We start from the raw sequence: 60,948 nt of genomic DNA on the forward strand, positions 1-60,948 counted from the left end.
TATTATTGTGTATCCGACGGTTGAGGGTAACAACTTTGAGATTAAGCCTGCACTACTTAACTTGGTGTAGCAAAATCAGTTTTTCGGATCGCTTGTTGAGGATCCAAACCTACACATCTCTGTTTTTATAAAAATCAGCGGAACTATAAAAGAGAACCTAGAAGCCGTAAGACTTCATATTTTTCCCTTTTCCTTAAGGGATAGACCTAGCGCTTGGTTCCATTCCCTTGATGTTGGTTCCATCACTTCATGGGATCAAATGAGGCAAGCAATCATTGCCCGATTCTATAACATCCCACTCGTCGAAAAATGGGATATCACCAGTCAAACGTGTCAGAGGACCAAGGTTCATGGGAAGCGGGTCTGGCGAGGAATATTTATCAAACAAGAATAGTCAAGTATGTGTTTAAGTATCAGTGTCAGGCTAAATGCGATTAAGCTGCAAGGGCTATTTAAGGCCACAAGGGCCATTTTTCCTACATTTTCACTTCTCTTTCTCTCTCTAGGTTTTGAGAGAAAGAATTTCTCTCCTCCTTCTCTCTAGGACAGCCCCCATCCTCCCCTCTTGAAGCCATCAAAGCTTTCCAATACAAGAAATTGGTGATCAAGCACGGATCATAGAAGCTTCAAGGACAAGAAACAACAAAGAGAATGGATTGAAGCTTGGATTCATAAGCTAGGGTTTAATCTTTGGGAAGCTTGAATCTTGAGGAATCACAAGAAACATGTTAAGGTGAGTTCTTAGATAGATTAACTTTCCTTTGGGTTGTGTAATTCTTGTGAGAATTTAGGAAAGTATGATTTTAGTACCCCAAAGCCATTCTTGATGATTATATGTTAAAATTTCCATGAAATATATTTATTAATGTTTATACAAGTTGCTGGATGTGTCTGATGCATTGCAGGATCAGATTGGATGGTGTTTAGGTTAAAAATGAAAAATCTGCACTTCAAACCCAAAGAAACTTGCTATTAGCGAAATATTTCCCTAATAGCGAAATTCTTCAAAACTTGCCCAGATGAAAGTCGCTGATAGCGAAACTTCTAGCCCAAGCCAACTTTCTTTTGGCTTGTTGGCTCATCTAAGGGCTTGTAGTGTAGTCCGAGGCTTTTTCTTGCGATGTTTTCCAACCTTATAACCCCTAAACAACATCTAATCAATGCACATAACATCAAACGATTCATGAAATGAAAATCATGGCAATCTTATATGGAAAGAATGGCACAAGAGAGTTTAGGCCGATTTAATCGGGTAGTGATGAACTAAGAAAGGGAATGAATGTAGAGCCTCGACATAGCTTGTCGAGAACTAGAATGCTACGCATGATTCCTATGTATGTTAAGACGCGAAGTGATTTAGTGTATTCTCTTCGCATAGGAATTAGAACGACCACGCACACATGTTAAGCCGTGAATTGATTAATTAATCTCTTCACATATGTAAGAATGAATAAGTATGAACATGAATGAACAAGTATAGAGTTTACCTCTAGTCGGATCGATTAAGGATCCGAGGTAAAAGAGAAAGCATGTATAGGTTTAACCTTTCATGAATGTTTAAGACCAAGACTTTAAGCAAGACGTAGGTGTCGTGTCTCTTGTGATCCACGTTAGGTTGGATCTCGGGGGTTTCCGCTAGGTGAAACGGGATAAGCTCCGCAACGGGGGCCCGCATGTAACGCCCGTTTTAATTATTTAATTATTTTAATGAGTTTTAGAATATATTTATATGATTGGCGTGATTTATATGAGCTTTGTGTGATTTATGTGAATTATGTGATTTTAGAGATTGAATGAGATGTTCTGACTTATTTTATTATTTAATAAAATAAGATTTGAAAATAAAATAAATGTTAAGTTGTGGGGCTATTTTGTGAATTTAGAAAGTTTAGTGGTAGAAAGAAGAAATAAGATAAACTAGATGAGGGGTTGTAAATAGGAAAAGTTAGGTTGGAAAGACATAACGCGTACGATCAGTTTTTGGTGAAAAGGGAGAAAAGTCAAGAGAAGAGGAGAAGACCTTAAAGGCTGCGATTTCTGCATATTAAGGTAAGGGTGAGACTAACTTTCAATATTATTAAGTCTATGATTCTGATGATTAGGTTTAACATGATGTAGGTTGGGATTTGTGAGAATTAAGAATTTGGGTTTTGCGAGAGATTTAATGATTAAACGATGAAAAGTTGTTATATTGATGTAGGAATTGTGTACAGACCTTAGATAATCCATAGGATGATAATTAGAAGCTGTTTTGAGGTTAGAACCATGTGATTAGGTGAAAAATTAAGGAAAACAGATTTTTGCCCGAGCCTGACATTCATTGCTCGCCGCAGCGAGCAGCATAGCTCGCCTTGCGAGTGATGAAGTTCATCGCTCGCCTCGCGAGTATTATCGCTCGCCACAGCGAGCAACCCAGAACACTCGCCACCGCGAGCACAGTAGCTCGCCTCACGAGCAAGCCATTTTGAGAGTCTAGATAGCATGTTTTTCTCGCCGCAGCGAGCAGATCAACTCGCCTCGCGAGCAACTTGCGCATGCTGCCTTGAATTATTTTCTTGCGATCCTTTTGCACGTTTAGCTTTTGAGATGAACCTGGAGTAGAAAATGAAGGATGTCTAGAATATTAGAAGCTGTCCAGAAAAGCCTAAATTAAGATGACTAAGATTATTAATGATGTGACATTGTTATATATGCACTATGTGATTATTTATGATGATTAAGTTGATGTGGATTATTCATTAATGATGATATGAATTATAAGAATTGTTAAATGCTGCATATGTTGCTGTTTGATGTTGTTGACCATTAATGTCATAAAGTTGTGAGTGTCGGTCTAAGTTGTAAAGTTATAAGAAGTTGTCCAAGTTATTGGAATCATAAGAGATGTTCATGATGATGTCTAAGTTGTAGGAAGTTGAGTCCATTGCATACTCATTAAAGTTGGGGGCTTGATGCCCTGGAGCCTTTGCTCAATTAAGTTAGGGGCTTGATGCCCTGAAGCCTTTTTACGCTCAAATATGTTGGGGGCTTAATGCCCTGAATTGGTACCACATGCATTTGCATATCAAGATGATTTAAGATGATAAGAGTTGCATTTGTCGAGTTAAGTTGCATTGTCGAGTCGAGTTGTTAAGATTATAAGTTGATCATTAAGTTGATGTTGATGTTTGATTATGAATGTTGTTTATGATGATGACTTGATGCTATATGATTATTATTATGATATGTTGATGATGTTTATGTTGTTAAATGTAATTTGATGAATTATATGCTTAATATTGTTGTTTGTAAAATCTCACCCCTTCTGCTTGAAAATGTTGCTCTTCGTATGGGTAACTTTCAGGTAACCAAGATTAGTTGCGGTCGTGAGTGGACTCCTCACAAGTGTGTGTCTTAGGTGCTTTGATACGTAACGGGATGGGAATTTGTTATTGCTTTCTGTTCCTTACGTATTGCTTATGAATTTTCATGAATAATTGATGAACCTAGAATTTTATGAGATTTTAATAATGATACCTGCGTGCCAAGACTATTTAAGTTGTTGAACTACATCCGCTGCGAGTTTGAATATTTATGTCGAATATTTTTGAAGGATAAATTATTATTTATTCCATTTATGATTTTTAAGAAGTGTAGCATTCCGTTTAAGTTGTTAAACTTTGATTTTTATTAAGAAATTTTTATGTTGGGAAAACGGGGTGTTACAATTGGTATCAGAGCAGGTCGGTCCATCCGGCCAAGTAGTTGAGTCGAGCAGTGTCATTTAACAGTTGAAATACCATTATTATGTTGTTCTGATTGTTGTGTGTAATGCAGAGAACTAAGATGGCTGGGAGAAATGATACTACTATTGCAGCTGCGTTGGAAGCTGTGGGGCAACAGCCTAATGCGGGTGCTAATGCTGAAGTTAGGATATTGGAGACTTTTCTGAGAAATCATCCCCCTACTTTCAAAGGAAGGAGTGAACCTGATGGAGCTCAGACGTGGCTCAAAGAGGTTGAGAGAGCCTTTCGTGTTATGAAATGTACGGAAGAGCAGAAGGTACGTATCGGTACGCACATGCTGGCTGAGGAAGCTGATGACTGGTGGGTGAGTCTTCTACCTACTTAAGATAGAGTTCCTGAACCGATACTTTCCGAAAGATGTTCGCGGGAAGAAAGAGATTGAGTTCCTTGAGTTGAAGCAAGGTAACATGACTGTGACTGAGTATGCTGCAAAGTTTGTGGAGTTGGCAAAGTTTTATCCACATTACATTACTGAGACTACTGAGTTCTCCAAATGTATCAAGTTTGAGATTGGTTTACGTGCTGACATCAAGCAGGCCATTGGTTACCAAAAGATTCGTAACTTTTCTGAGTTAGTGAGTAGCTGCAGAATCTATGAGGAAGACACGAAAGCTCATTACAAGATTGTGAACGAGAAGAGAGGTAAAGGTCATCAGAGTCATCTGAAGCCTTACAGTGCTCCTGCTGATAAAGGAAAGCAAAGAGTTAATGATGAGAGGAAGCCGAGAAGGAATGATGTTGTTGCTGAGATTGTTTGTTTCACCTGTGGCGAGAAAGGCCACAAGAGTAATGCTTGTACTAGAGATGAGAAACGATGTTTCTGTTGTGGCAAGAAAGGACATTCGCTTACACAGTGTGAGCATGAGGATATTGTGTGCTTTAATTGCAATAAAGAAGGTCATATTGGGTCTCAATGGAAGAAACCGAAGAAGACTAAGACTACTGGGAAAGTTTTTGCTTTGACTGATACTCAGACAGAGAATGAGGATCGCTTGATCAGAGGTACTTGTTATATTGATAATACTCATTTAGTTGCTATTATTGATACTGGTGCTACGCATTGTTTTATTGCTATTGATTGTGCTTCTAAGTTGGGTCGTACTATATCTGATATGAATGGAGAGATGGTTGTCGAAACTCCAGCTAAGGGTTCGGTGACTACTTCTCTTGTTTGTTTCAGATGTCCTTTGTCTATGTTTGGTCGAGACTTTGAAATTGATTTAGTTTGTTTACCTTTGAGTGGAATGGATGTAATCCTTGGTATGAACTGGTTAGAGTACAACCATGTTCACATTAATTGTTTTAATAAGTCGGTGTATTTCTCTTCTGCTAAAGAAGAAAGTGGAGCAGAGTTCTTGTCTACTAAGCATCTGAAGAAGTTAGAACATGATGAAATTTTAATGTTTTCATTGATGGCGTCTTTGTCCATTGAGAATCAAGCAATGATTGATAAGCTATAAGTGGTATGCGATTTTCCTGAAGTTTTTCCCGATGAAATTCCTGATGTGCCTCCAGAGAGAGAAGTTGAATTTACGATTGATCTTGTTCCGGGAACGAAGCCTGTGTCTATGACACCTTACCATATGTCAGCCTCTGAGTTAGCTGAGTTGAAGAAACAGTTGGAGGATTTGCTTGTTAAAAAGTTTATTAGACCAAGTGTTTCACCTTGGGGGGAGCCGGTGTTGCTAGTAAAGAAGAAAGACGGTAGTATGAGGTTGTGCATTGATTACCGACAATTGAATAAAGTAACTATAAATAATAGGTATCCACTTCCACGAATTGACGAGTTGATGGATCAGTTAGTGTGTGCACATGTGTCTAGCAAGATTGACTTGAGATCGGGTTATCACCAGATTAAAGTGAAAGATGAAGATATGCAGAAGACGGCTTTTAGAACGCGTTATGGACATTATGAATATAAGGTGATGCCCTTCGGAGTTACAAATGCACCTGGTGTATTTATGGAGTATATGAATCGCATCTTTCATGCATTTTTGGATCGTTTCGTGGTTGTGTTCATCGACGACATTTTGATTTACTCCAAGTCTGAAGAAGAACATGCTGATCATTTGAAGATTGTTTTGCAAATGCTAAAAGAGAAGAAGTTATATGCTAAATTGTCAAAGTGTGAATTTTGGTTGAAAGAGGTAAGTTTTCTTGGCCATGTTATTTCTGTTAGTGGTATTGCAGTTGATCCGTCTAAAGTCGAAGCAGTATCACAATGGGAAACTCCTACATCCGTTACAGAGATTAGAAGCTTTTTGGGATTAGCTGGTTACTACAGGAGATTTATAGAAGGATTTTCTAAGTTAGCACTTCCGTTAATGCAATTGACTTGTAAAGGTAAAGCTTTTGTGTGGGATGTTCAGTGTGAGAACATTTTTAATGAATTGAAGAAGCATTTGACGACGGCTCCAATCTTGATTTTGCCAAAGTTCGATGAACCTTTTGTTGTATATTGTGATGCGTCCAAGTTAGGCCTAGGTGGTGTGCTTATGCAAGATGGTAAAGTGGTTGCTTATGCATCAAGACAGTTGAGAATTCATGAACGAAATTATCCTACTCATGATCTGGAATTAGCTGCAGTTGTATTTGTGCTTAAGATATGGAGACATTACTTGTATGGTTCGAGATTTGAAGTGTTCAATGATCACAAGAGCTTGAAATATTTTTTTGATCAGAAGGAATTGAATATGAGACAGCGAAGGTGGCTTGAATTGTTAAAAGATTATGACTTTGGTTTGAATTATCATCCGAGTAAAGCTAATGTTGTTGCAGATGCCTTAAGTAGAAAAACTTTACATATGTCTGCTATGATGGCTAAAGAGTTTGAGTTGCTGGAACAGTTTAGAGACCAGAGTTTGGTTTGTGAATTGTCACCTTAGAGTGTGAAACTAGGAATGCTGAAGATTGATAGTGATTTCTTGAAAAGCAGTAAAGAAGCGCAAAAAGTGGATGTTAAATTTGTGGACTTGTTGGTTGCTAGTAATCAGACTGAAGATGGTGACTTTAAGGTTGATGATCAAGGGGTGTTGAGATTTCGAGGTAGGATTTGTATTCCTGACAATGATGAGATAAAGAAGGTGATTCTTGAAGAGAGTCATAGAAGTAACTTGAGTATTCATCCGGGAGCTACGAAGATGTATCATGACTTGAAGAAGTTGTTTTGGTGGACTAGATTGAAACGTGACGTGTCACAGTTTGTGTATTCTTGTTTGGTTTGTCAGAAGTCGAAAGTTGAGCATCGGAAACCTGTGGGGTTGATGACACCTTTAGATGTACCAGAGTGGAAATGGGATAATATATCCATGGATTTTGTGACGAGTTTGCCTAATACTCCTAAAGGGAATGACGTTATTTGGGTGATTGTTAATAGATTGACGAAGTCGGCTCATTTCATTCCGATTAATATTCGTTTTACTGTAGCTTTGTTGACAGAGATTTATATTCAAGATATAGTGAAGCTGCACGGTGTTCCTTCGAGCATTGTGTCAGATAGAGATCAAAGATTTACTTCTAGATTTTGGAAGAGTTTGCAAGAGGCTTTAGGCTCTAAGTTGAGGTTGAGTTCGGCGTATCATCCGCAAACAGATAGTCAGTCGGAAAGGACGATTCAGTAGCTTGAGGACTTGTTGAAAGTTTGTGTACTTGAGCAAGGTGGAGCTTGGGATAGTCATCTACCGTTGATAGAGATAACCTTATGGTTGAGACCTTACCAGTGAGAATCGAAGGTCGTGAAGTGAAGAAGTTGAAAGGCAAGGAGATACCTCTTGTGAAAGTCGTTTGGGACGGAGCTACTGGTGAAAGCATGACGTGGGAACTAGAGAGTAAGATGATGGAGTCTTATCCAGAGTTGTTTGCTTGAGGTAAATTTTCGAGGATGAAAATTCTATAAGTTGGGGAGAGTTGTAACGCCCGTTTTAATTATTTAATTATTTTAGTGAGTTTTAGAATATATTTATATGATTGGCGTGATTTATATGAGCTATGTGTGATTTATGTGAATTATGTGATTTTAGAGATTGAATGAGATGTTGTGACTTATTTTATTATTTAATAAAATAAGATTTGAAAATAAAATAAAATAAATGTTAAGTTGTGGGGTTATTTTGTGAATTTAGAAAGTTTGGTGGTAGAAAGAAGAAATAAGATAAACTAGATGAGGGGTTATAAATAGGAAAAGTTAGGTTGGAAAGACATAACGCGTACGATCAGTTTTTGGTGAAAAGGGAGAAAAGTCAAGAGAAGAGGAGAAGACCTTAGGGGCTGTGATTTCTGCATATTAAGGTAAGGGTGAGACTAACTTTCAATATTATTAAGTCTATGATTCTGATGATTAGGTTTAACATGATGTAGGTTGAGTTTTGTGAGAATTAAGAATTTGGGTTTTGAGAGAGATTTAATGATTAAACGATGAAAAGTTGTTAGATTGATGTAGGAATTGTGTACAGACCTTAGATAATTCATAGGATGATAATTGGAAGCTGGTTTGAGGTTAGAACCATGTGATTAGGTGAAAAATTGAGGAAAACAGATTTCTGCCCGAGCCTGACATTCATCGCTCGCCGCAGCGAGCAGCATAGCTCGCCTTGCGAGTTATGAAGTTCATCGCTCACCTCGCGAGTAATATCGATCGCCACATCGAGCAACCCAGAACACTCGCCACCGCCAGTACAGAAGCTCGCCTCGCGTGTAAGCCATTTTGAGAGTCCGGATAGCATGTTTTGCTCGCCGCAGCGAGCAGATCCACTCGCCTCGCGAGCAACTTGCGCATGCTGCCTTGAATTATTTTCTTGCGATCCTTTCGCACGTTTAACTTTTGAGATGAACCTGGAGTAGAAAATGAAGGATGTCTAGAATATTAGGAGCTATCCAGAAAAGCCTAAATTAAGATGACTAAGATTATTAATGATGTGACATTGTTATATATGCACTATGTGATTATTTATGATGATTAAGTTGATGTGGATTATTCCTTAATGATGATATGACTTATAAGAATTGTTAAATGCTGCATATGTTGCTGTTTGATGTTGTTGACCATTAATGTCATAAAGTTGTGAGTGTCGGTCTAAGTTGTAAAGTTATAAGAAGTTGTCCAAGTTATTGGAATCATAAGAGATGTTCATGATGATGTCTAAGTAGTAGGAAGTTGAGTCCATTGCATACTCATTAAAGTTGGGGGCTTGATGCCCTGGAGCCTTTGCTCAATTAAGTCTGGGGCTTGATGCCCTGGAGCCTTTTTACGCTCAAATATGTTGGGGGCATGATGCCCTGAATTGGTACCACATGCATTTGCATATCAAGATGATTTAATATGATAAGAGTTGCATTTGTCGAGTTAAGTTGCATTGTCGAGTCGGGTTGTAAAGATTATAAGTTGATCATGAAGTTGATGTTGATGTTTGATTATGAATGTTGTTTATGATGATGACTTGATGCTATATGATTATTTTTATGATATGTTGATGATATTTATGTTGTTAAATGTAATTTGATGAATTATATGCTTAATATTGTTGTTTGTGAAATGTCACCCTTTCTGCTTGAAAATGTTGCTCTTCGTATGGGTAACTTGCAGGTAACCAAGATTAGTTGCGGTCGTGAGTGGACTCCTCACAAGTGTGTGTCTTAAGTGTGTGTCTTTTGGGTAGGAAATGTAAGTTGTTATGAGGTTGTAAACTGTCCAGGAAGTCAAAATTATGATGATTTCAGATAAGTATTAATGTGATAATATTATATACGCATTATGTGGAATTATTACGATGTCTAAGTCATGAAGTTATAAGATGTCCATGAGGTTTCTAAGATGTAAGATGTTGAGTCCATGCATACTCATCTAAAGATGAGGGCTCATGCCCTAGGAGCTTTTGCTCAACAGAGACGAGGGCTCATGCCCTAGGAGCTTTTGCTCAATAGCGACGAGAGCTCATGCCCTTGGAGTATATTTATGCTCATAAGCGACGAGGGCTTATGCACTAGAATTGTACCACATGCATTTGCATTGTCAAGATGATTTAAGATGTTAAGAGTTGCATAGTCGAGTTTAAATGCATTGTCGAGTCAAGTTGTTAAGTTGTGATTTTATAACAAGGTATCTAGTGATGAAATATGATTATGGTGATATGTGATGATGATTATGACTGTCGTATGATGAATAGTGATTCTAATCAATGAAGTTAAGGTGTTTGATATATTGCTAAGATGAATTGATGATAACTATGTATTTGAATATAATTGTGGAATTACATGAAGTTTTTTTTTTAAATGTAATTGATGAGTTATATGCTTAATATTATTGTTTGAGAAATCTCACCCCTTCTGCTTGAAAATGTTGCTCTTCGTATGGGTAACTTGCAGGTAATCAAGATTAGGCGTGGTTGTGCGTGGACTCCTCACAAGTGTGTCTTTTGGTGCTCTGATATGTAACGGGATGGGAGTCTTGGCATTGTTTTCTATTCCTTACGTATTTTTTATGAAATGTGACATTCTGTTTACGAAGAACTACTCTGATTTTATTACAAAAATTTTACGTTTGGAAAATGGGGTGTTACAATTGGTATCAGAGCAGGTCGGTCCATCTGGCCAAGTAGTTGAGTCGAGCAGTGTCGTTTAACAATTGGAATACCATTATTATGTTGTTCTGATTGTTGTGTGTGATGCAAAGAACTAAGATGGCTGGAAGAAATGATGCTGCTATTGCTGCTGCGTTGGAAGCTGTGGCTCAAGCTGTGGGACAACAACCTAATGTGGGTGCTAATGCTGAAGTGAGGTGTTAGAGACTTTATTGAGGAATCATCCCCCTACTTTCAAGGGAAGGTATGACCCTGATGGAGCTCAGACGTGGCTCAAGGAGATTGAGAGAGTCTTTCGTGTTATGCAATGTACAAAGGATCAGAAGGTGCGCTTTGGTACGCACATGCTGGCTGAGGAAGTTGATGACTGGTGGGTGAGTCTTCTACCTGTTTTAGAGCAAGATGGTGCGGTTGTTACTTGGGCTGTGTTTATGAGAGAGTTCCTAGACAGGTACTTTCCAGAGGATGTTCGCGGGAAGAAAGAGATCGAGTTCCATGAGCTGAAACAAGGAAACATGTCTGTGACAGAGTATGCTGCAAATTTTGTGGAGTTAGCTAAAACTTATCCACACTATACTGCTGAGACTGCTGAGTTTTCGAAGTGTATCAAATTTAAGAACGGTCTGCATGCTGATATTAAGAGAGCAATTAGCTACCAGAGGATCCGTAACTTTTCTGAGCTTGTGAGCAGTCGCAGGATTTATGATGAGGATACTAAGGCTCATTACAAGATTGACTTGAGATCGGGTTATCACTAGATTAAAGTGAAAGATGAAGATATGCAGAAGACGGCTTTTAGAACGCGATATGGACATTATGAATATAAGGTGATGCCTTTCGGTGTTAGTAACGCGCCTGGTGTGTTTGTGGAGTATATGAATCGCATCTTTCATGCATTTTTGGATCGCTTCGTGGTTGTGTTCATCGATGATATTTTGATTTACTCCAAGTCTGAAGAAGAACATGTTGAGCATTTGAAGATTGTCTTGCAAGTGCTAAAAGAGAAGAAGTTATATGCTAAGTTGTCAAAGTGTGAATTCCGGTTGAAAGAGGTAAGTTTTATTGGCCATGTTATTTCTGGTAGTGGTATTGCAGTTGATCCGTCTAAAGTTGAAGCGGTATCACAATGGGAGACTCCTAAGTCGGTTACAGAGATTAGAAGCTTTTTGGGGTTAGCTGGTTATTGCAGGAGATTTATAGAAGGATTTTCTAAGTTGGCACTTCCGTTAACGCAGTTGACTTGTAAAGGTAAAGCCTTTGTGTGGGATGTTCAATGTGAGAATAGTTTTAATGAATTGAAGAAGCGTTTGACGACGGCTCCAATCTTGATTTTTCCGAAGTCCGATGAACCTTTTGTAGTGTACTGTGATGCGTCCGAGTTGGGCTTAGGTGATGTGCTTATGCAAGATGGTAAAGTGGTTGCTTATGCATCAAGACAATTGAGAATTCATGAACGAAATTATCCTACTCATGATCTGGAATTAGCTGCAGTTGTATTTGTGCTTAAGATTTGGAGACATTATATGTATGGTTCAAGATTTGAGGTGTTTAGTGATCACAAGAGCTTGAAGTATTTGTTTGATCAGAAGGAATTGAATATGAGACAGCGAATGTGGCTCGAATTATTGAAAGATTATGATTTTGGATTGAATTATCATCCAGGTAAATCTAATGTTGTAGCAGATGCCTTAAGTAGGAAGACTTTGCATATGTCTGCTATGATGGTTAAGGAGTTCGAATTGCTTGAACAGTTTAGAGATTTGAGTTTAGTCTGTGAATTGTCACCTCAGAGTGTAAAGCTGGGAATGCTGAAGATTGATAGTGATTTCTTGAAAAGTATTAAATAGGTGCAGAAAGCTGATGTTAAGTTTGTAGACTTGTTGGTTGCTAGTAATCAGACCGAAGATAGTGACTTTAAGGTCGACGATCAAGGTGTGTTGAGATTTCGAGATAGAATTTGTATTCCAGACATTGACGAGATGAAGAAGATGATTCTCGAAGAGAGTCATAGGAGCAGCTTAAGTATTCATCAGGGAGCTACAAAGATGTATCATGATTTGAAGAAGTTATTTTGGTGGTCTGGATTGAAACGTGACGTGGCACAATTTGTGTATTCTTGTTTGATCTGTCAGAAGTCGAAGGTGGAGCATCAGAAACCTGCTGGATTGATGACACCTTTAGATGTCCCAGAGTGGAAATGGGATAGTATATCCATGGATTTTGTGACGAGGTTGCCGAATACTCCTAAAGTGAATGACGCTATTTGGGTGATTGTTGATAGATTGATGAAGTCGGCACACTTTATTCCGGTTAATATTAGTTTCCCTGTAGCTCAGTTGGCGGAGATTTATATTCGAGACATTGTGAAACTACATGGTGTTCCTTCAAGCATTGTGTCAAATAGAGATCCAAGGTTTACTTTTAGATTTTGGAAGAGTTTGCAAGAGGCTTTAGGTTCTAAGTTGAGGTTGAGTTCAGCTTATCATCCTCAGACAGATGGTCAGTCGAAAAGAACGATTCAGTCGTTGGAAGACTTGTTGAGAGTTTGTATACTTGAGCAAGGAGGAACTTGGGATAGTCATCTTCCGTTGATAGAGTTCACGTACAATAACAGTTATCATTCTAGTATTGGAATGGCACCTTTCGAGGCTTTGTATGGTCGAAGATGCAAAACTCCATTGTGTTGATTTGAGTCAGCTGAGAATGTGGTTTTAGGACCAGGGATTGTTCAACAGACTACTGAGAAGGTGAAGATGATTCAAGAAAAGATGAAAGCGTCGCAGAGTTGATAAAAGAGTTATCATGATAAGCGTAGGAAGGACCTCGAGTTTCAAGAGGGAGATCATGTATTCCTAAGATTTACTCCCATGACCGGTGTGGGTCGTGCATTGAAGTCTAAGAAGTTGACTCCGAGGTTTATTGGTCCGTATCAGATATCAGAAAAAGTTGGAACGGTGGCTTACCGAGTGGGTTTACCACCGCATCTTTCGAATTTGCATGATATGTTTCATGTGTCGCAACTTCGAAAGTATGTTTCAGATCCATCTCATGTGATCCAAAGTAATGACGTGCAACTTAGAGATAACCTTACTGTTGAGACCTTACCAGTGAGGATTGAAGGTCGTGAAGCGAAGAAGTTGAGAGGCAAGGAGATATCCCTTGTTAAAGTCGTTTGGGACGGAGCTAGAGCTGTCAAAACGGGCGGCCCGACCCATTTAGGCCCCGCCCGATCGGGCAACGGGCTTTTTAGGGCCGGGCTAAAAAGCCCGGTTTAAATATGGACTGAAATAATTGAGCTTGAGCCCGGCCCTATACGGGATCTTGGGCTAACGGGCCAGCCCGGCCCGCACGTATCTATTATTATTTTTTTCAATTTTTAAGGTTTTTAAATTGACTTCTTTTTCTTCTTTTTTTTAATTGGAGGAAAAGTGACTACTTTGATACCCAAAATGATAATTTATAATTCAACAAGCTTAGCTTAAAGTTTATAACTTAACTAGCTTAGCTTAACTTAAAACCTATGCTGCCTGCAAACCGCAAAACAGTAAGGAAAACAGAAGAAGGCAAAGCACATATCCCAGCCAAAACAAATTCTGTACTAGACCAAATTCTGTCCTAATAAAATAATATATTTATCAAATGGAACAGTTCAGCCAATCACAAGATTCCACGACATTCTTTCCCCAAATTCCACAAAATATTGTTCAAACTTCTCATTTGTCTCATAAATAACCTTAAGAGTTTGGCTCTCTGTTGTTTTAGTCTAGTACATAATTTAGATAACCTTAGCAAGTAAAAAAAAAACTGAACTAGTAGTACAATCACCCAAATTCTGCTTACTTTTCATAGACCATATACTATAACACACAAAGACAAAAAAAAAACTTGAATTTTTTGGCGGGCAGGCGGGCTGCCCGTAGCCCGTACGGGCCAGCCCTAACTGGCCACGGGCTTTTTCGAGCCGGGCTAAAAAGCCTTGAAAAAATTCGGACTGCAATTATTCGGCCCAGGCCCTACATTTTATTCGGGCTTTCGGGCCGGCCCGTACGTCCCGACCCATTTTGACAGCTCTAGATGGAGCGACTGGTGAAAGCTTGACGTGGGAGCTTGAGAGTAAGATGCTGGAGTCTTATCCAGAGTTGTTTGCTTGAGGTATATTTTCGAGGACGAAAATTATATAAGTTGGGGAGAGTTGTAACGCCCATTTTAATTATTTAATTATTTTAATGAGTTTTAGAATATAATTATATGATTGACGTGATTTATATGAGTTTAGAGATGTTATGAGATGTTGTGAATTATTTTATTGTTAAATAAAATAAGATTTGAAAACAAAATAATTATTGAGATGTGGGGCTATTTTATAAATTTAGAGAGTTTAGTGATTTAAGAGGAAATAGGAAAGAATAGTAGAGGAGTTATAAATAAGGAAGTCTAGGTTAGAAAATGTTTTTACGTTAAAACGACTTTTGGAGAAAAGGAGAACAAGAGAAGAGAAGAACCTAAGAGAAAGGCAGCATCGATTTTTGCTAAGGTAAGGGTGGGACTATCTTTCACTAATATTAAGTCTGTGAATCATTAGATTGCATCTAACATGTTTTAGGATGAGTTTGTGAGATTACGAGAATTAGGGTTGGAGTGAGAATTGATGATTAGATGATGGAAAACCGTTGAATTGATGTAAGAATCATGTACAGACCTTAGATAATCCATAAGATGATTATTGGAAGTAGTTTTGAGGTTAAAACCATGAGATTAGGGGAATTTTTGAGAAAAACAGAATTCTACCCGAGCTGACATTCATCGCTCGCTACAGCGAGCATCATAGCTCGCCTCGCGAGCTAAGAACAACATCGCTCGCCTCGCGAGCAAGATCGCTCGCCACCGCGAGCAAGTCCATGTACTCGCCACTGCGAGCAAGATAGCTCGCCTCGTGAGCAGCCGTTTTGAGAGTCCAGTGAGCATGTTTCTCTCGCCGCGGCGAGCAACCCCACTCGCCGCAGCGAGCAACTAGTGCATCCTTCCTAAGGTTATTTTCTTGCGATCTTTCGCACGTGTAGTCTTGAGATGTCTTTTGGGTAGGAAATGTAAGTTGTTAAGAGGTTGTAAACTATCCAGGAAGTCTAAATTAAGATGATTTCAGATACTGTTATATTATGTGAAATTATTATATAGGCATTATGTGGAATTATTACGATGTCTAAGATGTTGTTAATTATCATTTGATACTGTTATATTATGATGCTGATATGATATGAGTTAATATGTGCTACATATGTTGCTGTCGATCTTATTTAAGACGTAAATGTCGGTCTAAGTCATGAAGTTATAAGATGTCCATGAGGTTTCTAAGATGTTGAGTCCATGCATACTCATTTAAAGACGAGGGCTCATGCCCTAGGAGCTTTTGCTCAACAGCGACGAGTGCTCATGCCCTAGGAGTATATTTATGCTTATAAGCGACGAGGGCTTATGCCCTAGAATGGTACCACATGCATTTGCACTGTCAAGATGATTTAAGATGTTAAGAGTTGCATAGTCGAGTTTAAATGCAATGTTGAGTCAAGTTGTTAAGTTGTGATGTTATAACAAGGTATCTAGTGATGAAATATGATTATGGTGATATGTGATGATGATTATGACTGTCGTATGATGAATAGTCATTCTAATTAATGAAGTTAAGGTGTTTGATATATTGCTAAGATGAGTTGATGATAACTATGTATTTGAATATAATTGTTGAATTACATGAAGTTTTTTTTTTTTTAAATGTAATTGATGAGTTATATGCTTAATATTATTGTTTGAGAAATCTCACCCCTTCTGCTTGAAAATGTTGCTCTTCGTATGGGTAACTTGCAGGTAATCAGGATTAGGCGTGGTCGTGGGTGGACTCCTCACAAGTGTGTCTTTAGGTGCTCTGATCCGTAACGGGATGGGAGTCTTGACATTGTTTTCTATTCCTTACGTATTGTTTTATGAGATTTATAATGAAGTTGTCGAATTGAACTAGTTATTATGTTTTAGACTATTTATGAGATTTTATGATGAGGCCTTGGTGCCAAAGACTATTTTTAGACATGGATGAATTCCGCTGCGAAATATTAAGCAATTTGTTGATTGAATTTTGAATGATGAATATTTATTTAATCCATTTATGATTTTTATGAAATGTGACATTCCGTTTACGATGAACTACTCTGATTTTATTACAAAATTTTTACGTTTGGAAAATGGGGTGTTACAGGTATGACGAAGAATATTTAACAAATGACAATAGTCAAGTATGTGTTTAAGTATCAGTGTCAGGCTAAACGCGATTAAGCCGCAAGGGCTATTTAAGGCCACAAGGACCATTTTTCCTTCATTTTCACTTCTCTTTCTCTCTCTAGGTTTTGAGAGAAAGAATTTCTCTCCTCCTTCTCTCTAGGACCGCCCCCATCCTCCCCTCTTGAAGCCATCAAAGCTTTCCAATACAAGAAATTGGTGATCAAGCATGGATCATATAAGCTTCAAGGACAAGAAACAACAAAGAGAATGGATTGAAACTTGGATTCATAAGCTAGGGTTTGATCTTTGGGAAGCTTGAAGCTTGAGGAATCACAAGAAACATGTTAAGGTGAGTTCTTAGATAGATTAACCTTCCTTTGGGTTGTGTAATTCTTCTGAGAATTTATGAAATTATGTTAAGTTTAGAAAAGTATGATTTTAGTACCCCAAAGCCATTCTTGATGATTATATGTTAAAATTGCCATGAAATATGTTTTTTAATGTTTATACAAGTTGTTGGATGTGTGTGATGCATTGCAGGATCAGATTGGATGGTGTTTAGGTTAAAAATGCAAAATCTGCACTTCAGACCCAAAGAAACTCGCTATTAGCAAAATATTTCGCTAATAGCGAAATTCTTCAGAACTTGCCCAGATGAAAGTCGCTGATAGTGAAACTTTTAGCCCAAGCCAACTTTCTTTTGGCTTGTTGGCTCATCTAGGGGCCTGTAGTGCAGTCCAAGGCTTTTTCTTGCGATGTTTTCCAACCTTATAACCCCTAAACAACATCTAATCAATGCATATAACATCAAATGATTCATGAAATGAAAATCATGGCAATCTTAGCTTATATGGCAAGAAAGGCACAAGAGAGTTTAAACCGATTTACTTGGGTAGTGAAGAACTAAGAAATGGAATGAATGTAGAGCCTCGACATAGCTTGTCGAGAACTAGAATGCTACACATGAGTCCTATGTATGTCAAGACGCGAAGTGATTTAGTGTATTCTCTTCGCATAGGAATTAGAACGACCATGCACGCATGTTAAGCCGTGAATTGATTAATTAATCTCTTTACATATGTAAGAATGAATAAGTATGAACATGAATGAATAGTTTACCTCTAGTTGGATCGATTAAGGATCTGAGGTAAAAGAGAAAGCATATATAGGTTTATCCTTTCATGAATGTTTAAGACCAAGACTTTAAGCAAAACGTAGGTGTCGTGTCTCTTGTGATCGACATTAGGTTGGATCTCTAGGGGTTTCCGCTAGGTGAAACGGGATAAGCTCCACAAGGGGGCCCGCACATCACTGAGGGAGTCTGATGCACCTTAGATAGGTTTTCATCAGTTAGATAAGGGATTGTGTTCGAGATTACTCCACCTCGGGGCTCTTCGTAAAATGAACTCAGATAATGTTAATCAACGCTAACCTCTAACTTAATGAATGAACATGATTATGATATGACGTTAGACACATATAAGTTTATGAAATAGAGCAAGTTATGAATGATATGCCGATGACGATATTAGGTTTTCTCGATCGTCCGGTTTAGTATCGTGTCATGAATATGTTATGTTTAGGCCTCGATGCGTTAGCGTATCTTGGCATAGCGGACTTAGGTTCCCTTTAACCGCCATGACACGTATGATGTAAGCAAGACCTATGACAAGTTAAAATGAACCTATGACGGATCTAGTATGCACGACCGTCTAGGTAAGCATGACCACACACGTATAATCAACCGTCAGGTTGTATTGTAGACATGTGGTGACCGTAGGTTTTCCCCGAGGTTACCTATAGCCTAGGATTAGGTAGAACTCACTGAGACATTATGTCTCATCCCAATCCTTATCTGTTTCAGATAACCAGGATGGTTTTCCAAGCTCGTAGTCGGATGGATAGTTCAACAAGTGGTCGTTCGTACCCGCTGTAAGATGATATGGATTTCAAGGATGTATTTAGTATGTTTTAGACAAGTTATGTTATACTCTTGTTGTACGAACGCTTACGGTTCTATAAGATATTTATTCAAAGTTTTATTGTTGTAAATTTTAATCTATCCAGTACTAAAGATAACGAACATGCTAAACTTTCTAGATACGTTTAGTATGGGCGTTATAGATTCTTTCCCCCTTCTAAAACTGCTAAACTAAGGGACCAAATCCCATGGTTCAATCAAAATGATGGGGAGTCTCTTTATGATGCGTGCGAACGTTTCAAGGAAATGATTAGACTTTGTCCCCACCATGGTTTAGAGAAGTGGCTCATAGTCCACACTTTTTATAATGGCTTATCATATACCACTAAGATGACTATTGATGCAGCTGCAGGTGGAGCTTTATTGAACAAGACCATTACGGAGGCATACGCTTTAATTGAGGACATGCCTCAGAATCACTAGAAATGGACCGATGAGAGAGCTATCACCAATTCTTCACCCTATAAAAAAGAAGCATGTATGTACGAAGTTTCTAACTATGATCATCTTGCTGCTAAGGTTGATGCACTAACACAAAAACTTGAAAAACTAAATGTTAGTGCTATCACAACTGCTCCTGCATCTTCTTCTTGTGAAATTTGAGGTATAACTGGTCATATTGGTGCTGCTTGCCCACTAGGTAGTGCTATTTTTGGTGTTGAGCAAATGAATTATGCTCAATACAACCAAGGAATAAGGCAAAACCAAAACTTTTATAAAAACCCTCAAAATTCCTATGGACAAGTAGCACCACCTGGCTATGCAAACAACCAGAGAGTCGCTCAGAAATCGAATTTGGAAATTTTAATGGAAAACTATTTCACAAATCAATCTAAACAGCTTCAAGAGCTCAAAAACCAAACCAAATTTCTGAATGATTCTCTTTCCAAACTCAATACCAAAGTAGATTATATTGCTACCCACACTGAAATGCCTGAGACCCAAATCTCCCAAGTGGCCCAACAAGTGGCCACCTCTTCTCAAACACCGGGTGTCTTTCCTGGTCAAACCGAAGCCAACCCCAAAGCCCATGTTAATGCTATTTCTTTTGGGGGTAGTAAGTTAGGAGAAACTATTGCTAAAGTTAAAAACATTGAGGCAGAAAGTGTTAAGCTTTTAAGTGAGAAAACTTTGATAGAAAGTGAGAAACCGCTTGATAAGACCAAAGCTCCTTCCCCGTTAAAACTTGTTAAGCTTAACTTGGAGGCTCAATTTAATAAATTTGTTAGCATACTTAAGAAGATTTGCATTAAAATTCCCTTTGCGGAAGCTTTGTCTCGGATGCCTCTATATGCTAAAATTTTAAAGGAAATTTTTTCAAAGAAAAAGACTATAGAGCATCATGAGACAATAGCTTTGACTAGGGAAAGTAGTGCAATCATTCAAAAGACTCCTCCAAAGCTTAGAGATCCAGGTAGTTTTGCCATACCTTGTATGATTGGGAGTGAGACCATTGATAAAGCCTTGTGCGACTTAGGAGCTAGTGTTAGTTTGTTGCCTTTGTCCCTCTTTAAGAGGATGGGGATAGGAGAGTTGAAACTTACCAAGTTGGTCTTGAAGTTAGCTGATCGTTCTACTATAAAACTGGTCGGATTTGTTGAGGACATACATGTTAAGATAGAAGGGATATACATCCCGGCTGATTTTGTATTAGTTGTCATTGAAGAGGACGATGACGTCCCTATAATTCTAGGAAGACCTTTCCTCGCTACTGCGGGAGCTATTGTTGATGTTAAAAATGGTAGGATTATTTTTCAAGTGAGTGATAAAATGGTAGGATTTGAGTTGGAAAATGTTATGAAAGGTCCCGCTCTTTATTCTTGTTGCATGATTAAATATCATGATGTGAAAGAACGCTTCATAGCGTCATCTACACAATATGATCTCTTTGGTCCTTTCTAAGGACACTTTCTATCGGTCAAGCAAATGACTCTAAAATATCGCTTCGTTGAAAGTTGAAAATTTTTTAAGCCCCCATGTCCAGAAAGATGGCACGGCCCGTGCTCCCAGTTGGCACGACCGTGCCTGATTTGACAAAGCCAGACCACCCAAAATCCAGAAGGTTGGCACGCCCCGTGCCCCCAGCTAGCACGGTCGTGCCCGATCCCTATGTAAGTATACCCAACAAATTTTTCTTCTTCTTCCCTCATTCTCCAACACAAACATCTCTCTTCCTTCAAACATCTCTCTAAAACCTCCATAACCAACAACCTTCAAACCTTCATATCCCCCTAAAATCTCCACCAAATCACAAAATTTCTTCACCCAATCAATTCTAAACATCATCCCAATCATAAACCTTCAATCAAAAACAACTTCCATCCACCCCAACCTAAAATCACCCAAATTCGTAACCCCATTTAACCTAACCTAAAAACCACAAATTCATCACCAATATCCATAACTGAACTCTTAAACCTCACTTAAACCTTCACCCCATAACTAAACCAACCTTTTCCACCAAAAATCTTCCCAAACCCTAACCTTCACCAAAAACCGCACAAAGTCAAAACAAGGTCAAGGTACATGGCTTCAAAGAGAAGTGGAAAGGAAGTAGCTAGCTCTTCGGGAGAACATCTACCAAAGAAACAAGCACCGGCAAAGAATCATGGAATAAAATTCGAGGACAACAAGCAAAAAGATATGTATAAAGTTCTAACCTCTAAACCTTTACATGCTTGTAGATACCCTGATTCTCATAGTTTGAATGTGTTAGGCATTAGAGATAATGTGCATAAGTTTTTACGAAACCTAGGATGGATTGATATGCTGAGACCTATGAGAGGTTATGAAAACTTTATCTATGAGTTTTTAAGTTCAATTGTTTTTACAAAGGATAGGTTGAATTTTGATAATCATAATGATAGAGTTTCTTTTCGGCTTATGAATGTTGATTATGAGATGTCTCTTAAGAACTTTTTTGATGAAATGGGCTTCGCAAATGCAGGGTACATCCATGACTCTTAGGATCAAGATCTAAAGCCGGCTGACTATCAACCCACTAATTTTTGGGAACGTATCACCGGTCTAAGGCAATTTAATACCCGTGCCAACAAAGCTAGTAACATTCACAACCCTGTGCTTAGGTACCTTCAGAGGGTTATGACTTGCACCATTTCGGGTAGAACTGAGTTGGGAAACACAAGGACAGATGAGCTTTTCATGTTGTGGGCTATGTTTAATAACCAACTTATGAACACTTGTTTCTACTTGCTTGATTATCTTGCCTATGTAGGTAATAGGTCTGACGTTATGGGAGAGATAGTAGTAGGTGGTATTATCACGTACATAGCTAGGTAATTTGGAGTGGGTGAAGACGAGGGGATAAATCCAATTGAGGGCAACAATAGGCTTAACATAGAGACCCTTATCTCCATGAACTTCATAAAACATCGCCCACCCATGCAATATGCACTCAAGCTCAATGTACCTATTTTATTTCTACTTCCTAACCCATCTCGGACTAATACCGAGGTGGAGGATAATTTGATGTATGTTGATGATGACTAGTACATGAAGAGCATAATCTAGGTGAGGAAGAAGGTGCTAACTTGCACCATGATGAGGAACAACACCATGACCATGATGCCGGAGGGCTCAATGATAATGAAAGATGGGCATGGATGCAAACTGAGGTTGAGAGGATAAGGACCGAGCAACAAAGGCAAGGTGTTGAAATATCCGGGCTAAGAGATGATGTCCTAAGGAGCAACCGCATGACCGAAGAGAACAATGAAATGCTTCGAAGGATGATGCAACACCTTCACCTCCATGGTCCTCCTTATGGACCTCAATGAATTGTGAGCTTTCCTCTTCCTCTCTTCCCTTATCTCTTCTCTCTTTCTCCTACTCTTTTCTCTCCTTCTTCTTTTTCTTCTTCTCTTCTCTTTTATTTTTCTTGTTTTGAATCATTGAGGACAATGCTTCTCCTAAGTGTGGGGGGAGCCTAATAAAGTGTCTTGAGTCGTAGTGTTTCTAAATTCCCTTGAACTTTATTCTTTTGTTTTGTTTTAATTGCGAAAGGCATGATTAAGTAGGTTGTTTTTATTGAAAATTATGACATAAATTTTTTGTTTGACTCCTCTAAATAGGTTAATTCTTGTACATGAAAATGAATTCTTGTGTTTTAAGTATTCTTGATATACCCACATCTTGTTTTATTGTGAATAAATTCTCCAATGAGAAAAGCACAAGTTGCATGCCTTGAGCAAGTGTATGAATATGTATTTTAAGGAACACGTTCTAATTTTAGTGGTACATTGACCCTTAAAAGTCTTCAGAGAAAATGTAGTATAAATTTGTGTGGGGAATAAAAAGATAAATCAAAATGGGGAGGAAGCAAATATATTTATAAAGGAGACATCACTGGATCATGGAGGAAAGGATACCCCCTCACTGACTTCCTACGTGAAGGTGATGTTTCTCCAATAACTAAGTAACTTCCAAAAATCCTTCTAAAAGAGGAACCAAAATGCATAATTAGGCGACATCATTAACAGATGGAGGAAAGGATACCCCCCACTGACTTCCTACGCGAAGATCGTGTCTTTTAACTTATAAATCTTGCAGCACTACTTAGGGTGATCATTGAATCTAGGAGGATATGATACCCCCTCGCTGACTTCCTATGAGAATATGGTATGCCTGAAGCAATCTGCAGCCCCCAAGGAATTTAAATTGTCAAATAAATCTAGCTAATTCCCATCTCTCTTATATGAAATGAAGAAAGGACTTTTCTCGGTTGGTTTAGTGCTAAGTTTAGAATTTGTTCCTCATAATATCTATCTTATACAGGAGCAAGAAAATGGTTGAATTACACACACACACACACTCACTTTAGACTTGATTGTTGGGTTGAATAAAGATTACAAGAAATGCTTGAGTTTGTGATTAGTGTACGTTTGAATAAAAGCCTTTAAGGAGACATAAGTTTTTAATTGAATTGTCATATGTTAATCTGTTGTTGCTGCTATGTCTATGCCTTTTGCTTGAGGACAAGCAAAGATTCAAGTGTGGGTGAGTTTGATGAGTCAATAATTAGTTATTTTTATATATTATTTAGTTTCATTTTATTTAGATTTAAGTTTATTTTATTTAAGTATTATTTCCTTTTTGAGCTATTTTACTTCAATTGCATATTATTATATTTCAGGAACGAATGTTTGATAGATTGAGTCTTGGAGCAAAAGAAAGAGGATTAGGAGCTAATTCGGGTGAAAAATACGAAGATTAAAGACAAAAATATGATCCCCCAAAGTCAGAAGCTTGGCACGGCCGTGCCACCTCCCAGACCATCTTTTGCTGCTTTTGCTTCATGAATTAGCTGCCTGTTTTGAACAAAAAGCCCGTGGTTTCTTGTCGAACATTCTAGTGAATAGTTTCTTAGGTTTTAAGTCGACAATAAGACTATAAATAGAGTAGCTAGCTATCATTAACATTCATCTTTTGTTCTTGGAATTCAATAAGTGACAATTGTCTTTCTTAATAAAAGTTCTTTTCTTTTCCTTTACTTTCTTGTTATTTTAATTTTATGCTTTTCTTCTTCTTCTCCATGTCTACGATGAACATGAGTGAGTAGACTCTTCTTGTCTTAGTATTGTTGGATAAGTCTAATGACGTAATCCTAATCAAACCAAACCATAAACCCCAATTTTATATAAGTCTACTTTCTAATCTAATTTCACCGTTTTTATAATGAATTAACAATTATAGAACTAAGAAGCGAACGCGGAGGGTTTTGTAATTTTTAATCCATCATCTCAAATACCAATTTGTAATGCGAACGCGGAGCTTTGATATTGGAACAAGTGAAATTAGACAAGGGTTGTGAAACATAAAAATAGTCTTGCAAACCTTGAGACACATAAAGTTTCGTTCTTCAAGGACTCTAATAACAATCAACCATGAGAATAGGCTTGATTGTTAAAGGAACACACTCACTGACTTCGAGAGAAGCTTTGATACACTAAAGAGAAACTTGTCTTTAGAAAGTAGAATAAATATAAAGTTAGGAGTTTAGGGTTTGTTTGTGAAGGATTCATTATTATGATGAACCAATAATCCCAAGGCTCTTTTTATTATTAATTCCCTCCGTTAAAAATCAAACCTTTTCAATTGGATTCTCTTCTAATCATCTTCTAAAAGTTAGTTAAATTGAATAACTCCCTGTCGGAACGATATCTTTTTATTACTACAACGGTGAACCGTGCACTTACGGTTTATCTCATCAGTTACCAGAATAGTGACTAACCAAGTTCTATAACACTGATGTTTCTGATGTTTGGTTAGTTGAAGAGGGATAAGATGATGATTCAGGAATGGGGTTGGAGGGCTCAGAACCTATTTGTTCACCTACTACTTCTGCATCAACAGGAATAAAGTTTAAAGGTTCAATCATAGGTGGTTGGAAAGGGTGGTTGATGGGTAGTCTTTCACAGAGTTTGTTTCTCATTTCAGACATATTCCCTATCCTTTAATCAACACTAGGTACCATAGGCTCAAAGGGGATGTTTTTGGCAGGCCTTTTGTGGAGTTTGGTTGATGGTGAAAGGCCTTTGTGAATGGTTGAGTAAACTTGGCCTATAGGTACATCATCTTAGTTTGATGAGGATGTTGAGGAGGTGGATTGAGAGGATATGGAGGTGGTTGAATCTGATTCTACTACTATAACATTTTCAGTGTGTGAAAAATCAGGATTACCTTTTGAAGCTTCTGGAACAGCAGTTTCTGAACAGCCAACAATCTACTCCTGAACTCCTTCAGCAGTTGTCAAGAAACTGCTAGTTTCAGTTGCCACTAGCTCTTGCACAACTTCAGCAGTCTTGATAACCTTCTGAGCATCTGTACCAACATCTTCTCTAGCAATGCTGGATGCAAGGACTTTAATCTCTTTTTCTAACTCCAACACCTTCTGAAGTGTAGCATCATCTTCAGCCCTTCTTCTTCCTTACTTCTCTTGTAACCAGGTCAGTAGCAGCTGCATTCTTTTCTTCATCTTCAGCAACATATGCTGACAACTTCAGCCACATATGCTGACAACTTCATCTTCCTAATAGTTTCATTTCTCTTCTTCTTTGGAATTGAAGGTTGATCAGGAGCAGTTTGTGAAGTAACAACAACTTTAATACTTTTGGTTCTCTTGTTCAGAACCGTATCAGTATCCAGGTCCTGAACTTCTTCTTGAATGGTTGTTGGTACACCAGAACCAACAACATTCACCTTAGCAGGAACTTTCTCCTTCTTTGCCTTCTTGGCCTTCTTTGTAGGTTGTTCAGAAGCATCATCCAGATACTCATCCTTGGTGATTGCTTTCCTCTTTGACTTCATGCTCTTTGCTACAGGCAAAGCACCACCATACATGTTCTCAGGAACATCTTCAAGCCTTATGACCTTACCAGTTGTTGCAAAGCGGTCTTTGATGTAGTTCATCTGTACTTCAAGAGGATCCTTCTTGCAGATATGAGGAAAGTCTTCTGTCAAGTAATGTATCAGATTCACTCAAGTCTATGCTGAGCTTTGTAAAGGACCCAATCAATTTCATGTTCTTGAGTGTTCTTCCATTGATGACCTTGCCAGTTTCAGTGTCAAGTTGCTCATCAGTGAAGAAGTTGACATTGCTGAGAGCTTTCAGAATCCCTCCTTGATGAAGGATCTCTGAGATGAGTCTTCCATAGGGAACCCAACATCTTCCGTTCTCCTGGCTTTCCCTTAGCTCTTTAATCATGTGCTTCAATATGTACTTGGGTACATTGGCTTTTTCCTTCGTGATGAAGTAGTGAAGGAATATCCTGTGCTCCAAGGAATGTTGATCACTACCACCACCTTTTGGTAGTAGGTTGTCATTCTGAATCTTCAGAAGCATCTTCTTTTCTATGCTCAAATCATTGTATACACCTTTCTTTGTGCTGTTGAACATGGATTGGTTAACTATCTCATTTCAAGGACGGGTCTTGGGGTTAGTTATCCCACCTTTGTAGCTTCCTGTAGAATCTCTTATGAGGACAAAGGCTATAATCTCTTCTGATATGAAAACTAGGATGCCCATGATGCTTGACTTGATCTCAGTGCATCTGAATGGTTCCAGACCCATTTATTCCCTTGTTTTTTCTTGTAGAGTAGGATCAATCAACACCTTCTCTGTTTCTTCCACCTTAGCAGCATCCTATCATAGACATGCGCTCTTACCCAGAAGTGCCTGACCAATGTCTTGTATGTTGGGTCATTCAACATTTTGAAGTACTCCATCAAACCTTGTTCTTCGTAGTAGCTTCTGATGTCACACCCATGATGTGCTAAAGAGTTAAAGTCTACCGGATTCTCTGTTTAAATCTTAAGATCCCATTCTTCCAAAGACATTGTTCTTCCTTTGATTTCGTACGCAGCAGCTTCTTGCATGCTTGATGAGGTTTCTGGAACAGAAATTGAGGACGCCGTTGATGTTGAAGAAAGATTTTAAGGTTCTAAGTTTTAATTGCAGAGAGTGTGTTTTACTTCGCAGAGAAACAATTGAGAATAGAAAATGTTGGTTGTGAAGTGAGTAGTGTGTGAATTGTCTAAGTGTTTTGAGTAAAAACGATTGCAATTCAGAAAGGGGACAAACAAACACAACATTAATGACGTAGGGGGCACAAGATAGTGTATTCAAAGCTAAAAATCATCATTGCCCTCTTACGTTATACACCAGTACACATAAGCCACGTCGGAGTTTCTCAGAGTAACTGCCAAGTTAGTAGGACAGGTGTTACTAAAAATTAACTTCCAACGTTTCCACTAACTCTGCTATTCAGAAGCACAAAACCCAGCTTCAGGAGTTCAGATACTGATGTCATCTTCAGAAGCACATTTTCTGCAGAACCTCAATAAAGAGCTTCTGATGGACCATAGCTTCTGAACGACTTCAGGACCTAAATTCCTATTCAGGAGCAAGCAAATCTAATCAGACACAAAGTGCATGTTCAAATTTTTCTTAATAAAATCAAATCTTTCCACAATTAAAGGCTTAGTAAATATATCAGCCCATTGATGTTCAGTATCAATGAATTGTATATCTAAAATTCCTTTTTGAACATAGTCTCTGATAAAGTGGTGTTTGATTTCAATATGCTTGGCCCTTGAATGTAGAATTGGATTCTTTGACAAACAAATAGCAGCAGTATTATCACAATAAATAGGAATATTGTTAGCATTAATCTGATATTCTTCCAACTGATGTTTCATCCAAAGTAGTTGTGTACAACAACTTGCAGCTGAGATGTATTCTGCTTCTGCTATAGACATAACAATAGTTGCTTGTGTTTTCCTAGCCCAGGATATCAGATTAGCACCCATAAATTGGCAGTTGCCACTGGTTGACTTTCTTTAAATCCTATCACCAGCATAGTCAGCATCACAAAATCCAACCAACTGATAATCTAAGGATTTCCTATAAAAGAGTCCAAGATTAGTTGTTCCTTTCAAATACCTGAAGATTCTCTAAACAACAGTTAAATGAGACTCTCTATGATCTAATTTGAATCTTGCACACAAGCATACACTGAATAAAATATCTGGCCTAGATGCAGTGAGGTATAACAAAGAACAATCATACCTCTATACAGCTTCTGGTCTACTGTTGATCCATTATCTTCTTTGCTTAAGGTGCAGGTTGGATGCATTGGAGTGTTCATCACTTTACAATCTTCCAACTTGAACTTCTTCAGAAGCTCTTTAGTATACTTTTTTTGATAAACATATACTCCATATTTGCTTTGATTGATTTGAATTCCAAGTAAGAACTTCGGCTCTCCCATCATGGTCATTTCAAATTCATCCTACATTAACTTAGAAAATTCCTTGCAAAGAGATGCATTAGTAGAACCAAATATTATATCATCAACATATATCTGCATAACAAGAATGTCTTTCTTAAGAGTCCTCTTGAAGAGTGTTGTGTCAACCTGACCTCTTTTAAAATCATTTTTGATTAAGAAATTACTTAGTCTGTCATACCAAGCTCTGGGAGCTTGTTTCAAGCCATATAGTGATTTCTTAAGTTTGTAAACATGGTTAGAATGCTTAAGATCCTCAAAACCAGGAGGTTGCTTGACAAACACTTCTTCTTCAATGACTCCATTAAGAAATGCACTCTTGACATCCATTTGATATAATATTATGCCATGATTTACTGCATAGGATAGAAGTAACCTGATTGCTTCCAATCTTGCAACTGGAGCAAATGTTTCAGTATAATCAATGCCTTCTTGTTGACTGTAACCTTGTGCAACAAGTCTTGCTTTGTTTCTGACTAATTCACCTTGTTCATTCAACTTGTTTCTGAATACCCATTTTGTTCCAATAATGTTCTTATGCTTATGTTTGGGTACCAGATCCCATACATCATTTCTTTGAAACTGATTAACCTCTTCCTGCATAGCTAGTATCCATCTATCATCTGAAAGTGCTTCATCAACTGTTGCAGGTTCAATCACTGATAACAGTCCTATCATAGACTCTTTTTGTCCAAAGTATGATCTTGTTCTTCTAGGACTTTCTTCAGTCCCAATGATTTGATCCTCAGGATGTGAAGACTTGTACTTGAAAGTGTTCTTGGATTGAGTAGCTTGCTGAGAGCCATCTTGAGCTTCATCAGATGCAACTTCATCTTGTTCTTCTGAGGTTGGTTCAGCTTTTGGACTATCTTCAGATTCAACTATCTGATCAGGTTCTGGAGTATTTTTAGGAACCTGTATATATGCAAAACTTTCATCTTGCTCTGGAGTTTTACTTCCAGGCTCTTTGTCATCAAATTTAATGTGCATTAATTCTTCAACACAAAGTGTTTCAAAATTATACACTATGTATGCCTTTGACCTTTCAGAGTAACCTAAGAAGATTCCTCTTTGAGCCTTGGCATCAAATTTCTTTAGGTAGAGCTTGTTATTTAGAATGTAACAGGTACATCCAAATTGATGAAAGTAAGAGATATTGGGTCTTCTTCGCTTAAAGAGTTCATATGCTGTTTTCTCCAAGATAGGTCTGATATAGATTCTATTTTGGACATAGCATGTTGTATTCACTGCTTCTGCCCAGAAATGTTTAGCCAAATTGTTTTCATGAATCATGGTTCTAGCCATTTCCTGTAAAGTTCTATTCTTTCTCTCTACAACCCCATTTTGTTGTGGAGTTCCAGGAGAAGAGAATTCATGGACAATTCCAAGTTTTTCAGAAAAAATTTCAAATGGCTCATTTTCAAACTCTCCACCATGATCACTTCTTAATTTTAAAATCTTCATTTCTTTTTCAGACTGTATTTGAGTGCAGAAGTTACTGAATACATCATAAGCATTATCCTTACATTTCAGGAATTTTACCCAAGTCCATCTGTTGTAATCATCAACAATAACTAATCCATATTTACTTCCATATAAGGATGCAGTGCTAACTGGTCCAAATAAATCAATATAAAGTAATTCTAAGGTTCTGGAGGTTGAGACAATGTCTTTTGTTTTAAAAGATGATTTCACAATTTTCCCTTTCAGGCATGCACCACAAAGTGCATCTGAATGATAGTCAATGTCTGGTAGGCCTTTCACAAGTTGTAACTTACTAAGCTTAGAGATTAATCTCAAGTTAGCATGTCCCAACCTGCTGTGCCACATCCATTTCTTATCATTCACTGACAGAAGACAAATTACCTTCTGATCAACCAGTTCAAAGAAGTTAATTTTATAGACATTCTCCATCCCCTTTCCCTTGAATACTATGGACTTGTTATCTTTGTTGATTACTGTGCAGTTGGTCTTTTCAAACATCACATCATAACTAGGGGTGTGCAAAATTAAAACCAAACCAAAACCAAAACCAATATTTGGTTTTGGTTTGGTTCCTGAAACCACTTCTCTAAAAATCGGTTTTTAAATACAACCAGTTCGGATATGGTTTATAACCGGTTCGTAACCAGTTTGACGTAAAAACCAATTTTTATAACTAGATAACTTTGTTTAAATACTTATAATTTCCCAGCATGATCTATCTGAATATTCAAGTTTAGAAACTAACTCTGATCTCAAATATTATTTCCCATCATGAAGATGACACACTCTGTATCAAATTAATTACACAACACAACTCAAACAAATAAAACAAATTAACAAAATTAAACTGATTAAACAAAATTAAATTAATGCTAAATAGAGGATTATTAGAAAATTATTAGAAGATAATCACAGTTACAGAATCATTTAGAATCTTGGCAATCTTCTTCACTTGTTCTTGATCGGAACAATTTTCACCACACATTTCAACAAACTTCGAATACGTCACACAATATGCTCAATCTTTCGAATCTTCGATTTCACCACTTCAAATTGTGTCGCTCTCAACAACTACGTCAAATCTTCAACCATCGATTTCGATTCCTCAGTTGCCGGCTTGCCGCCTCCGGCGGAGTCAATCTCCCGGAGTTTCTGGAGAAGGCCATCGGAACCACCTGGATGCGGTGGTCGAAGTTCAGATTTAAAAACAGCTTGGTTATTGGTTATTGGTTATGTAGGAATCGACGGAAAACACAGTCGTTGGAAGAATCAATGGACAAATATGAAAATATGGTTAAAATTCGGATCCAAATTTTAATTGGTTTGGATATCCAACCCGTTTAAAATGGGTTGGTTGGTAACCATTTACAAGAAATCCAAATATTTTAAAATGGATCTGGATATAGTTATGGGTTTGGGCCTCAAACTGGTTATTATGCACACCCCTAATCATAACCATTGTCACAAAATTGACTGATACTCAAAAGGTTATGTTTAATACCATCTACCAACCACACATTATTAATTGAGATAGAGAAGTTACCAATAGTTCCTGTACCAATGATCTTGCCAGACTGGTTGCCTCCAAATTTCACATTTCCTCCTTCTTTCATTGTGAGGGTGAGGAACATAGACTTCTCTCCTGTCATATGCCTTGAGCAACCGCTGTCTAGATACCATGATTTTTGCTTTTCCTTTGCTCTTAGACATATATGTTGCATTGACAATTTCAGATTTAGGTACCCATTGTTTTATGGGTCCTTTCAGGTTAGTACTAGAAGTTTTACTCTTCACTTCTTGTACCTTGTGTTGTAAGTTTGGTAGCTTCTGGTTACTCATTACCTTAGGTTTAACACCTTTTGGTTTTAATTCCCTAGGAGCAACAACTGTTTTGTCCTTCTGAAACTTAGACTTCAGGACCTCAGGTTCAGGTTTCAACAGACTCTAAGGAACATGTTTTGATCTCTTTAGAATCTTGATCTTTGAAGTCTTAGAATCAGAGTTTATCATTGCCTTTGGCTTAGAGTTCTTTGGCTTTGAATTAATCTTAGCCTTAGAGCTGGAAGCTTCAGGTTCTGACTGAACTACAGTTTCAAACTTAGCACCTTCAGCCTTCCTTGATGCATTCACAACATGCTTTAAAACTGATTTCATTAGGTTTCCCTCCTGAAAATCCAATCCCTTTACCATTGTTTCTGTAAATGTTGTAAATCAATGAAGCAACTTTGCTTCTGTCAATACCAGATATGATAAAATCCTCAAGAGCAATTTAATGTTTGCTTAAAGATTCTCTATTATGTTTTTCTTGTAGCTTCTGACAAAGTTACTTTAGCTTCTCTTCATAAGTTTTACAAATGAATTCAAAACCTCTAAGCCCTTCTTCAGAAGCTTTCAGATCCAATAGAGTTGATTCTTGTTGTTTCATTGAAACAACATATATTTTTATAAATCTTTCAACTCATTGGTTCTCAGTTCAAAATGTGTAAGGAGTTCTTCTCTGGGATCTGTTCTGATGTCACAGTAGCCACTAACCTCATAGCTACATTTGCTTCATCTCCAGCTTCTTCCTTTTCAGACCCAGATTCACTATCTAAATCTTCCCAGGTTGCCATTAAACTCTTTTAATCTGCTTTCTGAATTTTCTTGTGGTGAAACTTGATTTCTTTGACTTATCCTTTGATTTCTCCTTCTGAAGATCAGGGCAATCAACAATGAAATGTCCTTACAGTTGAAGCATCCCTTCTGATCTTTTTTCTTGGAGCTCTTGTGGCCACCTCTCTTACTTAGAAACTTCCTTTTCTTCCTTGCCAGATACTCAAGCTTGTTGGAAAGCATAGCCATCTTCTCAGTAGGATCTTCATCAGAGTCTCCATCAGGTGACTCTTCTTCATATTTAATAACTTTAAGAGCTTTTGATGACTTCCCTTTAGATGGTAGAGAAATAGATTTACTCTTCTTAGCAGGCTCATGTTCATTTAGACTTATCTCATGAACCTTGAGAGAGCTAACAAGATCTTCCACACTTAAAGTGTTTAAATCTTTAGCTTGCTCAATAGCAGTAACCTTAGGTCTCCATCTAGCAGGCAAGCTTTTTAGTATCTTGCTAACATGATCAGAAGCAACATAACTCTTCTTCAGTATTTGTAGTCCAGAGACTAGGGTTTGAAACCTTTAGTACATTTTCTCCTAAGCTAAAAACACTGATCAGGAGCAGATAGAGTTCTACTTCTGAAGTGAAGTTCGGGACTAACTTGCAGCGGATAAAAACAGAGAGAGATAAAGAAGAAAGACACAAAGCAATTATATAGGTTCCTTCCACAAACCGGAAGTAGTCTTGTCCCCCTTGCACTTCCAAGGAGAGTTCACTAAAATTTAATATCTGATTACAACTACTCATTGCTAAAACTAGCAAGAGACTTCAAACTGCTCAAGCAGCACTGCAAGAGACTTCCTATGCTCCTGAACACAATCAATAGACTTCTAATGCTCAAGCACAACTGCAAGAGACTTCTAATCAAACATAATTACAAAGAATATTGTTTGAGGTTGAACACTTGATATACAATCAGTGGTGTTCACAATACAAATCAGATACAGACTCTTTAAGACTCTAGAATTTCTAAGATATGAAAGTTGATAAGAAATTCTAAGTGAACTTTTGAATGAAGAACAATTTCAGCAAAGTTTTGGCACTTGTAAATTGTTGTTGAGTCCTTTCCAATCTCTAAGTCTTCACTCCTTTATATAGAGGTGTGAAAGAGACGTTGTGAATTGCCAGCACATCAAAATAGAGTCGTTTGAAGCTTTCATCAATCATCAATGATCTTTTGCCTAATATGGTAATTGTCCTATGAAAGATCAATTTCCAATCCATTCCAAGTCTGAGGGAACATCGTTGCAGGCAGAGCTATTTTTCTTGTCTTGTAGCAGAGACACAACAGAGTAGTGGAGGTAGTGGTTGTACACTTCGTACAATTGTACTTTGTCAACGCTCTTTAAAGAACAAGCATCCAATGCCTTCAAATCCTTTCAAAATGACCGTTTCTTCACTCTTCTAGTGTTCTGCAATGCTTAGACGAGATTAAATCCATTGAACAACCTTTAAAGCTTTTAGTCTTGCATCTCCTGATGAAATTCTGCTTCTTGTGATCTTCAGCTTCTGATGAGATGCTTCTGATGAACTTGCTTCTGATGACTTCATCACTTCAGGAGCACTATTACTTCGGGAGCACTTCTCTTCAGACGCTTCAAGCTTCCTTTTTGTTGATTCCTTAGCTCTCTTTTGTTCTTCCAGAACCTATTTAATATGTCAAATTTTTGTCTATGGTCCTGTACACTTGAACAAATATTAGCTTATCCAATTGACAATTTTTAATACCTTGTTATCATCAAAACTCTCAAGGGTTTAATGTTAATAATATTTTGTTCCAACAGAGCTCAACTCTATATGAACTACAAAGAAAAGTTGTTGGGAGACGTGGTAGAGAAGATAAAAGTCAAATGCGACAATAAATGCTGAGATGGTGACTCTTAAGAAAAAAAGCAAGACACTCCCCGGATGATTCGTGAAGTACACTCCATAGAATACAACAAGGGATAGGATCTACCAAGAATGCAACAACATCGAATTTCGAGAAGCGGGCATCACCAATCCAACCCCGTCATAGAGGGGCTAAGGACTGACAGGTCTAGGTTTTGCAAGTTTCACAAATCAACCGAGCATAACACAGATTATTGCTTCCATTTCAATGACGCGGTAAAGGAGCTCGTCAAAGAGGGGGAACTTAAAAGATTCAATAAAGATGACAATCTTCAGGACAATAGAAGGAAGCACATAGAATCACCCTGAAAATCATCAAGGCATAGTGAATCACCAAAATGGAAGAGGTCGTCCGGCCGAGGTGAGGCTCCACCCTGGAAGTCAATAGTCGCTGTTGAGAACAAATATGTCAAGCGCGAGAAAGAATAAGACCCTCAAAAGAGAAAACGCTCATTCGTACACTCCATTAAAACTCACCCCAAATTAATCACCCTTCTCAAATCATTGCCATTGAAACAATATATTAGAAATCAAAGACCAATGTTACATTTGGGGTATGGCACACAAACCTTAATACACACATAAGCTAAATGTCACCATACTTAATACACACATAAGCAAACATGAAAAAAACATTATTCAATATATGGAGGAAATAGGCTTGGCTGCCCAATTTTTTTTTTTTTTTAATGACCAAAATAACAACATAACTTGGGTGCCCAACTTGATTGTTCTATTTGCCTGATTCTTTCTTTGTTGATATGACTTTTTCCTTTTTGTGGTCACACCATTTTAAGTTAAATTAAACCGCAGAGGAAGGCAGTGGAACTTGTCTACGGTATTCAGCTAGAGCCCACAGTGGAAAAATATCTCTATACATTGTATAATGCAACATACAATTTTTCATGAATACTCCTGTGAGTTCCTGCGGTAAATAAGATTAAAAAATTACTAACTGTATGAGATAATAAATGCAAGCATGCAATTCTACTTCTTTGATATTAAAGTTAAAAGTGTTTTATGAGTTCTTATTATCTTACGCTCATGAGAAGAGCTCAACTCAAAAGAGTAGTTTATTATATGGAAGAACATCATGGCTAAAGTTTCATATTAATTGAGCCCTTTTTTTTTTTTTTTTGTATTCAATGTTGAACTTATAACAACCCACATAGTGTCACACAATTAACATGCCAAATTAATCGATACACAAGTGTCTAAATATATTGTGAGCGAATCATAAATAAGAGCCATGTTATTTAATATCAAAGGATAGATTTGACATGAACCTGTTGAGGCCAATCTCCTTGTTCCAACTGGGAATTTATGAGCAATTTTGCAGCACGATGGAGAGGAGTAGGGTCAATCTCTGCCTGTAATTATAATGAAGATGAAAACACGTATTTTAAGATTGATTGGAAGTTATGGTAATACATAAGTATTTTTACTTTTAATTTATGATGAAGTTCATTAACAATCATTCCTTCAAAAAAAAAAAAAAAAAAAATTAATAATCATCATAGATAGAAATACCAAAGTCAAACCTGGCCAGCATGAATTAAACCCATAAGAGCCCATGCAGTTTGTACAACATTTGACTGTTGGCTTCCTTCAAGAGGTACATATACCTGCATTATTGTCAATTTATTTTGAATTTATCAAATAATTGATATCTAATCTAATTAGTAATAATTACTCAATTATGAACCTTTTTTGGGCATGATAGATAGCTCTCTCCCCACCCCCCGTCGTTTCTTTGTATTGTGAGAAGAAATTTAACAGCGTTACGAATAGCAGCGCAATTAGAATAATTCTTGCCAGCAGCTGCTAAACCACCAAGAGCGAACCAAGAACTATAAGTGAAACAAATTCCAAAACTTCCATACCATGAACCATCAGTTTTTTGTGTATCCTCAAGGAATCGAACTGCATTGGCAATCAAGTTATCTATCTCGTTCTTCCTATGCCCTGGATATAAATTCTTGAACAAAACTAAAGTTTGAATCGCTGTTCCAGTGCACTCAACATATTCATGTTCAATTACCATGTCCTCGAAAAGTTCTGTGGGATTGAGTAGCTGGAAATAAATAATAAAGCTAATTAGTTTGTTAACTAATTGATATTTAGCTACATCAATACAATACTTACTTCCAACCATTCATGACCTCCTGCTGGCTCCCAAGCTGCCAATCCACCATTTTTACTCTACAATCAAAAAAGGATGTCGTGTCAATGGTCAATCGGGTCAGTGATCAAAGTAATTTAAACAACACCTTGAGTTAATGTTGATCAAAGATCAAGTAGAAATTTGAATGGTTTGTGATTAGTTAAAAGTATATAACTAACAATACATTGAACAATACTTGCCTGAAGCGACAACATGAGATTGACTGAATCATATAACCTTTCCGTTTCCATCTTTTCCCCCACAATTTCTGGAGGAAACATTGATAATAGTAGACAACACTGAAACACCATGGAAAATTACGTGGATTAACTTGCATTTTTTTTTTTAATTGTGAAAGCTTATTATCAAATTATGTTATTCTTAACCAACACACGTTGGCTCAGTTGGTAAGGAACGGGCCACTTCCTTGCAGAAGGTTGTGTGTTCGATTCCCTCTGCCGATGTGAGGGCAATGTTGGTGGGTGATCTGTAAGTACCTCTATAAGTGTCCTTTGGGCTCGAAGGCGTGCCCTGACCCTGGTGTTGACCGGAGCCGAACCCACTTAAACTTTTTGTAACCAAAAAAAAATTATGTTATTCTTAGCCTATGTTGGTAGTTACCTTCAAACCTTCTGCGGTACAATCAGAAACTTGCCATCCATGGTCTTGATCGGAGAAAGTCCATGAGCCTTTAGAAATATGACGATACATACTCTTAAAATCTCCAGAAGGGTTGTCCCTAACCTGTGAGATAAGATTATGATAGATCTAAAATTAATTACTACTCTATATTAATTATTTTAATTTCCTACAGTATTTTCTAACTTCCCAGAGCATAGCAGTTACTACTCACACATAATAATAAAATAAATTGTCTAGTTCTATTACATAACTCCTTCCCCAACACTAATTTGATTTCTACTTTTCTTTCGAACATAAGTCCTAGTGATATGAGGTGGACATCAATTTGATTGCAAGATAAAGCTAGCGCACATATGCTTCAAAGGCCTGATGATGAACACCAAGTTACAAATAATAAACAGTGACAACTACATTATCTATCAACAAAATTAAGCATACCTGAGATTTCTTGATGAAATCATGTCCTTTAGCAAGTACCGGACCAATTTCCTCGGTTAGGCCAGTGGCAAGCAAAGCTTGAACAGAAAAACTAGTATTCCATTGTTGGCTACCAAAACTCTGAATTGTATAGATACAAAAATTATTTAATTAAATGTATCCCATCCATTATAATCATAATAATAGAAGTAAAAAAATAAGAGTTAATATTGTATGATCACAACACCAAATAAATAGTGTTTAGGCACATATACATAAAGACACTTATCTCCAAAATGTTCGGTCGATTTTTATTATTACTACAAGAAAAATAATGTCTTTTGTGAGTGAGTCTGATCGTATAAAAACTATTCATTTAGTAGGATTGAAAGAGAGACTGTTTGGTGCATTACTGATTGGCAACAGCTGGAATGGTTGCAGTTTTTTTGGGTTTGGCCTCTTGTTTAGGCGTAGTTATGGTTCTGAAATTTGGTGGAGGGTCACCATATTAAAGGTTCATAACTGTGTCTCAACCGGGTAAAGGAGTGGAGTATTATAAGGATAGTCATAGTTTGTTTCTTGTGGGTTTTTGTGGAGATTTAGGGTGGTCCGCATATTTATGGCACCTTTGTGTCATTGTTTTACCAGCACTGCTATACAGCCCGACAAATTTTTTCTTGAAATTTCAAGAATGCATGTGTTTAATTTGTATTGGTGTACAGTCCTTAATTGGTGGAATACAGGAGGTAGTGGTGATATTTTATTTTTTTGTTACAACAGAGCAATTCCATCGTGAAGTTGTCGGGTGCATTTTTTCGGGAACTTTAGCATTATTCTTGTTTTTCTACCACTTTCTGCTTCTTGCAGGATTGGTTTCAACTTTCAATAATATTTGCTGTTTAAAAAAAAACATTTTCTTTTCGTTTAAAATATCACAATGACTTTTGAATCGTCTTTTAATAATCATGAATTTTGAGTGAAACTATTAAATTGAATCTAGGATAATTGATTTTTCCTATAGTGTTACACTACAAGATTCCTTGTAAGAAAACTGTGATATTCAACATTCTTATATTCTTCCTTGTTCTTTATTCATGTATTTTCACCAAAGTTACAAATACCGTATTTTTTTATCTTTTTGTATCTCCATTTGTTTATTCGGTTTGAGAAACACACGCAACACATTCACCTCTATTTCATGACTTTCTAGTCGCTGAGTCAGTTTCAATACAATGGAGTTGCAAAAAAATAACAGTTTTCAACTGACAATAGTTGAGATAATAAAAACCATTGCAATGATTTTACAAGATATCAGTGTTTTATTGATTATCCATAGTTGAGATAATAAAAAATCATTGCAATGATTTTGCAAGATATTAGTGTTTTGTTGATTATCCCTCTTGTGAGGTAAGGATTGCTCCAACTTATAAATAAATTGTTAGGCAATCTCTTATTTGATGTGAGACTCTTAACACACCCCTCACGATCAGTACTATGACCAGCACTATTGAGTTTGGTTCGTGGACAAATGGTGGGTGGCCCGATATCAGAAACTAGCAGGTGCTCCAGTGGATCTTGAAGAGGCTCTGATACCATCTTAGAAAATCGTGGTTGGACATAACACAACCCCACAAAATCGGCTTATGAGGTGAGGATTGCCTCCACTTATAAATACATTTATCCGATATGGAACTCTTAACAATCCCAAATAAATGAGAGGAATTACAAGGGAGAATTAGGGACCAAGCAAAATCAGGTTTGTGAGAGAGATAACAAAGGAAGGGGAAGGGGTGGGAACGAAAGGAAGTAGGCGCTTCAAAGGAAAATGAGTAGCACATGAAGTAGGCGCTTCACCTTTCATTTTAATCAAAAGGTTTATATTTATTCTACTCATTCTCACAAAAACTACTCATTTCACTTGCTACATCCCCGTATAACAAAACACTCTATACATGCATAACACTAAAATATTTGATCAATTGATAGGGACATTGCAATATGCATAGCACTAAAATATCTGATCAATTGAATAAATAAATCTATATATACCTGCATCGTCATTCCATCTTCAGAAATCCATAAATAATCTGGGATCCTTGCAAGATGCTTATTGAAAGAATCTGCATCTGGATCTTCCACCCAACAGGCAAGCATACATAAAGCCTGATAAATATATACATGTTAGTGCCATATTTCAATTGAAAATCAAAAGGCTAATTCTACTTATTTTGATGCATACAACTAAAAGTCAATATGCTTAATTGTTATACTAAATAAATACCTTTTCCACACATGCAACAGTTATGTATCGACTATTCTCATCTTCGTAGTGGATATCCTTCATTGCTACTTGTAGGGCTTTTTCTCTGACCAATTTGTTGAAAGGCCAACGAGTTAGAAGTGGTTCAGTAAAAAGGTAAAAGCTATCCCATATTAGATCTTGTATCAAAGGATGAGGATAGTAGATATCTTCCTGCGGGGCATAAAACAGATTACTATCCCTCATACGTTAAAGAGATGTGTAAATCCACACATATTGTCATGAATTAGAGACAATGAGCCTCACCTTTGCACATAGGTGGCGTGCCTTTTTCCAATTAACTTTACCATAAGGTTGAGTATGAAGTTCTTCTCTCAACTGTAAGATGAGTGGTGTGATTGGACCCACAAACCTCTTTCCGTACAAGTAAGACATCGGTAAATATACTAGTCGACAATAGCACCACATTTTAGCTGAAATTAATTAAACTTAGATGAAAATCAGATAGATAAACACTCACTCAATTAAGTAATTTATTTCACATGTATATTGTATTGGACAATATCGCATATATAGCAGGAATAGAATTACAGAAAATATTGCTTGACTAAGATTAGTTAGAAGCTTGTATAATTGTAATTCTCTAGCTGTTATGATGCCAACCTAAATTACAAAAACTATAAATGGAAGAAAAACATCTCAATGATGAAAATAAAAGAGTATATTATTATCGAAAGGGAAAGATAATTGCAAAAGAATGAATATCCTAGTGTCCAATAAACCAAACTCGTACAAAGAACAATATTCCCACTTTTGGTTAATGTGCTTTCGCAAGACATACTCATCCTCTCTCCCCCTCTGACATTCAGTCTATATATATATATATATATATATATATATATATATATATATATATATATATATATATATATATATATATATATATATATATATATATATATATAATTTTGTTTCATTATGCTGCAATGTATATTTATACAATGATGTTTTTTTGGACACTGAGTATCTTGGGCACTAAGCATGTCTAACTTGGAAATCAAGTATATCTAATTTGGGCCACAATTATCTCTAACTAATATACAATACACTAATAATTTATACATTAAATATTTTATATTCTAATACACCCCCGTAGTCGAAGCGGAAGGTTGACGAATATTGAGACTATCTCTGAAATCATCAAATAATTGCAGTGGAAGACTTTTGGTGAAAATGTCAGCTATTTGATAGTGATATGGGACATGTAAAACACGTTTTGACCTTTAGCAACATTTTCACGCACAAAATGGATATTCATTTCAATGTGTTTTGTGCGTTGGTGTTCAAAATTCAGGGGGAAATTGTTCAAAAGATTAACAAAAGAATCAATAAACTCAACCTGGATGCATAGGGAGAAATGAAGGAAGGAGCCAAAATTCAGGGGGCATTGGGTTGCTTCCACTCCAATCAAAAAGACCAAGTATCTATAGGTAAAGGATATATTCAAATTAAAAACATATTGTATGTTAGTTTGCAAACATTTTTATATTGATTGAATAAAAAAAAATGGTACCTACCGAAAGCCATGTTTTCCCCCATGAAGGTATATGTGTTACACCACCATGATCACGAATCCAGTGTCTTGCTCTAGCGCAAGCATTGTTTTGACCGCCATCAGGCCCTTGTCCAAGAATCCGCATACATATGTAGTTGAGTGCAGTTGAAAACATGATGCTGTGACCCTCAATGTGTAGCCCCCACCCTCCATCTTCATTCTGCAAATGAAACCACAACATGGTCAATATCAATTGTTGATATATAATAGTCATCATCAACATAGATAAATGTCACATACAATGGTAAATTAAGCTAAAGAAGCGTATTTTTGTTTCTTGAATCATAAATGTGTGTCCAAATGGAATGATACCTGATGACAATATATGTAACGAAGAATCTCTTTACGATGTTCTTGTGGGAATACAGAATCAAGATGTCCAGTAATGTAGAGACAAAAAACCTGCAATATAAAAAATTAATGTTGCTTAGTGTTTATTCCAGAATCCAGATTACTAAATAAACAAGGATTTAAAAGGAAAATTGATAGAGATTAAACAAATAGTGAAAAGCAATATGTTAATGTATTGCACTGTATAGCACACCTCTGATCCACAACCCAACAATGAGATCTCTTATTGTTTAGAACCTGAGTGAGTCTATAAAAGGTCAATCATTGTGACAGGTGAAGTGGCTCACCGTCATAACACTAGTTGTGAGTGAGGAAAGACGAAGAAGGCTAGATTAGAATAGAAGGATCGAAGTAAATATATTTATAATTTTAACTCACGTTAAACTAGCCTTCTGAACCCTCTTAGTCTTACGCCTCCACTTAGAATATTTCGTTTATTGGTTGAAGAATGTTAATCAATCAATATCTCGTGTTTATACTGTTTCAATGATAGCAACGATATAACAAGGCTTAATTATGGCATCGGTCCCTGCATTGTTTGGCATTGACCTTTGCAGTTTGTAAAATTTTTGGCTTTGGTCCTTCTGTTAAGTCCAAGATAAAAAAAAAAAAAAAAAACAAAACAAAAATAACGGTGTATCACGTGGACCAATCATTCCACACCACGTGGCATACTAAAGGACAAAAAAATATCTCATCTTTTTAATTATTATTTTATTCATTATTTTTCTATTTTAAAAATATCATTAATCTTTATACTTTCAGAATTTTTTTTTCTTTTCTGATTTATAAAATATCATTAGTTCTTACACTTTCATCATTTAAAAAAAAGATTTAGGGATCAATATCAAAGTCCAGGGACTAATATCAGAAAATGATGAAAGTGTAGGGACTAATGATATTTTTTAAATCAAAAAATAATTAAAAAGCTAATTTTATTTTCTGTGTGCCACATGACGTTGAATGATTGGTCCATGTGGCACACAGTTAGTTTTGTTTTTTTTTTTTTTAACTGTGACTTAACGGAAGGACCAATGCCTAAAATTGTACAAATCGTAGGGACTAATGCCAAACAAAAAAAGTGCATGGACCAATGCCAAACTTTGGTGAAAGTGTAAGGACCAATGACGTATTTAAGCCATATAACAAATATAACATCTTAACAAAAAAAAGAAGACAAATATAAGGTAAATTCTTATCTTTTTAAATGGCACCAACAAAATAACATTTTTATAATCAAATTTGTTTAAATGTTTAATTAGAAGGAGAAAAAGTCAGCCCAAAACAACGTATTTTCTTTATATCGTATAGATACATGATAACACCCTTTACCTTCATGGGTGCGCACCTTCCTAGTTTATATTAATATATTGAGTGATTTGCAAGTACTCACCAAGGGAGGAACGTAAAAGAGAGGTCCTGCAATTTGAGCAGGCCAATGGCCATCACTGGTTTGCAATGCAGCTAGGTGATGTGTGCCTCTTCTCAATGTTGTCGTGGCTTTTTCATATGTTATTTCTTCTCCATCTTCTATCTTCACACCGGCTATTGTTTGTTTGAAGTTATTTTCTCTTAGGACCTACGTACATGTGCCGAGAAGAAAAAACATGTGCATTATTTAAGATCAGAAAAATGAATTATGTGTCTGTGCACACTGACATACATGTGCCGAGAAAAATGAAATTATATATATATATATATATATATATATATATATATATATATATATATATAGGGATTTGCTAGAACACACCCACTAGTTTATATGTGGGAGTGTTTTAGCAAGCTACACCTTAAGGTGTATTTAACTACTTTTTAGTTATAACTTGCTAAAACACACCTTCTAAAAAATAAGTGGGTGTATCCTAGCAAATGCCTATAGGAGTTGCTAACATACACCCACTTATTTTTTAGAAGGTGTGTTTTAGCAACATTCACCTTAAGGTGTATTTAACAACTTTTTAGTTATATCTTTGCTAAAACACACCTTAATAAAAACTAGTGGGTGTATCCTAGCAAACCCCATATATATATATATATATAGGGTTATGATAGAAGACACCTTTTGTGAAGGTGTCTTTTATCAAGTTACTCTATGAGCATTTGTTAAAAGACACCAACTACTTTTTATGAAGGTGTCTTTTATCAAAGTTATAACTAAAAAAGTGAAAATCACACCTTGAGGTGTGACTTGATAAAAGACACCACACTACTTTTTATGAAGGTGTCTTGTAACATAACCCATATATATATATATATATATATATATATATGGGTTTTGTTACAAGTCACCCTTTGGTGGTGTCTTTTAACAAGTCGCACCTTAAGGTGTGATTTTCACTTTTTAGTTATAACTTTGCTAAAAGACATCTTCATAAAAGTAAGTTGGTGTCTTTTCGCAAATGCTCATAGAGTAACTTGATAAATGACACCTTCATAAAAAGTGTCTTCTATCATAAAGAGTAAGTTAGTAAACTTACTCCCAGTTGTCTTTGACCAAAATATCAACCTATTGCTATTCAAACCAATTTAAAATGCAAGGGTAGTTTTGTAAGTTTCCTTTGATTTTTTTTTTTTGCTCATAAGTCTCCTTTAATTATTTAAATTAAAACAATAACATAAATCTCTCTCGCATCAATTCGAGTGTTTTCTTTTAACGTAGAATAAAAATAAACTAGCACTGTCCCAGTGAGCTTAGCTCAGTTGGTAGGGATATTGCATATTATTTGCAGGAGCCGGGGTTCGAACCTCGGACACTCCACTTCTCCACAATTAAATTGTGTGAGCTTTAACCACTAGGTTACTTGACAAAAAAAAAAACTAGCACTTTGCATGCACTTTTTTTATGATATTTTTTAAAGAATTTGCACTCAACTCTCGTTTAATTATTTATTTTATTTATGAATTTGTACTGCATTCTTTAGATCTTATAAAATAGTATTTTTTTTAAGCTATGAAAAATAAAAAGTGTTGCTTTACGTTTTAATTAAGCTACAGAAATTAAACATAATGTTGGATTCAATCTTAAAATCATTAGTAAAATGAGCATCCTTGACTCTCGAAATTGTAAGAATTGAACACTTTATACATTAAATTTGTAAAATAGAGAAAGAGACAGAGAAAAAAATGAGAGAGAGCGAGGGTTTCAGTTGCGGCGATCCTAGGGCACCCCTAGGGCAACCGCGTCGGAGCTATTTTCCGGCAGAGCGACATCTTGGGGGGTGTGGGGTCCAGCCAGGGTGGCAGATATGGGGGAAATAGGGGAGATTGGTCTATGGTACGGTCTCGGAAGAGGAAAGCCACAGAATCGGATTAAAGAGGACTTGACAGGTTTTCAGGTTTGGAAGGGCATAGAGGAGCGGCTATGGGAAGAGGACAGGTTCGACAATCGGCTTTCAACAGGGTTTCTTTTGACAGTAACCACGATCAGAATGGGGGGGAGGTTTGGAACTCGGCACGTCAATTCAACACATCTGAGGGGCGTTTGGCAACATCAGAATGGCATGGGAATCAATCTGTAATTGCTGATGGTAAAATGGCCAGCAAAGCCTCTTTTTATGTTACCAATTTTCCTGACAATATTCCATTGTTTCTTCTTCGTCAAGCATTCGAAGTTTGTGGCATTTTGACAGACGTTTACGTAGCTCGGTACAGGAATGCTCGGGGCCAAGAGTTCGGGTTTGTAAGGTATGTAAATGTGAAAAATATAGCTAAATTGTCACAGGCTTTAAATAATGTTTGGTTAGGGCAGTGTAGAGTTAAAGCTCGCGAGGCTCGGTACGATAGATTTGCTCATAATGATGTGGTTAGGGTTGAGGAGGTTAGGGATGTTGTGAAAACTGTGAAGCATGATAATATTGAGGCTAAACCGGTGGTTAGGGTAAGGGGTGAGGGTGGGAAAGGAGGTGGTGGAGGAGTTAGGTGAGGCAGAAAACACAGCGAGAGTTGGGAAGGTGGAAGTGCCAGTCATAGGAAAGGGGAGATCGGTTAAGTTGAGGAGGGTGGAGGGCTGTGAGCGCGGTGATAAGGTTGAACATGTGGTGTCAGGAAGCGTGAAGGTTAAGAAGAATGTATTGGGAAAGAAGAACAAAGGAGGTGTGGTTGCGGAGAGTTTGGAGGGACAGTCGCAGCTGCCAAGGCCGGTGGTGGCTGCTGTTTCGAAAGCTCAACAAGTGAACACAGTTACTGAATTTTTTCCTGTTTATAAATCACGGGAGGAGAATCTTAATTGGGCAAAGTCCGTCATGGTAGCTACGATCTTTGTCGGTGACTCGGTGTTGGCTTTACAACAGAGAATGGATGATGCAGGTTTTGGACATGTGAAAGTTACGCCTGTGGGGGGAGATAAAGTATTTCTTCATTGTACCGGAGAAGAGAATATTTGGGAGGTTTTCAATGAATCAATTGCAATCTTCAGTCTTCTTTTTTCTAATATTCGTAAGTGGTCGGCAAAGAACTTTACATATGAACGTGGAGCTTGGGTTCGAGTTTATGGGGTTCCCGTTCACGAATGGAACGCTGATTTTTTTACTCGGTGTGTCTCTGGAATTGGTAAATTTATGCAGCTTGATGAGGGTACAGCAGATAAGGAAAGATTCGATTTTGCACGTGTTCTAGTATTGACGCCTCAATTGGAAATTATTAAAAAGACAACTGAGTTTTTTATCGACGACAGCAAATATTCTGTCAATATGCTAGAGGAATGGGGATGTAATTTGGGGGAGGATGTAATTTGGATCAACTACCGGTAGAGGAACCACATTTTAATGATGATGATGATGATGATTTTGATGAGGTCCAAGGCGAATGGGAGTTGGATGATTTGGTTATTGATTTGCAAAAGGAATGGAGTCAACATGGAGGAAAAGAGATTGTTTCCCGAGTTTCTGCTGATGTTCTACCAACAAGTGCAATGCCACCAAAGCCTTTGAACCAACAGCCTAATACACTTGCTGATGGAAGGAAGGATGTTGTTGCGGCTGTTTCAGCAGGTCAGCAGCATGCAGTGGTGTCCCAGCTGCTACCAGCATGCAGTGGTGTCCCAGCTGCTACCATCGCCTAAGTATCAAGATTTGTGTCCAGAGAACAGCAAGCATATTGAAAGGAAGGATGAGGGTTCGGCTTCAGCAAACAATCAGCAAGCAGATGTCTCTCAGTCACTTTCAAAACCGATGCAACATGTGTTGTGCCCAATGAGCAGCAAGCAACCATTTATTCCCACATGTCCGAAGGATCAAGACATTACTGGTCCGTGGAGTTTGAATTGGCTCTCACAAAAACCTATTTTTGAGGGTGGAAATGTTTTCACTTCTTCATCCAAGATTAGAGTTAATAAGACATTTCGGGGAGTTAAGGTCATTCAACCTTCACAAACTATGTCGTCAAAGAAAAAGAAGGGAGGGGTAGCCAAGTACTCCATGGGATTCATGAAAAGAGTAGTTAGAATGCCGGCAATTGAAAGGAAGCAAATTCTAAAAATTCTTAAGAATCATAAGAGTAAGAGGAGGGCGAGCAAGGAGAGTAATAAGACAACGACATCAATTACATCTTCGTCGGAGTATTCAAAAAATTCTAAGAATTCGTTCTCTTCAGTTAACAAAGATTGGGAGAATTGGGTGTTGATTCGTGGTAAAGCAGAGAAGGTGGCGGAGGATGTTAAGGAAATTGGTAGGGTGGCGGGGGTGGTATATGATTGTGAGACAAGTAATTGTTTTACTTTATTAACTAGGGAAGGAAGAAAAGATTGGAGAGCAACAAGCAGTAAGACGGTGTTATACCCTAATTTTGGACCTAAAAATACTAACTCAATTCTTCTTATCTTGCATTTCAAGCCATTTGAACTATCTCTGATCAATTACATCTTTCTCTGTATTTTATTTCAATGTTGTCTGCAAAATTCACAAAAAAGGGTATTTTAGTCATTTCCTATGTTAAAATTTCTTTCAGTCTTTGAAAAATGGTTTGAGTCTCTTCAAATGGTTTGTATAAGTCTTTGTTTCAATCTCATGTCAAAATCCATTCCAAAAATATCATTTGAGTCATTTTTAGTCAGTTTAGCCCCTAGGGGCATTTTAGTCTTTTCATGTGTTAAAACCCTGTTTAAATTCTAAAATTTGTCTCTGAGTCTTTTAAGTTGCTTGTATAAATTCTTGCTTTAATTCCCTGTCAAAAAACCATTTTAAAATTTGCATCTGAGTCATTTTGAGTCGTTCTAGTCCCTAGGGGCATTTTGGTCTTTTCACACGAAATTTCGGCAGAGAGAGGTTACTTTAAAGTACCTCATTTAAGCCATTGGTTCATTTTAGTCCGTTTTGTCAATTTTAGTCGTTTCACTTTACGTTTATTTCAAATTACGTCTTTTAATTCAATTTTATTATTTTTTTCATTTTTTGTCCTAAAAGTTTCCAAATTTGCATTCAAGTCCTCTTTTAATAATCTTCCTTTTTTGCAGAATAGGCCTTTTAATTTCACATTTTTGCATAATAGTCCTTTTGGTTTCGAATTTTTTAAATTGCAAAGCAGTCCACATTTTGTCCAGGATTATTTTCTAGTCCTTGTTTAAAATTTGCAGGTTAGTCCTTTTAAAGTGCCAAAATTGCAGAAGGGCCCTTGAGTCCAAAAATTGATCCAAGGACGAATTAGTTACAAAGTCCAGACAGGTGGCAAGCACGCATTGGCTATCATGAACACATGTCACCTATATAAAGGCCCAATCATCACAGTCCCAAACAGAATGAAACAACTCAGCAAAAATTCAGTGCCACATCACAAACAAAACTTCACATTCTCTCTCCATTCAGTTACGATCCAAAATCAGGATCAATCAAGAACACAGAAGAACAATCACAAACCCTAGGTCCTCAGAATCAAAATTCAACACAATTCCAATGAATTGGTGAGAGTTCTCAGAGATTCGAAGCTGAATCATCATCACTGAACTCAAACCACTGCAATTCAAGCACAAATTCGGAGAATTCGTGCGATCACAGTGGAGAAGAAGAGGAATTGAAGAAAGATTCGAATCAGTGAAGAAGAAGAAGATCTAGCACCGATTTATTTTCGGTTTCGAAGCTTACCAGAAGTACCAAAAGCTTGCAAGGATCTATCTTGTTCGAATCTCCAAATCAAACTCAGGTAAACACATAAATCCTTCTCGTTTTAACCTTAAATCATCATCGAAGGTTCGTAGTAAAAGATAAACGGTGAATCGAAGTGAAGATCCTGAAAAGCTTTTGAAAAATTTCAAAGTCGAAACCCTAATTTCAAAAATCATGAAGATTCACCGTTTATTTCCCAAATCAGAGTGTATAATCATCATCAGTGAAGAAAATAAGTCAAGATAGGGTTTAACTTCAAAAAGATTAGGAAATTTTTTTTTGAAACCCTAGAACGTAGATTCAAGTGTAGATCTGTTCAAATCCATGCCTTATTTCAAAAAACAAGTCTAAGAATCATGAAGAGGGGTCAAAGACAAACACAACGACATAAGTTTTTTCCAGAAAAGAGTTCAGGTGCGGCGGCGCCACCGGCGAGCCACCGCACCTCCTCCGTCGTGTTCGTCGGAGAAGATGACCAGAAGAGAAGAGAGAAGTGAGAGTTTCTCTCACTAAGATGAGAGAAGAGAGAGAAGTGAACGTAGGAAATGGACTGGACCGGCAGGTTTGGGGTTTTATAAGCCCCTGAACCGGTCTGGTTCAATCCTGGTTCACTTGGCTTTCTTTCGTGGCCACAGGATTTAGGGTTTGATCCGTTTGGATCAATCCAACGCTCCACAGTCTCCCCTTGAGATCCAGATTCGTTTAGGGTCGGGCTTGGGCCTGTTTCTTTGTTTTCTCTTGTTTTTTTTTGCTATACGCACCTGCTGTGTTGATTCCTGCACCTCTTGCATATCAAAATTTTCATCAAATCTTTAGTTAATTTTCTACGTGATTTTGGTACTTTTTCTTGTTATTTTCATGATATTTCCATGTGAAAAAAATGGATGAAAAATATATGAGGATTTCTTGTGATATTTTGTTACTTTTGTGCAATTTGTGTTCTTTGGTGTGTTTGGATCTTAGTAATTTGATGCATGAAGTTGATCATTGACATGTGATTTTGCGATGCTCCTTTTCAAGTGGTGATATGTTTATGTCACTGCTTGTGTTAATATCCTTTGCTTTCTTGCATTATAAGTCACATTATATTTTGTAAATATGTAAATAAATGTGTGGATGATGTCTATGTGTTTTCATATCTTTTTAGTGTGATCTTGACCTATAATTGTTCATATTGCTACAATACCTAAGGCTATTTAAAAACAAGCATGACTTGAACAATCATAGGTCATGGTCTTGGTTCTAGTATTATTAGCATTTTAGGTCCTTTTTGTGCTATGTTTTGCTCCTAACTTTCACTATCTTTCTATCCCTTTTTCTTTTCTACTATTCAATGCCTATTATTACTAACCATTTTGTTCATTATTCCATAAGCATCTTCATCTCATTTCATATTCATCTTTATCTTCTTGCAATTTAATTTCATGCAAAAATTAGAATGTAAAACTTAGGAAATTTTGTAATATTTCTCCTATGCTTTAAAATTCTTGCAAGACCATAGAATGTATCTAGGCCAATGATGTAAAGGACAATGGACTCTAATGATGTACACCGACACAAGCACCGACACATGCACACACATCACTTTAGATGTATGCTTAGAATATGCATGTTTAGATGTATGTTTAGGATTGTATGTTTAGATGAATGCTTAGGATTTACACTTAGAAAAATCAATTTTCCAAAAAAATATGAACAACATCACTCAAATATTTTTTTCTTAATAAACCTTGGGATCAAAATCCCATTGAATTTTCCTTTTCTTCTCTTAAACAAAATCTTAAAGAATTTTAATCATACTTAGACCTTTTTGCAATTGACTAATTCCACCTCACTCTTTTCATAATCTCATGCCCTTGAGGCCTCTTTTCTCCATCCTTCAAAGTTCCAATTTTCAAACTTAAAATCAACCAACAAAAACAAAAACATTTTTGGAAGAGAACTACGGTGGATTTGATCCCTTAAACGGGTACGTAGGCAAGGGACAAAATTCCTTCAATTCAAATAAAATAAAAATCCAAACACATTCTTCTCCCTCCAATTCTTCACTTAGAATACCTTTAGGTTTAAATAAATATTTTCAAATAGCATTTAAAAATAGAGCGCGCGCGTAGAAATTAAAGACGGTTCCTATAGGATACTATAGTCGTTATGGGTGCCTAACACCTTCCCGTAGCGAAAACAACTCCCGGACCTCGATTCTCAAGGGTTTTGCTTACTTTTTCCCTTCCCAAGAAAAAATAAGATATCACCGGTTAGAAAGGTTCAAACGTAATCAATGTTTGACACCCGAAAACCAAGATAAAACAGACGGTGAATGGGGGAGGTAAGGGAAAGGGGAGTGTGGTGGAGGGGTGTTGAGTCCGAGGGTGTGTAGGGTGTGGTGTGAAGTGTGTTATCAATGAAAGTTTTATCTTATAATGTGCGGGGTTTAGGGGGTGGAGAGAAAAGGGCGGAGGTACGGAGGTTGGTTACTAAGAAGCAACCTATGGTGTTGTGTATGCAGAAAAGTAAATGGCAGGTGGTGACGGATGCGATGATTAAAAATATTTGGGGTGATGTTCCTTGTGACTATTCTTTTCGACCGGCTGTAGGGGCAGCTGGTGGTTTGGTAACTGTTTGGGATACGTCGCGTATTGTGGTGTATTCATCAATGTCTTATGGAAACTTGTTGGTTATTAAAGGCAAGGTTATTCTTACTTCTGAAGAATTTATGATTTTTAATGTGTATGCACCGTGTGAGACGACGGCTAAAAGAGATTTATGGGATGGGTTGAAGACTAAGGTGCTCAACAACAATGATGTGTGTGTTTGTGTGTGCGGGGATTTTAATTCAGTGCGAAGTGCAGATGAGAGGAAAGGAAGGGGCCTGGTGTTTAGACAGGCGGATGCAGACATGTTTAATGATCTTATAGATACCAGTTTCTTGATTGATCTGCCTATTTGCGGTCGCCTTTTTACATGGTACAAAGGAGATGGGGTCTCAATGAGTAGGTTGGATCGTTTCTTATTGTCTGATCAATGGTGTGCGATATGGCCAAATTCTATTCAGGTCGCCTATCAACGGGGCCTGTCTGATCATGTTCCTTTGATGTTAATAACATAGGATGCTAATTGGGGTCCTCGACCGCTTCGGATGCTTAAATGTTGGTCGGAATTTCCAGGGTACGGTGATTTTGTCCGAGAAAAATGGGGTTCTTTTCAGTGTCAAGGATGGGGTGGTCATGTATTGAAAGAGAAGCTGAAAATGCTGAAATTTAGTCTGAAGGATTGGCACCAAAAACACGTAAAGAACTTGGACAACAAAATTATAGCAGTTAAAAATCAGATTTCCACTTTAGAATCGAAAGCAGAGTTGTCAGCATTACCTGAAGATGAGTTGAAGGAGCTTCATGACTTGTCCGTTAATCTGCACTCTATGGCAAAGGTTCAAAATAGTCTTAATTGGAAAAACTCACGGATGAATTGGTTAAAGGAGGGTGATGCTAACTCGAAATTTTTTCACGGAGTTATGTCCGGCAGGAAACGTCATAATACCATTAACATGGTGAGGGTGGACGGTGCAATAGTTGAAGGTGTGAATAATGTTCGGTCAGCTATTTTTACTCATTTTTCGACTCATTTCAAATCGTCAAGTGCTCATCGGCAAAGAGTGGGTGGTCTTCAGTTTCGTCAGTTGTCAGGTGTGGAAGCGGGATCTCTAACAAAACCGTTTTCGCCGGTGGAGGTGAAGCAAGCTATTTGGGATTGTGACAATTTTAAAAGTTCGGGTTCGGATGGCGTCAGTTTTGGTTTTATAAAAGAATTTTGGGAGTTAATTAAGGATGATTTTATGAGATTTCTTTCTGAATTTCATCGTAATGGGAAGCTGACAAAGGGAGTTAATTCTACATTTATTGCTTTAATTCCAAAGGTGAACAGTCCGCAGAGGCATAATGATTTTCAGCCTATTTCCTTGGTGGGATGTATGTATAAGGTGCTTGCGAAGGTTCTTGCTAATAGGTTGCGTAAAGTTGTCAGCAATGTTGTTTTTGACTGTAACAACCCGATTTTTCGTTAGATTTATTTTATTATTTATTTAATTGCTCTTATGTGTAATTGTATGTGCTCATATGTGATTATTTGCCTCTGTGTGTATTTTCGGGAATAGAAGGGTATTTTAGTCATTTTGGACTCAGGGATATTTTGGTCAATTTGTGAGTAGGGGTAATTTGGTAATTTTGATGAAGATTATTTTTAGTGCTTAGTGAGAGTGGTTATTTTACTAAGTGCTAGAGAGTGTAGTGAATTGCTTTATTACCGGTAGGTGACCGTTAGTATTACATTTTACCGTTAAGTGAGTAGTAACATTTTTGGGTTAGAATATAAATGGGTTAGGCTCATTAAGACATTGTGAGTTGAGCCCAATTAGATAGAACCTATATAAACTCTAGTTGGTAGAGAAATAGGGTTTTACCAACATTTTCACAATTGGGAAGAGATAGAGATAGAGAGAAAATAAGGGTTTGAAGAGGAGATCTAGAGAAGGCTAGAGGGAGCTAGAGATTCAAGATTTAGGAGCTAAAGTGAAGCCTTAGTGTTGATTGTGAAGAATTAAGGTAAGGGGGTTAGTCTTTAATTATAATCCTTAGTTTAATTTCTACCCAATTCTTTACATAATTGTGGTTAAGTGCTTAATTTGATTTTGGTTGTAGAATTTCGTGCTTAATTTTGTTGACATGATTATGTACAAGAATTGAATGATAATTGTGTTGTTGTTGTTGAATTTGTATGTCAAATGGGTTTATATGCATAAGTCATGTTTTTGAATGATTATGATGAAGAATGAAGTTGTGGTTATTATATTGTTGATGAAATCATGATTAGATGTTGTTGTTGAGATTGTTAGATGTGTTGTTGATGAATTGATGCTTTTTGGGTATCATGTGTTGGTGAATTATGATGAGAATTGAAGGGTTGTTGAAGGTTTTGTAAAAATGTTTAATTTGCTAAACTGTGTTGGAATGGTATTTGATTTCATGTTTGTTTGAGTTTTTGCAAACCTTTTGAGTACATATACATGTAAACAACCTTTGGGAATAAATCTGGATGTTGGGGGATCAAAATTTGGGTTTTTGGGTGAAAAATGGTGTGAAACTCGTAACTACAGGGGAATTTTGCTAAGAAACTCGCTAGTAGCGAAACTGCCTGGAGCTTTTTCGCTAATAGCGAAAATCTCGCTAATAGCGAAATTGCCCAGTGACAGCTTTTTCTGTTTCGCGTTCTTGTGTCTTTTTCCCTCGTTTCTGTTTTGATCTGGCCTTTGGTGTAAACATGAAAGTTGTAGATAATTGAGTTGGCTTTCTAATTCCGTTGGTTTGAAATGAAAATGATTTTTGGTTTTTGAGTTATGAGGCAAATACTCCTAAGAGGTCTTAGTGAATTTTTACGAAAAATCCGCATAACTACTTCTAAGTTGACCCAAACCTCATGGATTGTTTCTTAACTTCAAATTTATGTTCTATGAGTTCAATTAAGGTGTTTAATGGTCTTTAAACTATGATTTGATGGATCTAACTTGGTTTTGTTTTGTAAATGAATTGGTTTTGCAAAATGATACCAAGAGACGAACTTTGTGATTTTCATGAATTCGTCGTATTTGGCCGGTGAAACACGAAGGTATCCTCTACTGCACTTATATGTGGCCTAGAGGTATACTTAGTTGAGGGCATTGGAACTTGTCTACTTGGTTTTGGCTCAATTGCTCAATTATTTCTAATGTTGTGATTTTGAGAGACGAACTTTGTTGAAAATGATTTTAAGAGTCGATTGCCTTATGAATCCTTTATGGATAGTTGATATAACTTATGTGGAGATGATTGATGGTGTATATATGTGACAACTATATGTTGATTGAATGGTGAATGTTGTTGATGATTATATATATGTTAAGTGGTGGTGAATTGTTGTTGATTGCATATATACTAAATGTTGGTGATGATCATTTGATGAATGAATGGTGGTGAACATGTTTATGTTATGTCGATTGTTGAACATGTTAAATGTTGATTGTTGGTGGTGAATTCATACATGCTAATTTTGGTGGTGATATTGTTGGTGAATGCATGTATGCAAAATGATGGTGATAATGTGGTGAATTGATTGTGTGAACATATGCATTGTGTCGAGTCATATGTTCATGCATTCATGACTGATGGTGGCGGATTTTATATCCAATTGAGGTGAATTGTAAGAGGAGGTGTACTCTTACATACGATGTTTTTGTTGCATCAATGGTGACAACCTTGAGGTGATTTGGTACCGCATGCATCTAGAAGAGTCTAGAACATCACATGCATTTGATTTGTTGATGAGTCGTGTCATAATTGAATATGTGACTTGGTGAATTTGTGTATTGGTGAAATTTGGTGAATGTGTGATTGTGTGGATTGGTGTATATGTACATTGGTGGATTTTGTTGATGGTTGTAAATGAATGAACTATGCTCTAATTGCATGTCTTACTTGTTGTGCTTATACACTTGGTGAACCTATTTGATGATGATTAATTTGATATATAATAATGATGAGGTGAGAATTATATACGTATATAAATATGATGTGGTGATTTCTTTGATAATGATGATTGCTTGCTTATAACTTTGGAATGATGAAATGTACTTGTTGAATTAAGCATGCTATATGAGTAATGAGGTGAGTAATATTTTCATTTGATGGATGTTGATAAATGATGAACTCTTGTCGATGACTTGATTAAAGATTAAATATGTATGTTATGCTATGATAATAATGTGATAGCTTGAAGTGCAAGTGATGGGGGATAATCATGTTATGCTAGTATTCTAGGAGGAATGGTTATGGATATGTGATATGTATGAATCCTTGAATACTATGTTTATTATTTGCTGATTATGATTAATGTAATGCTTACCCCCAGTGGTTTCGACCGCCTACCTGTCTGTATGGATGGGTAGACGTTGTGCAGGATTAGTCGCTTGGTGAGTTGCTTGGTGGATGTTTGGGTAGCGGGAGCTTCCTCCGCTGTCGTATCTTAGGGTCTAGGATAGGCTCTGATTAGGCGTCTTTTCTTTTGTTGTTTTGGATGACTTTTATTTACGGTGTATGAAGATTATGACATGTATTTCTGGAGATGTATTATTTGTATCCGCTGCGACTGTTGAGATATTTTTATACATGCATGTTGTTTTGGATTTTGTTGAGACGTAGCGTCTATTTCTTGAATATTTGCTATATTTGCGTGTTTTATCGCTTAAATAGAAATATGGCGTTACACTGACTCCCAATCTGCGTTTGTTAAAGGGAAACAAATTTTAGATGGTATCCTAATTGCTAATGAAGTAGTAGATGAGGCGAGACGTATGAATAAAGAGTTGTTTTTGTTTAAGGTTGATTTTGAAAAGGCGTACGACTTAGTGGATTTAACTTACCTTGATTCCGAGATGGCTAAAATGAATTTTCCAACTTTGTGGCGGAAATGGATTTTTGAGTGAGTGGGAACGGCAACAGCTTCGGTCTTAGTAAATGGGTGTCCAACAGATGAGTTTCCCATTTAGAGGGGTCTTCGTCAAGGTGATCCACTTTCTCCGTTTTAATTCTTGTTAGCCGCAGAAGGATTTAATGTTCTAATGTCAGCAGTAGTGGGGGCGCAACTTTTCAATGGCTATAGGGTCAGCCCGGCCGGTGTTGTTAAATTGACTCATCTTCAATTTACGGATGACACTTTGATTATTGGTGATAAGTGCTGGCTGAACGTGAGTACTATGCGTGCGATGTTGCTTCTGTTTGAGGATATATCGGGGTTGAAGGTGAATTTTCACAAAAGCATGTTGACAGGTGTGAATATCTCGGATTCTTGGTTGTCGGAGGCTGCTTCGGTGATGAATTGTCGTCGGGGGACCATTCCTTTTATTTATTTGGGACTCCCAATTGGTGGTGATTCTAGGAAGTTATCCTTTTGGAAACCGGTTGTCGATCGCATTGTTACTCGCCTGTCGTCGTGGAATAATAAATTCATTTCCTTCGGTGGCCGTCTGGTACTTCTGAAGTATGTCTTGTCCTCTCTTCCGGTTTACTTTCTTTCCTTTTTCAAAGCCCCTGCAGGTATAATTTCTTCTATTGAATCTATTTTTAAAAATTTTTTTGGGGGGGGGGGGGGGTGGTAAGGATAGCAGGAAAATAGCTTGGATTAATTGGGAGTCTATTTGCACTCCTAAGGAGGATGGTGGTTTGGGGGTTAGGAGGGTGGGAGATTTTAATATTTCTTTATTGGGAAAGTGTTGTTGGAGGATGTTGATTGACAAGGGTGGGTTATGGTATCGTGTCTTGAAAGCGCGGTACGGGGAGGAGGGGGGCGGTTGAAGGATGGAGGGAGTTCGAGTTCATTATGGGAAAATTGTGAGTTAGAATATCCAGCTAACATATCAAACACTTCTGCAACATTCTACTATCTAAATTATACAAGATTGTCTATACTATATATAAAGAAAATATGAGATTTTGAGGGATTTTAAGCTGACATTTTTGTTATTCCAATTATATCCTAAAACTAATTTTCTTATAATAATGTTATAATGTTGGTGTTATTAAAAAAATAAGAATTTTGTTATATTTGTTATATTATTGTTGTCATTGAAAAAGATAAATATGTTTTGTTGAGTTTTGATACATTTAAAAGTATAAAATATTTATCAAAAATTTTCTTCTAAGGCTTCAACTATGACCTTAACCAATGTTAGATTCACATCATGTGACATAGATTTGAAAGTTAAGATTACTCCTTTACCAGATTTAAATATTGTTGTTGAAACATCATTAACAAACCAACCTATATTTGATTTTGAGGAGTCGTATGAAGATAACTTAGAAGAGGAGACAGAAGAGAGCATCAATGGTACCATTATCATAGGTAATAAAATTTTGTTTAAATTTGTAGATAACAAGAAACAAATTTTGTTTTAAAACAAAACAAACAAACTTTGTTTAAAAAAAACAAACTTTAGTTTTCCAAATCTATAGCATTAATTGAAAAAATATAAGAGTAATTGACAAAAGGTATAATTGACAAATCATACCCTTAAAATACCAAACGACATTTAAATAGGAACAAAAAATTCACCCTAAAACGACACTTAAAAAGGAACGGAGGGAGTATAAAACTAGCGAAAATGACGGGCACTCACGTGCCCGTCTTTCTGATCTTTTTATTGAGCTAACGCGTGTAAATTATGAACGTTGTTTTATATGAAATTATGATTTTGATTAAAATTATAAGTACAAATATTTGTGACTTATAAATTGTAGCAAACCTAAAAAACCATGTTTATCTTTTTCAATAACAACAGTAATTTAACAAATATAATATAAATCCGTATCTTTTTTAATTCCACCAATAATACAACATTAATCCTTAAAAAAACAATATAACATTAATATAGAAAAATTTGATTAAGGGTATAAATGAAATTATAAAAAAATGCATCTCAAAATCTCTATCCACTTCATATATAATCTATATCTATATTATATCTAGGCTTAATTGCAGTTTTAGCCCCCTAACTTTTCCAAAGTTGCGATTTTGACCCCTTAATAAAAAAAACTACAAAACCGCCCCTTAAGTTTTGCAAATGTAGTAGTTTTGGCCCCCCAAGACAAAAAAAATGATACGTGGCACCTCACTTAGGGTGCCACGTCAGCGTAGACCGAGTCAATATTGGTCTTGGGGGCCAAAACTGCCACAGTTGCAAAACATAGGGGGCAGTTTTGTAGTTTTTTTTCTTCTTAGGGGGCCAAAATCGCAACTTTTGAAAAGTTAGGGGGCTAAAAATGCAATTAAGCCTTATATATATATATATATATATATACACACACACGATCTTTTAGGTTGGCTTTTTCTTCTTTCAAAATTACCCTCAACATTCAATACAAATAACACATATAACAAATAGATAATACTGTATTCAAATATTCAAACAAAATGTAACAAATTGTATATGTGAGATTTTTTTTTCCTTATCAATTAAAAAAGATAATGAATGAGAGTGAATTCAAATATTAAAAAAGTTTAACAAACACAATATTAATTTTTTGTTACCACCAAATATATCGTGTAACAAACACGATATGAGTATATGTCTAGTTTTTTCTTTTATCCTTAAAAAAAGTGTAACACTAGATCAAGTATACGTGACTATAACTTTTTTTTTTTTGACAAGACGTGACTATAAATATAATCAATAAAAAAAGAAATTATCATTGATACACTAAGATAAACAATAAATGATCATTATTTTTCTAAAAAACAATAAATGATCTTTATTTTATTTTTATTTTATATACAGATAGACGAAAATACGACGAGTTGATAAATAATTTCGTTATATGCTTTGACATTAGCGTAATAAAAAGAGCAGACATAAATTGTATGAGTAAATATAAAACGTCTATATTAATTTTATCGTACCTCTAACGGGCTTATAAAAAGGAATAAAGACAACAGTATATAGTGTGTGTTTGGTAAAACGTTTTCAGAAGCCAAACCCACGTTTACTTTACAAAACGCAGTTTCCCCATTTTTTGTGTTGTTTGGATGAAGAAAAAGTGATTGGGTGAAACATGGTTTTGGGTTCAAAACGCCAGTAGAGATGAAGCTGAAAATCCTAGCTTCTACGGCAAAGCAAAATCGAGTTTGGATTTTAACTTTTGGTGATTGATACATTTTACCAAATCACCCATAACTTTCTTCTTCACCTCACCCCAGATCTTGCACTTTTTACCTCTGAAACTCACAACCACACACAGATCTGACTATCTCTCTGCAAGGCATAAAATAAATCATGAAACCATTAAAGAAGGGATTTTAATTCCCCTCTGAATTTCACTATGTTTGAAAGGATGAATGAAATTATTGAGATGTAGGAAGAAGAATCGGTGTTGATAGATGAAAGAAGGCTATGGATAAAAGAAAAAAGAAAGCGACAGAAACAAGAGTGTAAACATAATTTTTTTTCTTTTTTATTAGGTTGTAGTGTTTTTTGTTGAAAAAAAGAATCACACTTTTATTTTATTTTTTTGTTGAAAGTTGGGTTGGGTTGTAGTAATGTTTTTTATCACACGTCCAGTAGCCTTTGCAAATGTGATAAATTTTATGTTTAGGGGTGTTTTGTCATTTTACATTCAAAATCAATTTTAATTCAAACTATCCAAACAACATCAACTCATAAGAATCATTTTTAAACAAGTGTATCAAAACATAAATCAATTCACCTCAAATTCACTTTTAACCAAAATCAATTCTCTCAAACTCAATTCTATCAAAATCAATTCTCGCCGCTATACCAAACACACACATAGTATAGCCATTAACCAGGTACCTGAAAACGCCAGAGGAGATCACCGCAGGGCTTGACCTTGAAGCGTTTGTTATAGAAATTCTTACGAGCTTCTTCAACTTGGGTCCTCTCTTCTTCACTACCTGCTTCTGGATCATACTCCCATGTTTGTCTTCCCACAAAGTTATTTGTACTGAATAAGTATGGGTTATTCCCACCTTCTGCTATCTTCAGCCTCCACATCTTTCTTTCTTTTGAATTATTATATATATAAGAAAAGAGTCAGTGGTGAATGATTCTAGCAAGAGCTTAATTCGATTCCACACTCATATGAGAAAAGAGTCATTCCTATTGCCGCTACTTATAGCATATTATTAAGAGCAATGCAAAAAGTGAATTGCTTCTCATTAGAAAATGATAAGATATAGTTGAATTGCTGTCGGTTGCTTTTCATGTTCATTCACGTGTATACTGTGCACTGTTCATTCAAGTTTAATTTTGAATTTATATTAGCAGTTATTACCTATTAATAAAATAATTGAATTAAAATTTAAATTTGCCTATTAACAAAGTAATTGAATTAAAATTTCCTTATTTTTAATATTTACGATTT

The 60,948-nt window shown here is 36.7% G+C and overlaps 3 protein-coding genes, 1 non-coding gene and 2 pseudogenes across 5 annotated transcripts; 4 read left to right on the forward strand and 2 right to left on the reverse strand.

The window, feature by feature from the left end:
• Window positions 1-3,825: 3,825 nt before the first annotated feature.
• Window positions 3,826-6,056, forward strand: LOC146929122 (uncharacterized; annotated as a pseudogene).
• Window positions 6,057-10,459: 4,403 nt separating this feature from the next.
• On the forward strand, window positions 10,460-12,207 carry LOC146929123 (uncharacterized). Its single transcript, XM_085707221.1, has 4 exons — window positions 10,460-10,552; window positions 10,600-10,696; window positions 10,757-11,107; window positions 12,023-12,207. Exons 1-4 carry the CDS (start codon window positions 10,460-10,462, stop codon window positions 12,205-12,207), a joined length of 726 nt encoding a protein of 241 aa, XP_085563347.1.
• Window positions 12,208-18,779: 6,572 nt separating this feature from the next.
• LOC146929124 (small nucleolar RNA R71) lies at window positions 18,780-18,886 on the reverse strand. The gene has a single exon (XR_015009116.1). It is a non-coding gene; the product is annotated as a small nucleolar RNA R71 (small nucleolar RNA).
• Window positions 18,887-19,418: 532 nt separating this feature from the next.
• On the forward strand, window positions 19,419-20,640 carry LOC146929125 (uncharacterized). Its single transcript, XM_085707222.1, has 3 exons — window positions 19,419-19,835; window positions 19,935-20,258; window positions 20,596-20,640. Exons 1-3 carry the CDS (start codon window positions 19,419-19,421, stop codon window positions 20,638-20,640), a joined length of 786 nt encoding a protein of 261 aa, XP_085563348.1.
• A 497-nt stretch (window positions 20,641-21,137) lies between these two features.
• LOC146929126 (uncharacterized) lies at window positions 21,138-21,911 on the forward strand (annotated as a pseudogene).
• Window positions 21,912-34,946: 13,035 nt separating this feature from the next.
• Window positions 34,947-60,667, reverse strand: LOC146929127 (beta-amyrin synthase-like). 2 transcript variants are annotated; one of them, XM_085701195.1, is made up of 16 exons: window positions 60,378-60,667; window positions 43,285-43,470; window positions 41,853-41,942; window positions 41,503-41,700; window positions 41,325-41,409; window positions 40,232-40,398; window positions 39,947-40,138; window positions 39,715-39,828; window positions 37,687-37,806; window positions 37,228-37,350; window positions 36,807-36,905; window positions 36,588-36,644; window positions 36,148-36,516; window positions 35,984-36,067; window positions 35,729-35,812; window positions 34,947-35,367 (listed from the first exon to the last, which is right to left on the reverse strand). In XM_085701195.1, the coding sequence occupies exons 1-16, from the start codon at window positions 60,576-60,578 to the stop codon at window positions 35,245-35,247; spliced, it is 2,292 nt and encodes a 763-aa protein (XP_085557321.1). In that variant the 5' UTR covers window positions 60,579-60,667; the 3' UTR covers window positions 34,947-35,244. The 2 variants fall into 2 exon arrangements, with proteins under 2 accessions (XP_085557321.1, XP_085557322.1); XM_085701196.1 differs by lacking the exons at window positions 43,285-43,470; window positions 60,378-60,667 and adding an exon at window positions 42,085-42,268.
• Between the last annotated feature and the right edge of the window lie 281 nt (window positions 60,668-60,948).

The sequence above is a fragment of the Medicago sativa genome, chromosome 4 (assembly GCF_051527215.1).
Source record: "Medicago sativa cultivar Bolivia chromosome 4, Bolivia_mono, whole genome shotgun sequence".
NCBI classification, from domain to species: Eukaryota; Viridiplantae; Streptophyta; class Magnoliopsida; order Fabales; family Fabaceae; genus Medicago; species Medicago sativa.

Bases quoted from the DNA above. Each gene is read 5' to 3' on its own strand.
- LOC146929123 (XM_085707221.1), top strand. From the start codon at position 10,460: ATGGCTGGAAGAAATGATGCTGCTATTGCTGCTGCGTTGGAAGCTGTG. The intron at 10,553-10,599 runs GTGAGGTGTTAG...CCTACTTTCAAG, and splicing joins ATGTGGGTGCTAATGCTGAA to GGAAGGTATGACCCTGATGG. The intron at 11,108-12,022 runs GTTATCACTAGA...ATTATCATCCAG, and splicing joins CAAGATTGACTTGAGATCGG to GTAAATCTAATGTTGTAGCA.
- LOC146929125 (XM_085707222.1), top strand. From the start codon at position 19,419: ATGGAAAACTATTTCACAAATCAATCTAAACAGCTTCAAGAGCTCAAA. The intron at 19,836-19,934 runs GTTAGCATACTT...ATTTTTTCAAAG, and splicing joins AGGCTCAATTTAATAAATTT to AAAAAGACTATAGAGCATCA. The intron at 20,259-20,595 runs GTATTAGTTGTC...CCCCATGTCCAG, and splicing joins TATACATCCCGGCTGATTTT to AAAGATGGCACGGCCCGTGC.
- LOC146929127 (XM_085701195.1), bottom strand. From the start codon at position 60,578: ATGTGGAGGCTGAAGATAGCAGAAGGTGGGAATAACCCATACTTATTC. The intron at 40,399-41,324 runs GTTGAGTTTATT...AATTAATTTCAG, and splicing joins ATTTCTCCCTATGCATCCAG to CTAAAATGTGGTGCTATTGT. The intron at 36,645-36,806 runs GCAAGTATTGTT...TTTTGATTGTAG, and splicing joins ATCTCATGTTGTCGCTTCAG to AGTAAAAATGGTGGATTGGC.